Source organism: Thermobia domestica, chromosome 17 (assembly GCF_964235325.1).
Source record: "Thermobia domestica chromosome 17, izTheDome1.hap1.1, whole genome shotgun sequence".
NCBI lineage: Eukaryota > Metazoa > Arthropoda > Insecta > Zygentoma > Lepismatidae > Thermobia > Thermobia domestica.
The window spans coordinates 55,438,538-55,510,626 of record NC_137470.1 but is presented as its reverse complement, the minus strand read 5'-3'; the positions used below and the strand labels follow the sequence as shown (position 1 = coordinate 55,510,626).

The window sequence follows — 72,089 nt, the reverse complement described above, 5'->3', positions numbered from 1 at the left end:
GATTCTGTAAAGTTATTTCAGATCAAACGACTTAAAGAGAGTTCATTCCAACAGCAACAGGATTGGGCTTTTATTTGTTGTTGCACTTTATCTTCACGAAGAGGACGAATATCAAATAGTATATTTGGCATAAGAACTACACGTATAAGATTCATTTTATTTTGGAGAAATGATGCTGTAGACGGTAGTGGGAATTTCACCCAAGTGTACGGGAATTTTCATTGCCTGGCGATTATGCCACCCGCCTTCTTTTAAAGTTAATTCGGTTGCAATACTTCCAGCAAATACTTTGGACTCAACTGGTGGAGCACTCTTGCCGTAAATCTCCGTATGGCTGTACCATTTAGAAGTGTCCCCCGCTGTACCATCCAGAAGTGTCTCCCGCTGTACATGCGTTAATATTATAAATATGACATGCTTTGTTCATATGTTAATATAACGATATAATACTTGAATATTAGTACAATGAATTACTTATCTTAACTTCTTTCTGCAGCAATTGTTGGTTGCTTGCTGCTAAACAATCATACTTTGTCTTCGGTCACACATAAGCTGAGTAGCACTCTAAAACACCGTTAAGAACATGTAAATATTGTCTATTAATGAACATGAGTGTTTCTCTAAACACTATGAACAAATATGCTTTCCTAAAACTATGAATGAATATGCTTGCCTAGTTGCACTTCACAGCACATTGTCGAATGCACAGACACAACTTGAATAGAACACTGAAGGCACTGTTGCCAGCCAATGCAAACACAATTCACTAAAACTCACAAAAAATCACTAAAAGGATCACAATGAATTCACTAAAAACCACTAAACTATATACAAAAATGAAACTAATATGAATAAAAATAATGCACATATGCAAGCTTATCCAGCATGCAAATGTCCTATCACTTTGAACTGTACGTGTGATAAGACAGATTTGTGTGAATGTTTAATTTCTATCAAGTAAAGGTGTGAAAAGTCTAAGACGATACCTGCTCTTGAGTTACGGTTCATCTATTTTCAAGGGAACAGTGGTTTGAGCAAAATTGGATCAATAGATTTTCAAGAAACTGAAAGGCTTACTTCAAGACTGAGAAGAAGGAACTACAAACATAAACGTGTTTTTAATGATACGCCTTTGAGTTCATCAACCATTTTTGAAAACTACGCTGCAGATTGTTTCAGTTCAAGACTTCAACAAGACGGTTCGGGCATTTTCGAGTTCTGTGAAAGTGAAAATGATGAGTTCGTCCCAGATATCCCCACCAAAACACCGTCACAATGGCAAATGAGAATAAAACTGAAGACAACGACACTAAATAGTGATAGGTTTGATGTATTTGACCGTGCTACTGCTGCAATTGCTTCCAGCGTTCTACAAGATATTGGAATGGTGACAGACACGGACTATTCTCACGTGGTCGATAAAAATAAAATACGGAGAGAGAAAAGTCATATAAGGAGATCTTTGTAGTGTAAACCTGATACTTTCCTTCGTAGTCTATACTTTGATGGGCGCAAAGATGATACCTTGGTAGTTGAAGAACGTGATTCTAAGTTATGTCGTAGACTTCAAAACGAGGAGCACTACACTATCTTTCAAGGACCTGGGTCGACATATATTGGCCACGTTTCTCCATCATCGGGATCTTCTACTGATATCGCTTCCAGCATAATTTCCTACATGACTGAATTTGACATTTCTTTGGACGAATTAGATGTTGTTGGCTGTGATGATACTGTTACCAACACAGGATGGAGGAATGGTGTAATTCGGCAAATTGAACTTCATATAGGTAGACCGTTGCTATATTTCTTCTCCATTTTAATGAGTTGCCTCTCAGCCACTTATTTCAACACGTTGATGGGGAAACAACAGGTCCTAAAACCTTTAGTGGGCCGATCGGCCAACTGCTTAATGGCTGTCAAAGATTACCTTTAGTTGAAATTAAAAGAGTTGACTGCATAATCTCTGAAGTAGACCGTCAAATTCTCAGCAAAGACCAGCAGTACCTTTTGGATATTTCAAGATCAGTAAATGCATGGAAATGTACAAAAGATTTGTCCTATCGAGACCGTGGCCCTATGTCGCACTCAAGATGGCTGGAAACCGCAAACATAATTCTTAGGTTGTACATCAATACTGAAAATCTCTCAGAAGGTCTTAAAGAATTGGAACTTTTTATATTGCGTTCGTACGTGCCTTTGTGGTTTAAAATCAAAACAAGCCATTCTTTCTCAGATGGTTCGAAACATCTTTTTGAAGCAATTGCTACAAGATATCTCCCTGAAACTCTTCGGCAAGTGGTAGAACCTGTAGTTGAGAGAAACGCATCTTTTTCCCATCTAGAAAACTTGCTCTTTGCTATGATAACGGACGAAAGGAAATATATTAGAGAACTTGCTCTTAGATGAATAATAAATTCAAGACAGGCAAAAATTAAAGGAAAGACAATCAGGAATTTCATACCACCCAAACTCAATTTTGGTGCTAAAGATTATACTGAAATGATTGACTGGTCGATCTGCAAAGTATCTTCTCGTCCATTGTTGCGTCGAATCAATGATGAAATCAAACTCCTTATACAGAGTGGCATGGTACCCGATTGGGAAGTTGTAATTGTAAGAGGAATTCCTTGCCACGCACAAACTGTCGAGAGACATGTAAAACTGGTAACAGAAGCAGCTGGAAAAGTATGTGGTGCTCAGTCAAGAGATGGATATATAAGGGCAACTCTGCAATCCAGAGCTATTATGCCACACTTCAGCCAAAAATCTCATTTCAAAGTGAATCCTCATTGCTAAAACAAGTGAAAAAATCTACAAAAATCAAGGATTATCTAAAAATATCTAAAACACAACTGCATTGGATGGTTGGTTGGAAAGGGTGTGGGTGGAACTCGAACTGCAACCACCTCCTCGTGGTGAGTTCCGGGTCATTCCTGTTTACGAATGGGCGAAGAACTGTAAATGAAATTATTTAAGTTTTAAGTACAATTTTAAAAAATAAAAAAGTTGCATGAACGGTTTTACAATGTTCATTTTGCTTTTTAAACCAGTCATTTAACTGAAATAATCCAAACTATGTTATACAAATGAAAAATGTTATTTTTTGGAAAACAATTTTCAGTTATGTTGTGAATTTAAAAAATACAATTATTTTTTACAGTTTAATACAATTTATATTGCAGAAAATAAATCATGGAATCGATTAATTATTATTTATTTATAAGACAAAAGAAATTAAAAATCACAAGATTTTCGTCATTTTTGGTAAAATCTAACTGCGATGCGCGTACGGAAGATGTTAACCGATTTTTTTTTCTTAATTTTTCTAATCGGTACCAAAGGGAACTTTTCCGTGCTATAGCGACTTAAAAATAATAAAAAAGTTTTTTTCAGCCCACCCTAATCTCTAGGTGATGGGCACGAGCCGAGTCAAAGGTAACTTTCTCGAGTCGAGTTCCGAGTCAAGGCACTATTTTGAGGTCAAGTTTCAAGTCGAGTCGAGTTTGATAAATGGCTTGCTCGTTCAGCTCGTTTTAACTCGTTTAGAAATCAACGTTTGAATATAGTCGAAAGCGAAAGCCACCAGAAATATAAGCAGTAATGTGGACTATTGTTAGTGTTGTTCACGTGATGACAGTTTTACTGTTGCTCGCATCTCGTCTAGTCTCGATTAACGATATGACAATGGACTTTTATAACGAGACAGCCTCAAATGTCTTGAGCACCAATATAAGTATATAGTTCTTATCAAGACTGAGAATTGTATGGTTGAAGTTTTAAGCCCAAGCAGAAGCTCAACCCTGGAAATGATGTCAGCCGTCTCAGCTCCGTTCAACTGAGCGAACAGCTCAAGGCGGCTCGGTTAGGATGAGCCACCGACTCGGCTCAGATGAGCCATCGGCTCGAGCCAGCTTGTTTGGGTATGCTGATGGCTCGGTTCGATAGTGAATGAGCTATGAGCCTAGTTGCTCGAGCCGTTGACAACCCTAAAGCCGGGCCGAACACTTTTGAATATGTTTCTCTGGCACCCTATAAATTTTAACAACTTTTGGCTCTAGCCCGAATACTTGATCCTTCGGAATTCAAACAAAGAACCTCGTGAATGTCCTTGCCTCCTAGACTTCACATTTACCGAGGTCAGCAGTCAACTAGTTTTTAGTATTCAGACACAGCGTGACAAGAAATAACCCGGACGAGTGTTTGTTACCATACATTTATTAAACCGAAAGAATTTTGCAAAACAATACGTAATACCAAGAAAATGGGTATTTAGGAACAGCATGCTCAGCCGGTTTCAAAGTGGACGCCCTTGGCGGCGATAGATAAGTCCTAACGTCCTTTCAAATGTTCGACGATGGGCCGCATGTCCGAGGGTGATAATCGGTTCCACTGTCGACTCAGCGATTGCTTTAGCGACTCCAAGCTTTTGAAGCGTATAGTGCGTACTGTGGCCTCCAAAATCGATCATACACCAAATCCATAGAGTTGAGATCCGAGGGGTGGGGCGACTGTTCCGCAGACAAGATGAAGCCCGGAAAATGGGTTCTGCACCAGTCTTGCGGCCGTTTTGCTCTGTGGGCCGCAGCAGAGTCCTGTTGGTAAGTCGATTCCGCATCACCGACGTGTCGTTTAATCCACGAAGTACCACGGTCTCGAGAATGTCGTGGCAGTACAAATCGTGGTTGATCCTGACCCCTTGATGCACGAGCACCAAGGCGGTCTTGCCACTTGCGCAAATTCCGCCCCAAACCATGATTTAGGCTATGTTAGATGATGGTTGAGTTGCCGGGAGCCTCTGCGGACCAGATCCTGTCATGTTGGTGGTTGTGCACATGCTCTGAAGAGAATGCACTCCCATCGCTGGCCTGCGGCCCAGCGCTTAACAAGGTGGCATTGTTTGAGTCGCACGTGCTTGTTTTCGTCAGTGAGCAGTTGAACTTTTTGGAGCTTGTACGCCTTGAGGTCGAGCCGCCTTTTAGCCATTTGCTTCACCGATTCACGGTTGATCCCGGTATCAGGAACACGAGCGTTTTCTCTCATGAAGACCCTCGAATTTCCTTGCAAACGTTTTTGATGATCTTACTGTTCTTGGACGTGTTGATGGTGCGCTTTCTTCCTCTTCCATACGGTCGCCTTCATGGCCGAGCTCCTGAAATCGCAAACTGTGAGACTGTCGTTTTTGGATCACAAGCAAACGAGCAATTTCTCATTGACGCTTTCCTTGACGAAACATTTCCGACGTTGTTCTGCGTTTGGTTGCTATTTTGAAACAAACAAAAAAAGTCCACGTGCGGAAACCGAAAAAGCCAGTAAAGGTACACAAGAATCCAACAAAACAACACTTATTTTCTACATGATACTACATTCCTGGCAGGATACGAAAAACTTTGTGCGGGTTATTTCTTATCAGCCTGTATAAACCACCTGTCTTTCATGTTTACGCATGATGTTATAATAATAATAATAATAATAATAATAATAATAATAATAATAATAATAATAATAATAATAATAATAATAATAATAATAATAATAGTAATAATAATAAGTTGTTGTTGTTGTAGCAATTACATTGATAATAATTACATTGTCTATGAAGGACACTTGAAGAAATAATTGGAACTACACACAGCATTTAGCTCGATTTGGCTCGTTTTGGCTCGACTCGACTCGAAACTCGAGTCAAATTCGATTCGAGCGAAGGGAAATTTTTCGAGCCGAGTTCTCGAGTCGACCTCAAAGATGTCTCTATCGAGTCAAGTCGAGTTTCAATGGAAACTCGCTCGAACTCCCTCGCGCCCATCTCTATAACTATCTCTGACACTTTCATTCAAGAGGTCAGTAGTAGTAGTAGTAGTAGTAGTAGTAGTAGTAAGAAAAAAATGAAATGAAATATTTGAGCTTTACGTCCCACGGTTATGCCGGTTAGGCTAAAGGAGACGGTGATGATGAGTAAGGAATGAAATGGTGGAATGAAGAAAGTGGGAGGAAACGGGAGAACTCCGAGAAAACCTACGCATAGTAGTAGTAAGAGTAGTAGGAGTTGGAGAAGTAGTAGGAACGAGTTAGAAGCCCCGCAGGGCTCGTTTTATTCCACCTTGACAGTCATGATATAAATTTAACCTCAACTGTTTCTTCAATTTTCTTCTTCAATTCCAGCAAAGTGGCAATTTTCTTCTATTACTACTATTTAATATAATACACAATATATACACCAGAAGGTTTGGACAATTGCAAACTGCAACCAATCAGAAACTTATTTTTAGTTTCCATGGCTAGGGTAGAGGGCAAAAAAAATATGTTCTTGAGAAGATGCTGTGTACAGTATAGTGAGCAGAGTGGGTCAGTGGATGAGAGTGGGTCATGGTGAGTGGTGACTCGCAGTGGATCACAGTGGGTGCTGGGTCGCACTCAGTCATATGCTTGTGATAGGCACACTTTAATGTATATACTTTTGCATTTACATAATTATTTTTTGCCTCATTTCCATATTTAATCTTTACATTCATTAGGTTTCATTTCATTTAGTTGTATATCATATAAAGGATTAGAGGAAAGCTACATTAATTAGGTTAAGTTTGTATGTGTATTTTTTTAGTTTTATAAGTGTTGTATCAGTTTTATAAGTGACATCAAATAATTTTTATATATTTTAATCATGCCGCATATAAACAAAAGTAAAATTGGAATATATTCGTAAATAAGAAATCAGAGAAGAAAAGTACTTGGAAACTTGCAGCGCAAGCTAGGCCACTGTTACCATCTCGATTTTGAGAATAGTATTAGATATGAGTTCAAGAGTATAAGAAAGAGATAGGGTATTGATTTCTAGGCCCTAGTATAGGGGTAAGATACAGTGAAGCCGTCCAGACAGAATGTCGGAACAGAGCATTGCTTACCAAGTACACGAAAACTTCGCATGTACACCTTGTCTCAAAAAGGTTGAGCGCATTCTTTATTGGTGTTTTGAGGCAAAAATTTTCAAAGTCCAGCTTCGGGTATCTTCGGGAAAAAGTAAGCCAGGTTCGAACCTCCAAGCCAGCCTTTGCAAAAGGGTAAAAGTTTGCAGATGTGTTTTTCTTCTTTTAAATATAATAAGACTTGTTACCAAGTGTTTAAAAAAGCAACATTGATTGAAATACTAAATGATACAATATTTCGAAACGTTTTTATTAATGTGAGCACATGCTTGTTTGTCATTTAGCTCTCTATACGTAATGGAACATTTAAATACGTTAAAGAATCTTTCCATATGTAAAAGAATGCTCAAAATTAAGAAATAGAACATAATTATCGCCTGAGTACTAAAATAAAACTCAAAGTAGAACAGAAACTGCGTTTGTAATGGATATGAATGTCATAATTATCATGAGATCCGTTATACATCGCTAGAAGCTTAGTTCTAGAAGTCCTTGTGTTAGCTCATTGGTAAGCTGTCGGATTTCAAATCATACGGTTGAGAGTTCGATTCTCGTCTGGGCCAATACTTTTTTTTAAAATTATATTTTCCGCAATGCATGAAAAATTATATAAAATAATTACATTAAAATACACAAGTTGTTTATATATAACATAATAATTGCAGAACATAGTAAGTATTATGTTTAAAATATAACATCTGAGATAATTTTCACAGTAGGTCGGTATTATATATGATAATGTTAAATACAAGTTAGGAAAATCGTTTAATAGCAATAAATAAGTTATGTAGTGTATTTATTTGCAGCTATTTGTCATACAGATTTAACTTCTCAATATTCTCATTACAGTATGTTATTTATATTCGTGAAATACAGTATATTCCTACGGATATAGAAAGTGTATAAACAGAGTATCCAAAGTCGTATCCTGCTTCAAGACACAACTTTTCCCGATCCCCTTAACGTCACGGGAAGAAACACAAATTCTCTTTAGAACGGAATGTCGTTACTTAGAGTCTCATTCGAATACGTTGAATATGCTTTTGTGTATTCATCTCTCTCTCTCTCTCTCTTTCGCTTTGTTTATGTGTGTGTGTGTGTTGCGGAATATCCCAAGTTGAATACAACATTTGCAAAGTATATGAGCATCATTGTCATCGAATACCAGAAATTGAAAGTCGTGTTTCTTCAGGTTGGGTTTGCGTGTTCATGTTAGTTCACTGGTAGAGTACGGACTTGCCACTGAAGAGGTATTGAGTTCAAAGCCTACAGCTAATTATCATTCTTTTGTTAGTAGGATTGCACAGAAATCGGATACAAGGAGTGGTTTACTTCTAGAAATATTTTCAGAAGCGTTTAGGTAGCCTTGAAAAGGGCTTTTTTCGCGAGTTAAGGGGGGGGGGTCATTAATATTGTGTCCAAGACCCTTCTGAATTTATTACACGCTCCATTCTTCTGGGCATGGAATCTATTACATGGGTGACAAATCTATCTCCTTCCCCTACCTCCAGCCATGCTTCGGAAACAAGATGCCACAGGTCATCCTGAGTTCTTGGTGGATCTGCCTCAGGCCAACTTTCCCTTAGAGTACGCTTCACTTCTGCCCACATATTTTCCATGAGATTGAGGTCTGCTCCACGAGGCGGCCAGTCGATTAAATCAATCTCAGGGTGCCCTGCGAACCATTCATGAACCATATGGGAAGTATGTATTGGCGACTGGTATTGCTGGAACTGAATTACACCATCAGGCTGAAATACTCGTACAGATGGCACCATGATATTACTGATAATGTCTAAGTACTGAGCATTGTCCAGATGTCCTTCAATTCTATGAAGCTGTCCTGCTCCGCGACTGGAAATCCAACCCCAACATAAAATAGATACATGGCCACTGCGATTGCAAGCAGCCACATATCCATGGTCATATCGGGTGCCTCTCGGACGATACACAAAACGGCGTCCCTCCTTTGATGTTGTGAATATGGATTCATCTGAGAAAACTACGTTTTCCCAATTGAGACCCACATTCGCCTGTGCAAACGCGAGACGGTAAATTTTGTGGTCGTCTGAGAGTTTTTCTTTCACGGCAGCAACACGGCCACGTAACCCAGCATGACGAAGCCTTCGCAGAGCTGTATGCTTACTACCAGGAAAGAGAGAAGCTTCCCTTAGCTGTCCAGACGTCCTTAGTGGGTCTAACCGGGCTTCGTTTACTAATCTCGCATCTTGGGCTTCGGTTGACACATGCGGACGACCAGGAGATCGTAAATTACCAGTCTGACCTGTAACACCATATTTCCGAATCCATCGCCTTCCTGTAGAGGCCGGGACACCTACTCGCCTGCTAGCTGCAGTTGCAGAATAACCTTCCAACTCCCATAAAGTAATTACTGCTGTACGTCTATCCATAGTTACTAATGTTCTGAGCTGTGAGAAGGAAGCATAAGGTAAAAGCTAGTACCTGGCGTGTGATTGGTTACTTGCACGACACGCCTATTGTGGGGAACAGCGTTGCCAGATCTAGCATAATGATGCTAGATCTAGCATAATTTGCATGTCTCTAGCATCTAGCATCTTGCTTTTAGCATCCTGCCCAAATCTAGCACAATTTCAGCAAGTTATCAAAAAGCCGTAAAACCTGGAGATGAGAAAGAAGTTGGTCGTGGGAAGAAAAAGAACGGCAGAAATGTATCCTCTTCCATTGATTCATACACTCGGTAAACCATACAGGCAGTCTTATTTTCCGAAGTAAGTTCGGAACGGCTTTGGGCTTTTTTTTTGTGGCTCCACCCAGGGTTTTCTAATCCTTTAACTCCGAGGCATGGGCGGAGCTATGGGGGCCATTCTCCCCCCAACTTTTCGGCAACTTCACCATCTTTATTTCTGACTTCATGATCATATTTATTCCTGAAATGACAGCTCCGAGACCGACCAAAAATCTGCCCCCCCCCCAGCAGATGATTCCCAACTCCGCTTATGCTGCGAAGTAATTTTCTTTCAAAATATGTAAAGAAAAACTTTGCATTCATTTATACGATATATACGCCATTGAGTCTGACAACGACTGCAGTAATTTAGTTGAGTTAAAATTTTGGTGCGTGAAGTATTGAGTTCTATCCATGCATTCTTGCTCTCTGTGTATTTTAAGTTACGTTATCGTATCTCAACTTCCTTTTTTTAAAACTCCTGAATTAGTAATTATGAGGATCTAGCATAATTTGACCGAATCTAGCATAAGTTCGATCAGGTTTTGGAATAATTCCGAGCTGTGAGTCTGGCAACGCTGGTGGCGAACGACTTGATCAACGACTCGCGAAAGAAATCTGAAAATGGTGCGCCGTAATAATAATATTAAAAACAGTTTTTATAAAGAAATATTAATACATACGAAAAGCTGTTTAAAGAATGAATTGTTATACTGACTTTACACGTATAAAAACATATACCATATACCAAACAGATTGAGCGATATGATGATAGCTGTTTTGAGACGAACACTTTCGAAGTCCAACTTCGGGTATCTTCGGAAAACAGTAAACTAAAGCTGTTGGTTCGAACCTCCAAAGCCAACCTTAGTAATCGGGAAAAGATGTACAGATATGTTTTTCCTTCTGTTAAATATAATAAGACATGTTGAAATGGTATTAAGTGTAGAAAAAAGTAACATTGATTGAAATACTTAATGATACAATATTTCGAGACTATGTATTCACACTCTCGTTTCGTCATTGTGATTTCCATACGGAAAAGAGCATTTACGTATGAGCTCAGTTATATTTCAGAAGCAGATTCCGAAAAGCGGTCATGTTAGCTCAGTGGTACACCACCGAGTGTTTAAATCGTGAGTTCGATACCCGTTCAGGTGAGATTATTTTATGATATTCTACTTTCCTCAATGCATGAAAATTATGTAAAATAGTTACATTACAATTCATCAGTTGTATATATATTTTCATACCATCACTTGTATATATGAGTTGAATATATATATTCATATCATTTCACGACATAAGTAATTCTTATCTTTAAAATATAACATCTGAGGTATTCACAGAACGTCGGTGTGTTATGTGTGAATATTGAATACAAATTTAAAAAATCGTGTAATAGCAATAAATAAGTTATGTAATGTATTTATTTGCAGCTACTTTCATCGCAGATAACTTCTCAATATTCGCATTACAGCATTTAGGTCGAGCATATCGAAAATCGGATCGTGGTTCAAGACAAAAAAAACTAGCTAGCCCCAAACTGTCACGTAAGAAATTCACGAATCGCAAAAGTAAAGTGAAGAGATTGAGAGCGGTAATTCCTTAATCGCTCTCTCTCAACTCTCTCTTATCTGCATTTATACATATAAAAGTGTATGTATGTATGTTCCATCATAACTCGTGTGTGCCTAGAGCAGGGTTTCTCAACCTGGGAGTCGCGGCCCCTAGGGGATCGCGAAGATAGGCGGAAGAGATAAATATAGTTAGAATCTAATACCAGAAATTATTTTTAAATATTATTTTTAATTTTGTTCTGATAGGCATACTTTTATTTTTTATACACACTGTAAAGAACAATAAAAAATAAGTCTACTGAACATTTTCAAAGGGTGTAGAATTCGTGTTACTATTCGGTTCAAAGTATCTTGTCGTCGCGAATTCTGTCGAGAAATTTGAAGCTTAAAATATACAAAACGATAATCATGCCTGTTGTTCTGTATGGTTGCGAAACATGGTCACTTACTCTGAGGGAAGAACATAGACTGAAAGTATTTGAGAACAAGATCCTTAGACGAATATTCGGACCCAAGAGGAACGGGAATGGGGAATGGCGGAAACTTCATAACGAGGAACTACATAATTTATACGGTTACCCAACATTGTTAGGGTCGTCAAGTCTAGGAGGCTTAGGTGGGCAGGTCATGTAGCTAGAATGGAAGAAAGTAGAAACGCTTTCAAAGTCTTGACAGGAAGACCAAACGGAAAACGACCATTAGGAAGACCTAGGCGCAGATGGGAGTAGAATATTAAGATGGATCTCGCTGAGATAAGAATACAAATTAGAAACTGGATCCAATTGGCTAAGGATAGAAGTCAGTGTAGAGCTTTTGTGAACGCGGCAATGAACCTCCGGGTTCCATAGGCCATAGAGTTAGTTAGTTAGTAGAGTTGTTTAAAAATGAATTTAAATCAAAGAGGTATGATATAAAACTAATGAGAACTGTATATAGAAATACTAGAAAAATACACATGAAACAAAACCTGCACATTGAAATACAATTAAAATTAAAACCTAATGAGATACCTAAGCATGGTGTAATTTCACTAGTGCAGCAATGCCCGGTTCAATCTTCATGACGAACATTATCAAGCCATTTTCAACTGATAAGCGATTTCTTATCTTTGTTTTAATGTTTACCATAAAAAAAAACACTTTCGCACAAGTACGATATAGCAAATGGAATTATTACTTTTAAAGCAGCAATCACCAGACCAGGATATTCTTCTCTCCTCATCAGGCAGAACTTGTCCAAGTCTTCGTTACAGAAAACCAGTTGCAAAGACTTGTCGCATGATCATTCTATTATTTGGTCAAGAAGTTGTGGGCTTAGATCGGATACGTTAATGGCCTCTTCAATGAAGGAGTTTAACATCCATCTTGAACCATCACCTTCGTCGTTGGGAATATAGATATTACAGTTACTGTATCCACTGTCAGTGCCGGACGCCTAAAAAAGGGGCCACACATTTCGGAGGAAGTGTGTTACTCATGTTAGGAAAGTGCATGTGCACATGTGTAAAATAGAAGGAAAACGTAATAAAATGTGCTCAAAATTAAGGAAAGGTAGGGTTTATTTTGAAAATGTTATTGAGCTTCGTGCCAACCATGGTGGCGCTTCGTAGCTAGTCTGTCGACGTCACTCATATATACGGTGACATCGTACTATACTCTCGCCCCGGGCAATGATTTTCCATGGCACTGTTCACTATAAACCAAAAAAATGGATTCTACTATTATAGAAGTAGGTATGTTAAAAATACCACACAAGCTTATTATAAAACAAATTATAAAAGGGTCGCTGGCAAGAGCGTGTGATAAAAGGGGATCGTGATAGGAATTAGATTGAGAACCACTGGCCTAGAGTAATTTTAACCACATTTCTTATAGTTTCAAAAAGAGTGCTGTCGGGTTACCTATGGTGAATGGGAGGGGGATACATATAAAAGATTGCTAGAAAATGATCGATATTAGATTCATAGTTTTCGGGGTCGCTTAGATAAATAGTGAGACTTTCAATTTCGCTTAACTCCGATTAAGCTCTCATTAGTAGGGATGGGCACGAACGACTTTTCTTTGAAACTCGACTCGACTCGAAACAGACATCTTTGAGGTCTACTCTTGGACTCGGCGCGAAAAATATCTTCCAACTCGACTCGGATTAGAGTCAAGTCGAACCAAAACGAGCCAAATCCTGTGTGTAGTCCTACCTAGACAATACATAGACAATAATTATTCTATCATCAATTATACTACTGTTACTACAAATAATAATAATAATAATAATAATAATAATAATAATAATAATAATAATAATTATTATTATTATTATTATTATTATTATTATTATTATTATTATTATTATTATTATTATTACAACACCGTGTACAAACATGAACGATAGATGGTTAATAAAGGAATACTAAAAGCTAGTTGACTGCCGACGTCGGTAGTCATGAAGTCTACAAGGCAAGGACATCGTTCATTACCCTAAGCTGTAAGCGTCGGTGGAGTACAGATGGTCAACTATTAACCTCTCGCCAGAAATTGGTGGCCCCGCAGCGACGATCCGTGATGGCCCAAGTTCAATTTTGAAAACTTTACTACCAGTGGCAGAGACGCGATGAAACGCCAACGAACCACAAAAATTACTCTCCCAAAATATGTTAAAATGCCTATATGTGTGATTTGTTTATATTTAGGTGAATCAAAAAAACACAAAACAAATACGCCGGGGTGGACGCGAACTATCAATATTACGATTACTAGGCACGTGTTCTTCTGACTTCCCCACGGAAACGATTATAAAAAGCTTGGTTGTTGAAGGATAAATCATTGACGTCTTAATTTAGCCAATCAGACAAACCCCTACATCTCGAGTTCTAGGAGGTGATACCGTGAACCGTTTCAGATTTATTGCTTTCTGGTAAAGTACTATCCATGCGCAAAATTTGAGCATAATAGCCGACATGCATCTTCGGTGCCTCTTATCTTTAGTACAATTTTAACCAGAGATGGTGTGGGTCAATGAAAATTTGATCCACGACCCACCATGACCCACTATCACCCACCACCCAAATGACCCATTGGCCCACTCTGACCCATCAACCATCGTGATCCACTCTGACCCACCACCAACTATGAACCACTCTGAACCATTGCGACCAACTCCGACCCACCAAAACCCATCGACATCAACTCTGACCGATGACCCACGTCCTCCTCTCCATTGACTAAAGAGATTACACTTGTAATAAAACAAGACTGTGAAATTATCACTTATCGGAGTTTGAATTTCTACCGTCATTGGCTCAAGCACCTCTTTGTTACAATACTGGTGGGTCTGACCTTTACGATATATAATGGCAAAGTGTTTCTCATTTTCCGAATTAAAATGAATTTAAATTTATCATATGTAATTATTTCTTTGTTGCCTTACAGACACATTCAGTAGAAAATAGGGTGAAATTTAAAAGTTTCGAATCAAGGAAAAGTAGACCAACGTAAAAAAAAAAAAAAAAAAAAAAATTGAAAATGCCCATGTAATTACGTTTAGAATACAAATTTTATGGCCATTTTCTCTAACTTTATGGCTTGATTGCCTTATGCTCGGAACGCTCCATATATTAAACACCAGCTTCAGCAATTATAAATAGAAAGCAGTGGGTATAAAATTCAAAAAGAACTTTAGTTTGCATTACTCAATTTTTTTCTCAACTAATATCAATCGTTTTCGATTATTTTTACAAATCAACCCACTATTAATTTCCACTATATAGAAAAGGCACCCCCGTCCCCCCGCTCATAAAAGACAATTTTAAAAAATGCCAGGGCATATTCTCTTTATTTTTAATAAAGAGTTGTATGCTGAATTTCAGCTCTCAGTTGAACGGCTTGTGAGATACCAAATTTTTCGCAAAAATTCGGACTTCAACTCCCCCTAAGGATATGTATTATAATGAAAGTGACACGCGTATGATAACTTCCCAGTTGGGATTGGAGCCTGATTATATACCAAACGTCAATTCATTTGACTTTGCAATTTGACCGTGATGATTACGCAGACATAGTTACTTTCAATTTTTTATGATACATATCCTTATTTCATATGTTACAGATGATTCAAAAATATTTTTTCAAGCAGTTAGCTCCTCTAGAATCTCACAGGCTGCATCCCAAAATCCAACTCCTACTATCCTATGACAATCCAAAAGTGACTGAACTTTTTTTATTAGGAACAAATGACAAAAGAAAAATGGAGATCTTGAAAGTAAAATGTAGAAAAGCTCGGTGCCGCCAATAACTGCATATTTCTCCGCCCCTTCATTCCGAACTTAAAAATAAAACTTAATTCGAATATGGTTAATTACTGAATTTATTACAGTTAAATTCCACTCACTACATGCTATAGCTACAACTATGTAACAAAAATAACAACTGTGAAACATGTTCTGAATTACTATTACATTTCTTACGCAATTATTAAACATATTAGAATAGTAAAAGAGGATTGTTCGTGAAATAGTATATTTGCTCATGATTTTTAACTTTTTCATACGGAAAAAATTAAAATATTATTCAAGTTTTAAAATTTGCACTCTGCAAATATGTTGCCCTCTAGGCAATGGGACTAATGTGGACTAATGGGAAATGCTACACTGTTAGCGGCGCTGAAAACTTACGATTCGATTCTAATATCGGTTGATTTCGATATCTTTATGTCGCTACGTAACCACCCTGGGTGCTAATGGGAGCTTAATTGGACTTGAATTGAAAGTAGAGCTATTCACCTAAGCGACCACGAAACTATGGATTCGATACTAATATCGAACCGTTTCTAGCATTTTTGATATGTATCCCGACAGTACTCTTTTTCCAGACTGTAAGAAATATAGTTAAAATTGCTCTAGATATATTAGAATTATGTTGAAACACACACATAAATCCACTTTTATATTCTGTATAAATAGAGAGTGAGCGAGCGAGCGAGCGAGAGAGAGGCGACTCAAGGCATCACCACTTCCACATTGCAAAAGCATATATCAGGAATTGAATTGAAAATCTATGTAAAGACTTTCTGCTGTGGCATGCTTCATAAGCACAATTCCAGTCTGCTCACGTGACCATTGGGGTTCATGAATTTTTTTTGCGAGCGTTCCGACTTTGGATTCTCTGTTTATACCCTCTGTTTATGCATCGAATAACTTTTCAAGAACATAAATGACATTCTGTATTATGAATGTTGAGAATTACTCTCTATATGACAAATAGCTGCAAATAAATACACTACATGATTTATTTATTGCTATTGAACGAGTTTCTTAACTTGTATTTACATCCTCATATATAATACCGACCTACTGTGAAAATTATCTCAGATGTTATATTTTAAACATAATAATTACTATGTTCTGCAATTATTATGTTATATATAAACAACTTATGTATTTTAATGTAATTATTTTATATAATTTTTCATGCATTGCGGAAAATGCAATTTTAAAAAAAGTATTGGCCCAGACGAGAATCGAACTCTCAACCATATGATTTGAAATCCGACAGCTTACCAATGAGCTAACACAAGGACTTCTAAAACTAAGCTTCTAGCAACGTATAACGGATCTCAAGATGATTATGACATTCATATCCATTACAAACGCAGTTTCTGCTCTACTTTGAGTTTTATTTTAGTACTCAGGCGATAATTATGTTCTATTTCTTAATTTTGAGCATTCTTTTACATATGGAAAGATTCTTTAACGTATTTAAATGTTCCATTACGTATAGAGAGCTAAATGACAAACAAGCATGTGCTCACATTAATAAAAACGTTTCGAAATATTGTATCATTTAGTATTTCAATCAATGTTGCTTTTTTAAACAGTTGGTAACAAGTCTTATTATATTTAAAAGAAGAAAAACACATCTGCAAACTTTTACCCTTTTGCAAAGGCTGGCTTGGAGGTTCGAACCTGGCTTACTTTTTCCCGAAGATACCCGAAGCTGGACTTTGAAAATTTTTGCCTCAAAACACCAATAAAGAATGCGCTCAACCTTTTTGAGACAAGGTGTACATACGAGTTGCGGAAAAGAATAGAGTGTAACTTTTTCTAGCCACGCCTACTTTTGGCAACCTCAATACGGATAGCGTGGCTTGGGCTAACGGATCCCTCGGCTGGCCAAGCGAACCTAGAAAATTCAAAATTTTGCATCCACAGCAGCAGTCGACGGAAGCTGTTTACCCTAAAGGTGTCACCCCTGTGTTATGTATGACGTAACTTCATCTCTAATTCTCTATATCAATGTGTAGAAACTTTCTGGATGATATACGATAAATATTTAGATAGTATTTCGCTTACGTAGATGAATAAACATGATAAAAGGCTTGTATCAATACATATCTTGTGAGTGGTCGTGGTTCTGTTAGGCTACATGAGTACAGACCACGTACCATATTTTTATAAGCTATTGCAGACACCGCTTGAGGAGAGAGAGGGAAGCTCGAAAGGTATTATATATCCTTACAGAGGTTTACAAAGTATGACAGCTCTTGAGAGGCTGCATATTAGTTCATTGTTATATTTTATTCAAGTGTCATATGAATATTTATCGTTTAAATGATTCAAAAACTAAAAAAACACTCAGAACTTACAGTGTCTACGACCCCATCCCCCCTCAGTCATACAGGTGAGAGCTTTGCGAGTCGGCCGCCAGGAGGCAGCAGGGGATGGAAGTTGACATGAAAGTGAGTATGAGAGAAAAAACGATTTAATATTTGTTTTTGTGCAACGATTTATTGTACAAAACTCATAAGTTATATGTGATATTGCATATCATCGAAAAGCTTGTTGTGTGCGCTTTAAAGTGAACATATCACCGTGTAAAAACGTAAACCAAGTAAAAAGTTATTGGAAGAAACTAAACCAAAGTGTAGGATTTGGGCAAATGTAGGTCACACAGCCGAACTGAACAAGAAGGGCAACAACCTCCACTCCTCACGACCCCCCGGCATTTGAAAACTGGGCAGCTCTGCAGCGAGTCTTCGGACGAACAAAGAATATGCCAGTTGTTAAAACAACGGGATTCGAAGACTCGTGGTCAGTTGGTTTTTGCGTCGAGCAAGTACACATCGAACCTCGGCTAGTTGGTGCTTAACTCGCTGGAATGACGCGCAATGTCCTTTTAAACAGAGCGACGACCGATAGTTTATTTCGGTGAACCTAGAAAACTCGAACGTACTTCCGCGAGTGAATCTGTCTTCATCTTTGGAAGTGAATAATATGTAAATAGAAAAGTGACGAACTAGGATGCATGCTTATTACTTGTTTCAGTGTACCTGATAACATAACAGTGCATTTCACAAGTCGTGTTAAAATACACTGCGTGAAGAACAGTGTTAAATAGCTTCGCGCTAAAATGTTCAATACCGAGAACTGCATCCGCCACGTGTAAATAGTTGTATATATGAATATTAATAGTGCCTCGTGATTTTGGATTAACTTTTATTTTGTTTTAGTGAAACGTTCCACAAGTTTTCAATGTAAATTGCATATACTATCTCGTCACAGAGAGGCAGCGTCGTGCTATTTGGTCAGCGCCCAGGCTGGTAACAACAGACTCCTAATGTTCCCATCAGAGAGGAATAGATGATTGTGATCGCCTTTAGCAGCTAAGTCAACAGAGGAGCCCAGGAAGAGAGAAAAAATCGATCCACTCCAGAGATTTCTTTATAAAGGTGAATGGTGCAGGATATCTCCCCAGATCGGAAGTGGTGAAGGAAACCAGGAAAATCCCGGAGACACGTCACGGAAGAGGACACCTTCAAGAATGAAGATCAGTGATCACAGACACTGAACTCAAACATGAATTAAAGGCCTGATACCAGTGTTGCGAAAAGTCTAAATTTTAAAAAATATTTTTTTTTCTTTGCGCTTGTGCGTGTTTGTGTAAAGTGTTCCGTTTTCTGTTGGATCCATGATCCGCATTAAAGGATTATCAACAAAACCTGGAGAGTCTCCTTTGTCAGCACCCTCAAGACAGAAAAAGGTATGTGCGAGATATTAAACTGTACCATGTTCTTTTACAGGCCGTAAATCATGATCGAGATGAATCCATGAATTCGCTTGACATAATCTTATGTTTGTTGTGAGTAATTTCCGCTCAGGTTCTGCGTTCCAACCACCAAGGACCCTGAAATCTAGAGTCTCTGCTTAAATTTGATAGTATCTTTTCAAAATGGTTTGTTTTGCATAAATTATCCTTTGCTCTACCGACATTTATATAAATTATTTTGGCCTTTAGCCTGATATTATATGCAAGGGTAAATCTTTTAATCCCCACTTTACATACGCGAGCTTAACTTAATCCTCCCACATTCTCATCCCACCTACACTCCACACCTCATTCACATGCTGTTGACCCACGACCCACTGATCCACTCAGAAATCTCGACCCACTGACCCACTCCAACTCTGCTGCACACTCTGCTGAACATGGAAATGAATATATTAACAGAAGAATAAGTTGTCTTATTATTCTTTTATTTCTTTCTTTATCTGTGTATGAGACATTTCTTACCTTCATGAGTTTCCTTGTTAGTATTGTATTATGTTTGTTGCAGCATAATTATTGCAGAAACAGTTGGAGAAACAGCGGAGTGCCTAGAATGGCAAAACCTATACGTTGCACTTTTAACGATAAATAAATATAATAAATAAAAACATATTAAAAATAAATGCCTGATGATGTAGGGAGACTTACCTTCTTGTTCTTTAGAAATTCATAGTGAACACTATCTTAGGTTCATCGATGCCCCGTCCACTTCCGATTTCAACATTTTAACAGTTTAGATTTGAGGCTACCTTAAAAAAAAAAAATCTACTTATTCTAAAGCTTTTACTCCCTTCTTTAACCTCTTCTAGATGTTTTCGGGAAACCGAGATAGCCAATTTTTAAATCCCCAGAAACCCCTAAAACCCTTGCATGAGTTCGCACTTCTGTTTTGTTTCCCCGTCACAAATGCAAAAGTGTTCACTTTTCATACTTGTCTATATAAAATTAAAAGTCACTATGTTTCTGCTCTTAATCTCTTGAACCCCGACCGATCTTGATCATATTTTCAACATAGATGAGCTTCAGACCTGGGATGTTTTTACCATATCACTTTAACGGTGCAACTCAGGGTTGAGAGAGAGGGGGATATTTAAAAATGATCGAAAATGACCGAAATTCGTATCGAGTCAATAGTTTTCGGGGTCGCTGAGTTGAACAGTGATACTTCCGATCCCGTTTACATTTAAATCCAGCCCCGCTACTTGTGGGAGGGTAGATACATAAAATTGATAAAAAATACCAATATTCTTGACAAATCCATAGTTTTCGGGTCGCTGAGATGAGTACTGACACTTCTGATGCCATACCACGCAACATGGGAGAGAAGGGAGATATATAGAATAATCGAAAATGACCGATATTAGTGCCGAGTCGGTAGTTTTCGGGATCGCTGAGATGAACAGTGGTACTTCTGATACCGTTTACCTGCCAATTCACTCCCAGAACTTGGGGGAGATATATAAAAATGATTGAAAATGACCAATATCAGTGTGGAATCCGTAGTTCTTTGGGTAGTTGAGATGAACACTGACACTGCCGATGCCGTGCTTCGCAACATTTGGGAGGGAGAGAGAAGTGATATATATATATATATATATATATATATATATATATATATATATATATATATATATATATATATATATATATATATATATATAATTATCGAAAGTGCCGATATTACTGCCGAATCCATAGTATTCAGGGTCGCTGAGATGAACAATAACACTTCCGATGCCGTTTAGGGCCGCGGTGGCTCAGTGGTAGAGCGTTTACCTCTAGTATGTGGGGTCCCTGACACGATCTCAGCTCGGGCCAAGTGAGCTTTATGGTGGACAAACACCGTGTTCGTAGGTTCTCACGGGGTTCTTCCGTTTCCTCCCACTTTCTTCATTCCACCATTTCATTCATTTCTCATCATCACCGTCTCCTTTAGTCTAGGCGGCATAACCGTGGGACGTAAAACTCAAAAATTTTCTTTCATTTTTTTATGTTTGAAACATCATCAAAGCCAAGTTTACATGAGACGGAACTGTATGTCACAGTGAGAACAATCTCATTCGCTATTCTTTATTTTTATGCATATGAAATACGAGTAATAATTCACTTGTAGATCAATTTCGTTCGAGAGGTGCACTTTTACTATTATTGAAACGCTCTCTACGGTCATTTTCAATCATTCTTATATATCTGTCTCTCCTCTCCCCAAGTTGCGGGGCTGAATGTGGATTTAAACGGCATCGAAAGTATCACTGTTCAACTTAGAGAGCTCGAAAACTGTGGATTGGATACCAATATTGGTCATTTTTTAAAAATCATTTTTATGTATCTACTCCTCTCACAAGTTGCGAGGCTAGATTTGGATGTAAACGGGATCGGAAGAATCACTGTTCAACTCAGTAACCCCGAAAACTATAGATTCAATACTAATATCGGTCATTTTCGAGCATTTGCAAATATCTCTCTCTCCCCTAAGTTGCACCGTCAAAGTGAAATGATATAAACCATCCCAGGTCTGAAGCTCATCTATGTTGAAAATTTGATCGAAATCGGTTAGCTGGTTCAAGAGATTAAGAGTGCAAACATAGTGACTTTTAATGTAATATATATAAACATAAAAAGGGGACACTTTTGCATTATCGCGATGGGGAAACAAAACAGAAGTGCTAACACATGCAACGGTGCTGGGGGTTTCTGGGGATTTAAAAAAAATAGCTATCTCGGTTTCCGGAAAACATCTAGAAGAGGTTAAAGAAGGGAGTCAAAGCTTTAGAATAAGCAGATTTTTTTGCGGGGGGGTACTCCAAGTCTAAAATATTGAAATGTTGAAATCGGAAGTGGACAGGGCATCGGCGACTCTAAGATGCTGCAAAAGAACAAGAAGTGGTTCCTCCCTACATCATCATCTATTAATTTATTATATGTATTTTTAATATGTTATTTTACATTTATTGTATTTATTTATCATTGAAAGTGCAATGTGACAGGATTTGCCATTCTAGGCACTCCGCTGTTTCTCCAACTGTTCTTGCAACAAACATAATACAGTACTAACAAGGAAACTCATGAAGGTAACAAATGTCTCATATATAGATAAAATAAAAAAAAGAAGTAAAATAATAATAAGACAAGTTATTCTTCTGTTAACATATTCATCCCAATTTTAAGCTGGTTTCTTGATAAAAATGTGTGTGTGCAATACATTATCCGAATAACATTGGGAAACGTATAATTTTTACATACAGTTCTCGTAACCTGAAGCGCTTCAGCGGTTGAGGAGAATTTTAGTCATTGTTCAGTTTTTAAGTTAATGTTTGCCACAACTTTTTCCCATTTAGTTCTTAATACTGTGGACTGATGAACGCCAGCATCTTTTGCAACGCCCGTTTTAAAGCCAGTGTCCCAACATAACGCAAGAAAATTATTTCCATTATCCAAAGCCCCACCTCTGGTTTCCAGTAAACCCCTAGGAAAATGTGTGTTAACCATTGTATATACATTTTGGTTTTCAAATGTATATAGACATTTATAGTCATACACATCAGAGTCTCTCCGAACTTTGTACACTTTTCTTCTTGGCTCCACATCCATAAATTAACCCATTTTGATCCACTTTCACATACTGTGAGACAAGTGGGAATGGTACTGAGGTGGTTCACGAAATTTGTGGATTAAACTCAGCTAGTTGAGATTATAATCAACTTTATGCATACGAAAAGTGAGAAATCACAGTTTGATTCATCAGTTCCGAGCATTTACTTAGGTCCCTGAGATTAAACTCAAATGACGTCACGTTGTCTCGCTTTTTATGCATACAACCTTGAGATTAATCTCAAAATCTTCAGCAAAGAGTAAGATCTCACTTTTATGTGTATCACCCATTGGGTGATATACATAAAAATGGCTAAGTACAACTGAGTATAATCTCACCTCTTGAATGACACTAATCTACAAGTAAGTTTTTAGTCGTAATTCGTATGCATAAAAAGAATGAATAGGAATGAGATTGTTCTCACTGTGACATGTAGTTCTGTTTCATGTGAACTTGGCTTTGATGACGTTTCATACAGAAATCATATAATGAAGGCGAGGATATTTATTTCCATTAATCTTTAAATCAGGAATTCACAGGTATGCAGAGAGTGAAAACATGTTATAAAATTAAAATCAGTAGCTTTATATACCCGCAAGAAAGCACAATTTTTGTTTTCTGTTCCTGTTGTAAATAGAGATTAAACTACAGCTACTTTTGTTTCATTATACCAGCAACATAAACCAGTGAAAACCAATTTCTCAGCACTACTAACCGCAACTCTGATTCAAGTTTCAGGATCCAATTAGTATTGGACTATCGTCAATTACCCGTTTCGCTGCGTTAAAATAATAAAAATTAGTAATATGTTACCTTAGTCAGTCACTTTTTACTATTACTGAATCCCTCTCTGATATTGGTCATTCTCGATCATTTTAGGTCTCTCCCTCTCTCGTCCTCCATGTTCCGGGGCTCACATTGGATTTAAAAGGCACCAGAAGAATCACTGTTCATTTCAGAGAGCACGAAAACTATGGATTCGACACTGATATTGGTCGTTTCCAATCATTTTTATAAATCTCCTCCTTCCTCCCCCCGAAGTTAAAGAGCTGAATTTCGACGTAAACGGGAATGGAAGTGTCACTGTTCAACTCAGCAACCCGGAAAACTATGGATTCGACACTGATATTGGTCATTTCCGATCATTTTTATAAATCTCCTCCTTCCTCCCCCCGAAGTTAAAGAGCTGAATTTCGACATAAACGGGAATGGAAGTGTCACTGTTCAACTCAGCAACCCGGAAAACTATGGATTCGACACTGATATTGGTCGTTTCCGATCATTTTTAAATCTCCTCCTTCCTCCCCCCGAAGTTAAAAAGCTGAATTTCGACGTAAACGGGAATGGAAGTGTCACTGTTCAACTCAGCAACCCGGAAAACTATAGATTCGACACTGATATTGGTCATTTTCGATCATTTTTAAATATCTCTCCCTTCCTCAAACTAATTTGCACCGTGAAAGTGAAATAAAAAAATATCCCAGGCCCGAACCTCATCTAAGTTGCAAATTTGATTGAGATCGATCGGCTGGTTCAAGAGATTAAGAGTAATACTTTATATTAATTTTATATACAGTGTGTTTCAAAACAACACCGACAACGTTTGGGAGATGATTCCTGACACCAAGTTAAGACAAAAAGTATAGACTAACTTGGGTGCACAAATGCTTATTTTCGGAGTTATAGGCTGCCGAAAACATGAAAAAATGAACTTTACAGGTCCATAGCTCCAAAACTAAGGGACCTACCGTAGTCGGGTCAAGACTTTACTTAGGGCCTAATATGTGTGCTATCCAAAAATCCTTGTTTCATAATAATAAGGTACTAACGAATCAATTTGTATAGAGCTAGTTTGGCTATGGGAATATAATTTGAAGTACTCTCCAATTACCTCTATATAAAATATTGTGGAAGTACCACGTACTCTGAAACTTGGATATTTGGATAGCCTACATATTAGTTCCTAAGTGAAATCTTGACCTGACTACAGTAGGTCCTTCCGTTTTGGAGCTATGTACTTTTAAAGTTTATTATTTTTTTGTTTTCGCCAGCCTATAACTCCGAAAGGAAGCATTTGTGCACCCAGGATGGTCTATACATTCTGTCTTATCTTGATGTCAGGAATCAACTCCCAAACGCTGTCGGTGTTGTTTTGAAACGCCCTGTATGTAAACATAAAAGAGAGAATACTTTTTTGTATTTGTGATGGGGAAACAAAACAGAAGTGCAAACTCATGCAACGGTGTTAGGATTTTCCAGGGATTAAAAATTGGCTATCTCTGTTTTCCGAAAACACATAGAAGAGGTTGAAGGACAGGAGTCAAAATTTTAAAATAAGCAGAAAAAAATTGAATGCCTCCAAAATTATAAGAAATAGAGAAAATGAGCCAGTGCAATCTTGTTACTCATAAAAAGTTACGTCTAATCACACAGAGAAAGCATACTAGACCGCACATGTTGAAATTGGAAGTGGATGGAGCACCGGTGACCCCAAGATAGTGTCCATTATGAATTACTAAAGAACAAGATGGGGTTCCTCCTTACATCATCATTTATTTATTTATTATATTTATATTTAATTGTTATTTCAAATGAACTTAAAAAGTTCGTTACTGAATTCTCTATGTCTGTGTGTTTTTTTGTCTGTTCGTCTCTCTGTTATGTGCGATTTTTTTTAATTTTTAACACTGCTTTCGATAAAGCATCGAAAACTATTTTAGAAAGTGATTAATTTTTTTGCGTCACTTTTACCGTTTCCGAGATATTGGCCAAAAATGGCCGATTTCCAGAGATTGAAGGAGACATATCTCGGGAATCGTAAGTTATAGAGAGATGATATTGGTGCTAATCAATACCTAAGAGAATAGTAAATATTTTGGTATCAAATATTTTGGTTTGGCCAGTTGCCAGTGGGCCAGTGGCCACCAATTAATATCGATACCAAAATGTTTACCATCCTCTTAGGTATTGATTAATACCAATATCATCTCTCTATGACTTACCTTTCTCGCGATGTCGGCCAAAAATTGACGATATCCAGATATTTAACGAGCCACATCTCAGGAACCATGAGCTACAGAGAGACGATATTGATCTTGATCAATACCTTAGATAGTGGCAAACATTTTGTACCAAATAGTAACCGGTGGTCACTGATCAACTTGCTACTGGCCAACTGGCCACCGTTCCCCAGATATTGACCACAAAAGTTCGAATTTCGGGAGATTTAAGGAGCCATATCTCGAGAACCGTAAGTCACACAGTTATGATATTTTGTGAACTTTTGCGAGAAATTGAATAAGATGCCGATAAAAAGATTTACTTTTACACGTACGAACAATCACAGTTATCCTTCCCACTCCATCTCTCCATTCCTTTTAAATTCGTTCTAACAATGTTCTTCAGCACTTTCAACTGGTCAACGAACTTAAGAAGTTCGTTACTGAATTCTTTATGTATGTGTGTCTGTCTCTCCGTCTGTCTGTTATTTGTGATTTTTCAATTTTGAACCCTGCATTCGAAAGAGCATTAAAAACTATCAGAGAAAGAGATTAAATTTTTCGCGTCACTCTTACCGTTCCCGAGATATTGGCCAAAAAATGGCCGACTACCAGAGATTTAAGGAGTCATATCTCTGGAAACATTAGTTGTAGAGAGATAGGGATGGGCGCGAGCGAGTTTTCTTTGAAACTCTACTCGACTCAAAACAGACATCTTTTAGCTCGACTCGAAAAATTTCCTCCAACTCGATTTGAAACTCAACTCGAATTTCGGTCGAGTTTCGAGTCGAGTCGAGCCAAAATGACCCAAATTCCCTTTGTGTAGTTTCAAGTTCCTTTTCACTTACTCTACATAGACAATATAATTATTATCAATGTTGCTACTTCTACTACAACTTATTATTATTATTATTATTATTATTATTATTATTATTATTATTATTATTATTAATAATAATAATAATAATAATAATAATAATAAATTCTGTATTTAAGCTTGAAAGATAGTCGCTTTGCGTCTCAATACTAAAAACTAGTTCACTGCCGACTTCGATAGTCGTGAAATCTAGGACGGAAGGACATCATTCACGAAGTTCTGGGTTTGAGTTCCGGAGGAGCAAGTATTCGGACTTGGGCCAACATTTGTTGAAAGTTATAGCGCGGAAGGCAAACATGTTTAAAACTGCACTGCCTGGGTTTAGGGTTGTCAATGACTTGAGCGCCTTGGCTCACAGCTTATTCAATATCAAGCCGAACCAAGAAGTAGATATGCGCACGAGTCGAGACACAATTTGCAAAATTCGGGTCGAATCGAGACTGCTCGTAAAAATCTTGATTCGACTCGAATGTCTCGAAACTCTTCACATATTTTATAAAAATAATTTCAAAAAAACTAATCACTCAGAAACAGCGCTTATATATATTATTATATGTATATTATATATATATATATATATATATATATATATATATATAGTGGGAGATCCAGGATATGATCAAAGGAGGGGTTAAAACCATAGTTTGCCGCTTTACCCAGTGTAAATCAGGATTGAAGCATATTTTATTCAGTGTATGCCTGAGTGTCCAGGGGGCTATAGCTCCCCTTGGATCCGCACCTGATACATACATATATATATATAGGGCAAACCAAAAGCATAATAGCAATTTACACATTTGGTCGGTGCCTTCAAAATGGTTGTGGTTGTTTAAGGGTCCTGAAGAAACTAATTTTAAAAGCATAATACACATAATTTTGGAAAATAAAGCATAAAGCATAATTTAAAATATATAGCACAATTCTTAGAAAATTCTATTAGGACAATTCTTGGAAAATTCTGTTTAACTGCAAGTTTAACATACTGTATTAATATTTTTTTTAAACCAATATTTACAGTGCAAAACCTTTGAGATCATAACAATCCCACAATGAGAAGCTTACATTTATTTCTTTAAACTTTTCGATGTAATCCTTTGAAGTGGAGAAAAAAAAAAGAAAAGAGGAAGAAAACATTCCGCCAACAATGAATAAACAATAGTTTTATTCTAAGTGTAACAGTGCAGTTGTGTATGATGTTTCGAAATGTAGAAAAAGTGCACAAGAACTCCACGAACTAATGGTGTCTTCACAGTTTGTTTATCTAATAAGGAGTATGTCGTATAGAATATGTTGCATTAGTTGTCCGAGAAATAATAATGAATAGGTAAAAGTGTCTGCAAGACTATTGAGCATTTTTGGTGGCATATTTTACTTTCCCTTTCGGCATCTCTAAGGCGCACACAAGAGATAAAAAAAACTGACTCGAGTAAAGCATATCTTTTTACAGTGCATTAATTAGAAAGTTCATTAAATATGAAAGAAACTGGTTGCATAAAATATTAATAAATAGATCAACATATTTAAATGTTTAATGTATAGTAAATATTATACATTGTACACAATTTATGTTAAACAATAATGAAAATTAACAATAAAGCATAATAAAACATAATTTGGAAAAATATAAAGCATAATGTGGGTTGATATACATATATATATATATATATATATATATATATATATATATATATATATATATATTAATATATATATATATATATGTGTGTGTGTGTGTGTGTGTGTATGTGTATGTATATGTATATGTATACGTATATGTATATATAGGCTTCAATCCTACTTCATACACTGGATAAAGCGGCAAACTGTGGTTTACCCCTCCCTTGATTATATCCTGGATCCGCGGCTTTAGAGGTCCATAGCTCCAAAACTATAGGACCTACCGTAGTCGAGTTAAAACTTCACTTTGAAAGTAATATGTGCGCTATCCAAAAATACAATGTTTCAGAATCCTAAAGTACTCATGAGACAGTTTTTAGAGAGAAACTTTGTCTATATAATGTGAAGAACTCACCAAATATCTGTATAAAAATTGTTGCAGAAGTACGGCAGGATTCTGAAACATGGATATTTGGAAAGCGCATATGCTAGTTCCTAAATAAAGTCTTGACTCTACTACGGTAGGTCGCATAGTTTTGGAGCTATGGACCATTAAAGTTCATTTCTTCATGTTTTCAGCAGCCTATAACTCCGAAATTAAGCATTTGTGCACCCAGGTTGGTCTATACTTTTTGTCTTATCTTGGTGTCAGGAACAGTGTTTCTTCCAGATATGTTTTTGGGAGCACTGCCCCCCGCGGAGCTATGAGAGTGCCCCCTCGGAGGAGACCAAAATATTAGGTTTATAATACAATAAAAAATAGAATAGTACCAGCAGTGCTCCTGTAATACTAAGTGTGCCCCCCGGAACATTTTGTCTGAAAGAACTACTGGTCAGGAATCACCTCCCAAACGTTGTCGGTGTTTTGAAACACCCTATATGGAAACACCCTATACATATCAGCAGAAAGCAGTATCCGCAATTTTAAAGCAAATGGGAATGCAATGCAATGCAAATATGGAAATGCAATATAAATTGAAAAATGTATCGCAAATTGCGATGCATTTTTCTGTCTTACATTACCACGTAAGCCAAAATAAGGAGCAAGCTAAAAATGTATTACTCAGGGGTGTAGCCAAGGGGGGCCCATCGGGGCCCCCCCCCAAATGGTTTCCTGGCCCCCCAAATAACCAACTTTTAAAACATCATAGTAAAATTATCTCGCTTCATCCATTTAAAAGTAACAAAGTTTATTGACAATTAATAATTTATGGTAAAATAATATGGAGAAATATTGTTTTTCCATACCGATCGAAAAATAGTATAGTATCTCTTCCTTATACCGATCGAAAAATAGAATACTTTTTGTGACAGCAGAAATATAGTGGTATAGTGGTATGACAGCAGAAATATAGTGGTATAGTGGTATGACAGCAGAAATATAGCTATTTTCAGAAATATAGTGGTAAGCCACATTTACATTGCTCCGAGTAAAAAGCCAAATTTGCCGCTTCAGGAAAGGATGATAAGACAAATATAAGATGGTGAAATCTCATTCTTTTACAAATATGGCTTGGCAGTATATTGCCATAAGCCATATATATATATATATATATATATATATATATATATATATATATATATATATATATATATATATATATATATACTCCCTGCCCTCTCGCCCCTAAGTTCTACTTCTACCGTCAAAGTGATAGAATAGAAACCACTTTAGGTTCAAACCTCATATATATGTTGAAAATTTGTTTGAGATTGGTCGGGTGGTTCAAGAATGATGAAGTTACAAAGGCAGTCACTTTCATTTCTATGTTTTGTATATACATATATCTCTCTCCCCTCCCCTCCTCTACATTGTACTGTCAAAGTAAAATGATAAAAATCATGCCAGACCGAACTTCATTTATGTTGAAAATTTGATGGAGATCGGTTGGGTTGTTAAAGTGTTATTGTTTTTTTTTATTTTATTTATGTCTCCCCTCCCCTCCGCTTTTCCTAAGCTCTACCGTCAAAATGAAATGTTAAAAAACATCCCAGGCCCAAACCTCATCTACGTTAAGACTTTGGTCGAGATTGGTCGTAATTTAAAAATAATATCAGATTTGTGTATCTGGTGAAATGCTACCTCAAAACAATATGTCACATGACCCCTCTTCCTGTTTGAAAGTCTTGACCTGAATTCAAGATGGCGGACTTCAAGATGGCCGCCATGATAATGTTATATAAGATTACGTTGGTCTCTTTCTTTAATTCCATTATCCACGATATCTTTCCATTCCCTTAAGCCGTTTCTAAATTACAAGAGTTTATTCCGGCTTTTCCCCTACATTGAAAACTTTAGGTCGTTTGCGGCACCATTTAAAATTACTCAATGGATCTAATTTTTCTCCTGGCTTAATTTGGTCCCTTTAGAACCATTTTAGGGGGTGAGTCCAAGGAGATTCCTAAATTTATTTTTCTCCATATAAATAAGGACCACCCTAATATATACATGTAAAAAAAAATAAAAATGAAAGTGACTGTCTTTCTGACCATCTCTCTTAAACCACGCGATCGATCTCAATCAAATTTTCAACATAGACGAGGTTTGGACCTGGGGTTGTTTCCATCGTATCACTTTGACGGCAGAACTTACGAGAGGGGGAGACATATAAAAGAAAACGAATCTTAATAATTCTTGAACCACCTAACCGATCTCGATCAAATTTTCGTTCGCGATTTTTGGTTCGAGCCCGGATACTTGCTCTTCTGTAACTCAATCCCAAAACCTCGTGAACGATGCCCTTGCCTTCTAGTCTTCACGACTACCGAGATGAGCAGTCAACTAGTTTTTAATATTCAGATACAAACCACATATCTTTCATGTTTATACACGGCGTTGTTATAATAATAATAATAATAATAATAGTAGTAATAATAATAATAATAATAATAATAATAATAATAATAATAATAATAATAATAATAATAATAATAATGTTATAGTAGTAGTATTATCATTGATAATAATTGTATTGTCTATGTAGAAGACTTGAAGAAAGTACTTGAAACTACACACAGCATTTGGCTCCATTTGGCTCGTTTTGGCTCGACTCAACTCCAAACTCGAGTCAAATTCGAGTCGAGTTTCAAGTCGAGTTGGAGGAAATTTTTCGAGCCGAGTTCTCGAGTCGAGCTCAAAGATGCCTCATTCGAGTCGAGTCGAGCTCAAAGATGCCTCATTCGAGTCGAGTCGAGTTTCAATGAAAACTCGCTCGAACTCGCTCGTGCCCATCCCTATTCGGATCTGGGACGATTTACTTTGACGGTAATACGTAGGGGGTGATATATATGTAAAAAAAATAATTATAATAAATTAAATTAAAGTAACTATCTTTGTGACTTCACCACTCTTAAACTACTATATCGATCTCGATCAAATTTTCAATATAGATGAGGTTCGGACCTGAGATACTTTTTGTCATGTCACTCTGGCGGTGCAACTTACGGGAGGGGGAAAGACAAAAATTATCGAAAATGACCTATATTTGTGCCGAATTCATAGTTTTCCGGGTCGCTGAGATTAATAGTGACACTTCCGATGCTGTGTAAATACAAATTCAGCCCCATATCTTGCGGAAGGGGAAGATACACAAAAATGATGAATATGACCAATATTAGTGTCGAATCCAGAGTTTTCGGGGTCACTAAGATGAACAGTGACACACAAGATCCCGTTTAAATCCAAATTCACCACCGCTACATGAGGGAAGGTGGAGGAAGGAGATATATAAAAATGATCGAAAATGACAGATATAAGTGTCAAATTAAATGTTTTCGAAGTCATTGAAATGAACAATGTCACTTTCGATGTTGTGCCCCGCAACATGGAGGAGGGAGAAGATATATATAAATTATCGAAAATGACCGATATCAGACAGCACTTTAGTAATAGTAAAACGTGACTGACAAACGGAACATATTACTACTATATATATATATATATTTTTTTTTTAAATTTAACCCTGAGAATCAGGTAATTGATATTAGTCTATATTATAAAACTAGCCAAAAGCAAGTCCATATTATAAAATTGAAACTGACTATGTTTGTGTCTCTTAATCTCTTGAACCAACCGACCAATCTCAATCAAATTTTCAAGATAAATGAAGTTCAGGCCTCGAAGCCCTTTTATCAATTCACTTTGACCGTAGAACTTAGAGAAGGGGGAGGAGTGGGAGTTATAAAACATAAATATAACTTAACTCTTGAACCAACGACCAATCTCGACCAAAGTTTTAACGTAGATGAGGTTTGGGCCTGGGATGTTTTTTAACATTTCATTTTGACGGCAGAGCTTAGGAAAAGGGGAGGTCAGAGGAGACATAAATAAAATTTAAAAAAAAACAATAACACTTTAACAACCCAATCGATCTCCATCAAATTTTCAACATAAATGAAGTTCGGTCTGGCATGATTTTTATCATTTTACTTTAACAGTACAACGTAGAGGAAGGGAGGGGAGACAGATATATGCACAAAACATAGAAATGAAAGTGACTGCCTTTGTAACTTCATCATTCTTGAAATGAAATGAAATTTTTGAGTTTTACGTCCCACGGTTTTGCCGCTTAGGCTAAAGGAGACGGTGATGATGAGAGATGAATGAAATGGTGGAATGCAGAAAGTGGGAGGAAACGGGAGAACCCCGAGAAAACCCACGCACACGGTGTTTGTCCACCACAAAGTTCACTTGGCGGGAGTAGGGTTTGAACCCGGGACCCCAAACACCAGAGGTGAACGCTCTACCACTGAGCCGCCGCGGCCCAACCTCATCATTCTTGAACCACCCGACCAATCTCAAACAAATTTTCAACATATATATGAGGTTTGAACCTAAAGTGGATTCTATCCTATCACTTTGACGGTAGAACTTAGGGGCGGGAGGGAAGGGAGTATATATATATATATATATATATATATATGGAGAGCTTATGGCAATATACTGCCAAGCCATATTTGTAAAAGAATGAGATTTCACCATCTTATATTTATCTTATCATCCTTTCCTGAAGCGGCAAATTTCGCTTTTTACTCGGAGCAATGTAAATGTGGCTTACCACTATATTTCTGAAAGTCTTGTATATATATATATATATATATATATATATATATATATATATACAGGTGTGGATCCAAGGGGGCACTAGGGGCTATAGCCTCCCTTTGACGCCTCAGGTATACACTGGATAAACTGGGCTTCAGTCCTACTTTACACTGGATAAAGCTGCAAGTTAGTTGGGATATATATGTAACCTGGAACCCCACAGTAGTGTTCCCAATCGAGTCCCGAACCTTCTAAGTCCATTATATTACTTTTTTTCTCTTAGTTTGAAGCAAGAAAAATTATTTTTTTTTAAGGGTGTGACTTCTCTGAGGAGCAGCCTCTACTTTTAATTACGTGTTTGTAGGCATATCATCCTGCTAAAATGTATTAAATATGTTCATTTTATAAGTTAGCCAAAGTTAAGGGTATTAAAACGGAAAATTTGAAAGTGTGTTGATTTTTTGCCTGTATTTTGTTAAAACAACAACAATCAAAGAAAATTAAAATTAATGAAAGCTCAAGTGAGATGTTTGTGAATATGGAATTTACGTCATAACATCAGTTTGAGTCAAGAAGTTATGTGTAATACTTTTGAAAATAATAAACATAGTGCGATTCATCTATACATTTCTTAAGGTATATAAAAAGCCGGTTCTAAATTTGCATAACATAATGGAAAACAGTACCTTATATAAAATGAGGTGATATTAAGGACGTTAAAAGGGAAAAAGTAATTATGTCAATTTATGAAGCTATTGTAAAATTTAGAATGTTTGTGTTAGTCTGTTTGGACTTTAATATTCTCTTTGAGCAGTCAGGTTATATGAGACCTCGCTCGTCTGGAAGACGAAAATACTTGCCATTTATTCACAGTGAATCAATATGAATGTTAGCTGTTTTGTCAGGTGCGTGCTATTATTCGCGGTAATAAGATCTGATAAATCCGCAATGAAAATATTGTGACAAACAACACCAAAATCAAGTTGTGGTAAACGACACGCCATCGTTTAAAAGTAGCATTCGAAAAAGAAAACTTTAATGAAAGGAGGTGTGTGTGTGTTTTCTTGGATGTTGAATCCCCATCTTTTTCATTTTCTAGCCCATTGATTTATATGAGGAAATATTTGTCTTTTAATTAGACAGGATTTTAATGGTTTAAATTTACAATTGTTATGGCCTATTTAAGTGTCTCTTGCTTTAAAAATGTTCTTATATGTCAATGTAATATTGTTTTAGTTTTTAGTTATAAATATTGAAATTACATAATACAGTAGTTACATTTCGCCTAGAGTAGATTTAAAGATCTCAAGAAGTCAGTAAAGTTAACTTACTAAAATTCTCGTTAATTTCAAAGAATAAATAGAATGTTTCGTCGTATAAAATAATGGGCTGAGAAACCATTATGGTTCAGGTATTCAATACTTTTAAGAGCTACTCATTTCATTAAAAGTATACAGGGTGTTTCAAAACAACATCGATAATGTTTCGGAGCTGATTCGTGACACTAAGATAAGACAAAAAGTATAGGCCAACCTGGGTGCACAAATACTTGCTTTTGACACTATGACCAGCCGAAAAACTGTCGGAAAAGTGCAGAAACAGTCATAACTCGAGAACAAAATGTCGGATCGAAGTCTAGCAAAAGGGAAAGTTTTTAGTCGTAGATTCCATCAATGCACAATTCGATGTGGTGCAGAGGAGGCGCAAGGGTGATCCCCAAAGAAACTGAAGAATGCCTGGGATATTTTATGAAAAGTTGACAGAAGAAAACTGGCTAGAATTAAGTGCATTACATCAATAAACAAAACTCGTGCTACATTGTCCAAGTTAGAAGAATGCTGTTAGAATTCATAAAAAGAAGAGATACACATGTTTGATAAATCTAGTTTGCCTAAGAGTATAGTATATTTTCCGAGGGGGAACTGTCCTTCCGATAGACATATTTTCTCAGTGTATGACTTATCATTTTTGGAAAATACAGGGTGCGGCAGTGTTCATAGCGTAATTTGACTTGCGTAGTACAATGGCGTACTGTATGAATGCGCGCCAGCTCGTGCCGCATTCGTGTACTAATAAGCTGTCATTTCGAGTGTGACACTGATGTGGAGCGGTGGAGTGCACATCATCGTGCCTTGGCTGTTGAAAGTTATTTCAAGAATAACAACTCTGTTATTGCTACCCAGCGTCTATTTCGACAACATTTCAACTTGGACGTCATGGGAAAGTTCCAGATGGACGGACCATTGAGAGGTGGGTACGTGCATTTCGAACAACAGGTTCTTTTTGTAATGGCAAACCGGGAAAAAGTGAAAGAACTGTGCGGACACCAGAAGCCGTGGAAAATGTTCGTGCTGCAATATTGCGTAGCCCAAAAAGATTGGTCGTCGTCATTTGCAAACTGTGCATATGTCCGATTGCTCATTCAGAAGAATATTGTACGAAGATCTCCATTTTCACCCATATCAGCTGCAGATTGTTCAGGAAATTAGGCCTTGCGATTGGGTTTCACGAGAAACATTCTGCTTATCCATGCGTGATCTCCTTCGCCAAAATCCACAAATGTTGCACACCATCCTGATGTGAGATGAAGCTCATTTCGAGTTAGGTGGTTCAGTGAATAAACAGAATATGCGTTGTTGGAGTGATGTAAACCCGCATGAACTGCACATCAAGCCCTTGCACAATTCTCGTGTCACAGTGTGGTGTGGAGTTGCTTCCTTTGGGATTATTGGTCCTTACTTCTTTGAGGATGACAGCGGTGTAGCTGTAACTGTCACAAGTGAACGCTACCTAAAGATGCTGCAAGACTTCGTTCTTCCCCAATTAGGTATGGTCGATGTGGATGTGGAACAATTATGGTTTCAACAAGACGGAGCGACCTCGCATACAGCCAGAATGTGCATGGATTTCTTGCGACAGACATTTCCAGGTAGAGTAATTTCCCGTTTTGGTGACATTTCCTGGCTGCCTCGTTCACCTGATCTTTCATGTGCAGACTATTTCCTTTGGGGTTACCTGAAGCAAAAAGTTTTCCGAACACGTTGTGCCACAATTCCTGAGTTGAAGGATAACATCAGAACTGCCGTCGGCAATGTCCCAGGGAATACGTTACACCGAGTTATGGAAAGCTTCCAACGCCGCCTAGATGAATGTGTTGTGCAGAGGGGGCATCATTTGACAGGAGTCATATTCAAAAAGTAATCCATGCAATGGACAATGACTTACACATTAGTAAATGGCATACCTTTAACTATTAATTGACATAAGAGGTAATAAATAAAATACAGTTACTGAGTGATGGCGTGTTTTTAATATCCTACTATGAACGCTGCCGCATCCTGTATGTTGCATGGGAGAGCAAAGCTTTTGTAAGTGTAATTATTAAGAATGCTTTGTATTTTAAAACCAATCAATTACTTTAATCTCTTTCTTATCTTTCTTTCTTTTTTCCTTTTTCTTTATTTTTTTTAATTTTAGAATATGTCCCTAGTGTGTTTACATTCCTGAACTAATTCACTATTGAACTTACTATCATACGAACTTCTAACTTTATTATTTAGAGTATGTTACCTGTCTGTCTTTTCCGTCTTACTCTTACAAGTTCTTCTAGTAGAAGTTTCATACACGCGTTTCGTTCGCGATACCCTTCCACTTTTCATGCCCTAACACGTTTATGATACCCCGAATTATGTGAAAATTAAGAATCAGTGACAACGCCAGAGGGGAATAAAAGGACAAGCGTCCGTCCCATGTGACGTTTCCTGCCCCCTGCAGACAAATTGTATTATCATATAGGCGAAGTAATAAATTCCCTTTTCGTATACAAAACTTTGCTGTCTCCCGATTTTTTCTGTCCTTCCGCTTACTCCCACCTAATTAATTAAAACTGGCGTCGTCACTGTTATGAATACTTCAGTTAGTTCCTGCATCAATATATAAGAATTTAAAATACTTTTCACTGAATATTTTATAGGTTAAGAAATAGTTACTGACTCAGTGAAGCAATTGATGCAATTTAGTTCACTATTATTGACTGCGTAGGTATTCAAGAAATGACCAGGAAATCTTAGTGTGAAATATGCTAATATGAAGGGTGTTCAAATACATATTTTCACATATTAATGTCTAGACCTTGTCAAATATGAATTGAAGTAACTTGTGCTATTTTTCGGCGTACTATCCTGCCACTACGTTTTTTTTCACCTGGCTATGAGCCTCTTTACTCAGTCGTGCACCTGCAAGGCAAAAGGGAATAAATCAAAAGTCTCATTTTCTTTTTATTTGACAATTTGAAATATATGGTTTGGCTCTATGTACTGTAAAATAATAGCACTCGTAGGAAAATAAATAAGGGATATATAAGCATGCTCTTGTTTTGAATAAGTCCATATCATTCAAAGATCTACACCGTGAAAAGGAATAAGTCGACTTATTCCCTTTCGCCAAATGCATTTCTATATGAAACGATACCAAACTATGTTATTCTTTAAAGTAATAAGTCATTAGAGTTTTCATTTCTTATGGTTACTTTTGTTGGCAAAGTGAACAATGTAACATAATACTATTGACAAGGTGGAGAAAGGGAAGCGGCTAATTGGTGGAAACTTTGATCTAGCGTATTTTTTATACAATCAAAGAGCTATGTAGCGTATTTTTTTTATAGAAGTAAAATTGTTGTGCGTTAAATATTTTCAGAGCGGTTGGTGCCAGTTTTATTTAATCATTATCATGAAAAGATTTGTTGGCAACAGTCGCTACTTGTTGCTCATATTTAAATATTTTAGTTTTCCAGTTAAAGACTTATATGCTCAGTATATATGCCTTGAACTTGATCTGTAGTAATGACAATGGAAGAAAATTTCATGTGCAGCACTTTAATGAATTATCTAATTCCAGTATCAGTGATTTACTTTCGGACTCTGGTCCCAGTTATCACCCGGAAGAAAGTGATGGCGCTTCGGATTCTAGTTCTTATCGAAAGAACATTGACGGAAGAAAACGTTTTTTCCAACAAAATAAGGATAGGGTTAGACAGACTAAGAAACGTATATCTTTCTCCAAACCCGTTTTGGACTCGCTAAGCAAACGCAGGAAGAATAAAAAGCTTAGTGTCAACTCAGAATACGATGATAAGGAAAACATTGATAGTGTATTTAGTAAACTGAAAAGAGATGAAGATTTTCCTAGTAGTAAGTAGTCTAACGATCGGCAAGTAAAGAAGCGAAGAATGTCGAAAAAGAAGCAAAGGAAAAGAAGAATTCAGGACAGCAGTGCATTTCGACTAGTGGAACTGTTGTACCTCAAAAGAAGAGGATACCTCTTTCAACGTGTCGTTCCGGATGCTACAAGAAATTTTCAGAAGAGGAACTCGAGACCATTTTTCTAGACTTTTGGAAGCTCGGAGACCACAATGTACAAACTCAGTTTATTGGCAATCTGCTATCCATATCAGAAAAACAAAGCTCAAGACCTCGAAAAGAAAATCCACGAAATCGTAATGTGACTTGCAAACAACTTATTTCTTAACTCATCCTGGTGGCAATAAAGTTCAAGTGTGCAAAGGCTGCTTTAGTAAAACCTTTTCCATTGAGATCAAGTACTTGAATGTTGTTGTAAACAAAAAGAAGAAATCAGCATCAGGAATATTATCTCCCAATAGAAGAGGTTCCACTACTCCATTGAATGAACATTTTAACAAATACCTGCATCTGAGTCGCATTATGGACGACAAAGAAGTAGCAAGAAATGCCTACCTAGCTATTTAAACAAGCAAACTATATATGAAATGTATATACAAATCTGAGTGTCCTGAAAGCATAAAACCTGTGAGCTACACATTTTATCGCAATTTTATGCGTAAAGAATTTCCATTTCTTTCAATTAAAAGACCAATAATTGATACGTGCAAGGTTTGTGACACACTTAACGTGAAACTAAAATATTGTTCCTCAAGTGAGACTGACAATATTCAAAGGCAGCTATCTGATCATCAACTTAAAGTTGAATATGCTTATAACATGAAGAGGAGTGACAAGGAGAAGCGCAAGAGAAGTGGAGAAGAATCAGTTGTCCTTACATTCGACTTACAGCAATGCTTACCGACGCCAAACAAGTGTGTCATTTTACAAAAGACTTCTATGGGCACACAATTTAACTGTTCATTTGCTTAATGATGACAAAGCAACTTGTTACATGTGGCACGAAGGTGTAGGAGGACGAGGATTCAATCAGATTGCGTCGTGTATGTTTGAGTATATAATGAATTTGCCTGAGTCAGTGAAACACCTTACTATGTATTCTGACACGTGTGGTGACCAGAATAAAAATATCAATTTTGTGGCAATGTGTACTTTCGCACTCAAACAAAAGATAACCTTACAGAGAATAGATCATAATTTTTTGGAGCCTGGAGATACTCATCTAGAGCGCGATGCTGATCATGTCCGAATTAAGAAATGTAAAAAGAGTTCTAGTATTCAAATTTGTGTCCCACGGGTATACTATATGATGGTTAGAATGGCTCGAGGAAAGAGACCATTCACAGTCGTGGAAATGGATACCACAAAATTTCTTTCATTCTCAGATCTGCTAAAGTCATCGCTTGTTCACAGACATCACAACGCTTTAGGAGTTAAAATAAAATGGGTCGAAATAAGATGGTTGAAATACGAGAGAGAATTTGGTGTAGTCTACCACAAAACAAGTCTTCGAGATGATGATACATTTCTCACAATGAACTTCCGTTGACGAGAAAACACTGGCAAAAATGCAACCGTTGGTCCAACCTACTCAAGACCGAATCCAATAAATCCCGAAAAGAATAAAGATCTTCTGTTTTGCTACCCCTAATAGATCCAATATATCATGGATTCTACACATCTTTGGTGTCGTCTCCAACTGTAAGATTCACAGACCCTGACATTTTTCAGTCAGAAGAAGGAGAAAAAGAAGAGCTATAAGTGATTGAAATTTACTTGTATTATCTGAAAATGTAAAGATTCAAAGCTAGAATAGTTTCTTTTCAAGTAAATCTGTTCTGTCATGTTTCAAAGTTACTTGAAAAATATTAATTTCGTTCCTGTAAAAATAAGTGTAATTTTATAAAAACATTGTCACAATAGATGTAGAAAGCTTAACAAACAAAGAAAACTGAAGTTAAAACTTAAAATAAATAAAATGCCATAATTTGTACAACAGGTTATATTCTTACGGCGACTTAAACCATCCCGTCTCCCTTAGTAACTAATAACTAAAAAAGTGTAAAAAGGTAATAAGTCTTACTTTTGGTTATTGTAAAAGAATGTTACTGTAAGTATCAGATAAAAGCATATCTGCAGCATTGTATAAGACCAAGTATGTTACTGTATAACCTTCACATTTATATCATTAATATAAAAATAAATATAGACGACTGAACTTTTAAAAAGTCTTTAAACCTCTCTCCTGGAAAGTAGCGATTTTGACTTATTCCCTTTCGCCTGGCAGATGTAGTATTTTCCTCGTTCCTCCATCAATAGAGAATTGTCTGAACTATTTCCTGTCAATAATACCACTAATAATGATAAAAGATTCACAAATTGAATTCAGTCCGTATCTTTAGCCAACGACAACGACTTTCTAAAATTTATGTGGGTGCATATCAATGGCGAGGTGGAATTAGGCGAAATGGAATGGAATCCTCCATGGAGAAACGACAGTCCCCCAGAAATCATATCTCGGATAGGTCCGGATGTGATACAAGTATTTGTGCATTACCACTTTTCACTCTCAGTGTATCGAAACTTACGTCAAAGGAACTGTTCGGAAATCTTCACCGGTTCTCTCCTCTGAACCCCATGCTAATAGGGCCGAACTTGGTCATATACCACATCTGGAATATTACTACTTATGTCAATGATCCCGAAAAATATGTATTCGACACAAATATAGGATGTTTTCTTTTTCTTTTTTGCATGTCACCCTCCCTTCCACTTGAAAAAAGCAGTCTTTCTTTGTGCTCACGTGTGCATTTCAGATTTTCTTCGATTTTTCCAGTACGTTTTGAGAGCGTATTCCTGACGGGATCGCTTTTTCGGAAGCCGAGAGCAACATATTCTTCGTTGTCTTACTTTCGAACCTTCTACATTGCTCATGTTGCCAAATATGAGTTAGTATTTACGTAAACAATATGCACAAAAATCGATGCCACACAAGTTTTCTTTCGTTCGAAACTTGGAGATTTGTAAAAAGAATACTGGTGTAACAAAACTTGTCCGCATACTCTAAAAATAACCAGCACAATCGTTTACAATAATAAATAATGATAAAAAGAAACATCAAAGATCAAGAGTATGACTCATTCTTCGGTGGATTGAAAACAGCACAGAAAACGACAAAATGTCTCCAAAACGATTTGTTAGTATTTCAAACTCATACCTCCCCATAACGCACAGTAAAGAAAGACTAAACAATATTCAATTCAATTGTTTTATGAAAGAAATACATTTCTTTCAGTCGATTGTTTTAGCAGTCGCATTTGTGGAACGAAAACCTACAGATATAGCTGGTGTGGGTGAATTCTACAGCATAAAACATGAAACAAAAGTGTTGAGTAGTATATAAATATACGCAGAGCTTTGACACATTTCTTGAGCTACAATTAACGTGACAGAAGATAGGAGAAAAATGTGCCCGCTCGGGCTAGCAGCGATGAGTTTCATTGCATGATTATCAAATTTGCAATCCTCTTATTGAAGAATGCAGTTCTCTTTGTTTCAATGCTCTATTTCCAACACTTTATTCGGAGCTATAGGCATTTAATCATAGCTTGCAGCCGGCGTACGAATACTTTCGACTTCCACCATAGGGGTGGAATCTCTGCCATGTTAAATAGAGGTTGCAAAAATATACCCTAGCCTGCTACTATGTTAAATAGGGGTTGGAATATGTGTTGGTAGTCATAGACTTACATCGGACGGGAATATGTGTTCGTACTTTTTAATAATCTCTGCGGAAATATGTCGTAGCCTTATGTACTATTCTCTGCTATATTATGTGTTGGAATATGTGTTCGTAGTCTAGCTACATAGGGAATTTATCCCATGCTACATAGGGGTTGCCACATATGGTCATAGCCTTTCGTATATATTACATAGGGGTTGGAAAGAGGGGTCATAAAGGAGAACGAGTTCTATGGGATACTCATTTTACCATACCTAAAAGTGGTCATAAACTCTGCTATATTAAATAGGGTTTGTAATCTCTGCTGTGTTCAACAGGGGTTGAAAAAAAAGGGCCGTGAAAGAGAAAAAATATACAGGGTACTCATTTTTCCATACCTGGTCAATACACGTGGTACCGGATGATGGAAAGTGTTCATAATCTCTGCTATGTTAAATAGGGATTGAAAAAGGGGGGAAGTAATATTTTATCAACATCTAGAAGAAAAGGGTCGTAAAAGAGAACGAGTTCTACGGTTCTACGGGGTACTCATTTTATCATACCTAGTCGATATGAGTGGAACGACATATCGTGTGGCGCTGAGAAATTGACTGCATGCTGTCGTCCAGGTACGGGAAGAATGGCAATTCTTAAAAAGTTGAATCAGGTGCCGCACTTTAACTAGCCATCCCCTCGTAATAATTATGAAAAGTCGGTTTTCTATTGGAGGGTGTTTGAAGTTCTTTGAACAATAAAATGACAGGTCAGACCTCAAACAGTCGTCAAAATGTGACTTTTCTTCTCTTTCTAAAAGTGTTTCAATCTTCCTCTTCAATTCTGCACATGGAATGCGTTTCTTACCTTTTTGTCTCTGAAGCAAATGAGATGTGAGTGCGCAGCGAGCGCGGGCTGACATTCAATTGAGCTCCCGCTTTCTAGGGCTCACCAAAGGTGTCCAAAATCATTAGGTTGGCGCTCACGAGTTCGGAACTCACGCTCACTCGACCTCAACCTCACGAAGTGAGCGTGAGAGTGAGTGAGCATGAGGTTAGAATGATGTTGTGAGCGTGAGGTTGAGTGAGCGTGAGGTCAGACTGGTTATGTGAGCGTTAGGTTGAGTGATCGTTTGGTCAGACTGGTGATGTGAGCGTGAGGTCAGGCTGGTTATGTGAGTATGAGATTGAGTGAGCGTGAGGTCAGACCGGTGAGGTGAGTGTGAGGTCAAGTGAGTGTGAGGTCGAAATGAGTTTGTGAGCATGAGGTCGAGTGAGCGTGAGGTCGAAATGAGTTTGTGAGTTTGAGGTTGAGTGAGGTTAGGTCAAACTGATGTGAGCGTAAGGCCGAGTGAGTGTGAGGTCGAAATGAGTTTGTGAGCGTGAGGTTGGATCAAAGTAGACACCTGGTTCTTCCAATAGCGGGGAGAAGTATATTGTAATTCGAAAACACTGTAGATTTTTTGTTCTCTACACAAAAGCTTCTTTTTCTCTATCTGAAGATAACACCTGCTGTGAAACGACCATAGGTAAGCAGGGAGTATCTTTGGTCCACTTCCCTTTTTCTTTTTTTTCATTGGCCAACTTAGGATAGAAGTTTTAGTGTCTTTGTAATCAGGTATTTCTTAGAAGCAAGTAGAAAGTAATCATGGAATATCTTGATGTTTTCCCAGGCACACTGGAATATTTGGCCTCGAAATCCGGTCAAGAATATTCATTGTTTAGTATCATTAAATAACCGATCAAATTAAATTGTTTTGTATTTACCTACATTTTTAAAGATACATTACTGCCAAAACTGATTTGAGTATTTTTCTTTGTACCTTTAACTATAGTTTTCTCTTGTTTAAAAAGGATTTTGTAGGCTAAGTCAGTGTTTTATTTACGAATTTTCTAGAGGGGAGGGGAATTTTGATCCTGAATCTTGGGCTAGCAGTTAACCACATAACAATTGCAGCAACCCCCGCCCTCATCCGAAGGGAGCCATCTCTCCAACTACTTGAGTGCAATTTCCCCCCGAATATACTATTCGCCCCCAAAACAGAGTGCTTAAATTCTTAGCGGGATTCTTTCTCACCAATGAGTTTCCACACTGGTTTGCATGTCGAATACATTGCAGGCTACATCACTTAGTAGCCCTTGTCCATTCTCTCTAAACAGGATTAGTCTATTGAGTATTTTCTTCCACCTTCCGTCATATTTTTATCCTTTCAACCCACAGAGAATACATTCATTCACCTTCACAGTTGCCGTTCTTAAAAGGAAAATTATAGTATAATTAAAAGTGCGATTCTGTCATTTTGAAACAAAATATGCCCTCCCCCCAAAAAAAGATTCTAACGGGTGCAACCAGCCTGTGGGCACCCCTTTCTGCTCCAAATAGAAAACAGAATTTACATATATTCTGGGCGAGTATTTGAGATACATTATCACATCTTGATAAGTATATAGAATTTCATATACACCGGCTATTTACTTGGAAATAAAATTAATATAGTTAGCAAGTAATTGTTTTTGTATAAATATAACTATGCAGAACAGCCATAAATAAATGTTTTGTATTACTAGGGTAAATGTACCAGTCCTCGACCACTTAACTCATTTTCGTATAATCCTTTAATCGTTGCTCATAGAGCGGAACAACTTAGGAGGATGGAACTACTCACGTGTGTTCCTAAAGCTATATTTCATCTATATTTTATCCAAAACGGAGATAACATACCATTTATGTAATATTAGTCGGACAAACACCGATGATTCATTTATTATTAGTGTTCGACCAGGGCCGAATTTAATGTTTCGCCACCCCTAGGCCCAAAAGCGTTTGGCGGTACTCCCCTGTCAATGAACAAAATTTTAACAATAGAAAATAATCATATAGAAAAAATATTTTATAAATATCTTCGTTTATGTACAAATTTTAATGCATTTTTACTTGGTATCCTGTAAAGAAAGATTTGAATTGTTACAAATTCATTTTCTTAATTAAATTTACAGAGAATGATTAATTTGAGTTTTACAATACGAGATATTTCAATAATACAAGAAATTCGTTTCGAATTTTCGACTGTACCTAATAGTTTTAATATTGAAAATACCGAGAGTGTCTCTAAAATGACCAGAATAACTGTTTGGACTGTTGAAATTTATGTAGATAGAGATTGGTAAGATGGCAGATGACGAGGGTCACATGCGAAAGAGAACTTAGAGAAGGGGCCGAAGCGCATCATACGGACCGGCCTCTATTCAAATGTCTACTGCAAGCATAAGGTTAAAAATTCACTTAACTTCGACCAATGATTTAAGCCATAGATCAGCAAAATCAATTACTTCTTGGAGAGCTTCGTTTTTACTTTTATTATTATTATTACTATTATTATTATTATTATTATTATTATTATTATTATTATTATTATTATTATTATTATTATTATTATTATTATTGAGCGTTGACTTTTTTCTGGGGCCGCGGTGGCTCAGTGGTAGAGCGTTCACCTCTTGTGCCTAGGGACCCGGGTTCGAAATCGGCACTCAAGAAGTGAGCATGAGGGTGAGTGTGAGGTCAGACTGATGATGTGAGCGTGAGGTCAGACTGATGATGTGAGCGTGAGGTCACACCGCTGAGGTGAGCGAGAGGTCGAAATGAGTTTGTGAGAGTGAGGTGGAGTGAGTGTGAGGATGAAATGAGTTTGTGAGCGTGAGGTTGAGTGAGATTATGTCAAAATGGTCACCTCTTGGGCTCACGCTCACTTCTCTCAACTGAGCTCGCGCTCTCTCCTCTCAACTCGGCTCTCGCTCACTCGGGCTGCCAGTCACTTCTCTCGACTAGGCTCGTGGTCACTAATCTCAAGTGAGCTCGGACTCATTCATTTCATTGGGGCTAAGACTCACTCGGGCTCACGCTTAATTATTGAGCCGGAGCCTGGTTGAGCGCGAGTGCCGAGCTCACAAGCTTCGAGCTCGCGAGTTTGTACACGTATCTAGTACACACGATAACTCTTTAACAAATGCGAAGTTTTGAACTTCGTTTTTTCACAATAGATAGCCAAAGTAATTATTTCAGCCGAGATCGTTAAAGTAGTCAATTCGTTAGCATATTATCGGGTAACGGCGACTTATATTCGTCCGTTAGAACACACGACAACTTTTGAACGAAAGCAAATTTCTGACTTTTTTCTTTTTTTTCTTTGCAATAAATAGAGGAATTATGTTAGCTGAGTTTGTTAATGTAGTCAGTCAATCTGTTAACATCTTAATGGGTAACAGCGAATTATGTCGGTCCGTTAGTATACACACGAAAACACGATAACTCTTGAAAAAGAGCGAACTTTTGATTTTGTTTTTTGCAATTGATTGCTAGAACAATTATCGTGTCCCAGTTCGTTAATGGATTCAATCTGTTAACAGTTTAACAGGTAATGATGGCATCTTTTATACGTTAGTGTACACGATAACTCTTGAATGAAAGCGAATTTTTGAGTTCTGTTTCTTTTGCGAAGGTAGTATAAGTAACAAATCTCACCGTTAGATTTCAGCAAGCGTCCTGCAGCTACTGACGTATACCAGGCGAAATTGAAACTTTTGGTCGCTGATTCTGTTTACTATCTACTAGAGTTTGTTTAAATTGCGCTGTTAACTGGCAGATTATATCCATTCTTGTTTGTTCTTCAACACACATAACAACGATGGATATACTCAGTGCTGGCCGGTGGATTTTGGTTGCGGGTGTTGCAGTACGAACGATAAGAGACAGAAGATATACAGTGGACTCATTGACTAATCAGCATAATTTTAGATGCAAATGCTATGTGACATGTTAAATTAAATAAAAATCTGTTTTTAAAAAATAAAAAATGCAGAACATTTAATCCGATTAATCACCTTTATTTAATTAGTAAGTTCATTCTCCTATCTTTGATTGGAACAAATCTGCCTAATACATGCTGGTTGAACTCTAGTATTCTTATTGTCAGGTCTTTTTCGGTGGCAAGCATAACCAATGGTGATAACCTTTCTTGGGACATTCAATTTCTTGAAAGTGTCAATTCTTTTTGATGTGGAAAAAGAAACTTTTCTATTTTTACTGACGCCGTAGGTACAGTTATATTAATTGCAGAAGCTTTGTAGATTCACTAAATATTTTTTTTTCTAGATTATTGTGAACAATTGATTCTAGCAAACTCAGTCCCTGACAGTGATCCGAATTCCTCTTCAGTGTAGACTGAAGAGAGTTCGTAGCAGAAATTAATGTTATAAAAAAAATGTACATTGAACACGCTTTATTTACAATTTATGTAGGAAAATTTAAAATAAATTGTGGAAATGTACCTAGTGCATACAACATTACTGCCATAAGATGCCCTGTAAACTTAAACCCCCTTTTTTTTCGAACACTCTCCTGAATTGCACTTTGCTTGTTTTGTCTAAACCATAATTGTAAGTTTTTCCTCGGTTGAAAGTTGGGCAATTTTTTTTGTAATTTATTTACAGAAGTCATGACAAGCAATTCATTCAGAATTTGTAGGTTATGTACAGAATTAAAGCACACACAATAAAAATAAATCTAATAACTAATAACCAAAATAGCTAATACAAAAGAGATACCAGTATATGAATTGTGAATGTCACATATTCATACATAGGACTGTCAATTGGCCGGCTTTTCATTGGCCTGGCCGGAAAAATTGCTGTTATTTTGATTAAAGCCGGTGATGGATACAAACTTCTCTCCAGCCCCTTTATAACCGATTTTTTTTTTTCAAGTTTGTATCTAGTTTGAAGTATAGATATTGAAAAGTAGCTGTCATTCTGTAAACTCAAAACTGTTACCTTTCACCATATATCAACGAGTAATATATTTTGTTCACCTGTTTAGAAAACTTTAGAGAAATCTTTTAAGTTTTATGTCCTACGATTATGCCGGTTAATGAGTAATGAATGAAATGGTGGAATGAAGAAAGTGGGAGGAAACGGGAGAACCCCGAGGAAACCCACGCACACGGTGTTTGTCCACCAAAAAGTTCACTTGGCGGAGGCTGGGATCGAACACGAGACCCCAAGCACCAGAGGTGAACGCTCTACCACTGAGCCACCGCGGTCCCGAAAATTTTAGAGAGATGACAGGGACTGTATCAGGGGAAATTTGAAATTTACTTACAAGGAATTTTATACAATTATTAAGAGTGGAAAAGGACTTCTTAAAGCAATTTCCTATAGTTGAAGTAGAGACTATATGTTTAAAGAGTGAATTTCATTTTACAAATCCAAAATTGTCACGCAAAGATTATTATACTTTGGTTCATCTGTTTCAATAATTTTAAAGAAATAGTAGTTACTGGTAAATACAATAAATTGATCAATGCCGATTGATCAATTTCAGTTTCTCATTTATAGCACAATATATCTATTAAGCTTATTAGTGAATGTTCTAAGGACATACAGAATATATGTGTTAATGCACTTCGTTCACGATAGTACATTTCCTTTCCATGGATAGGTCCGAACAGAGAGACTTCATTCTGAGACCTATGTCATAGAGAATTTTGAGGAAGTGCCGGTTTTTTTATTTCACAGAGTTGGCAACCCTATTCATATATCAACACACACACACACACACACATGTGCGTAAAAGAAAAAACTACATTCCAAATCATCCGTCTTGGTTGTTACGCAATATACTTCCACATGAGGCGAAACAATGTTTATCAACGTTCTGGAAAGCAATCTTGAAACCCGCCAGATATAGGAACAACATGTTAGCTGGGAGGGGTCCAAAGTATTTGAGGAAGGTCTAATACGTCTACGTAATAACGAACCTGTCTTTTACTGTACCCCAAACAATAAGTAATTGTTAATTACCGTCACCTATATTTTTAGAAAAAAATTATAGAACGATTATTTCTATAAGAAAAGAAAGAGTACATGATGAGGAGTAAAATAAGTCTCTACTCACTATAAAGTCATGTTTCCGACGAATACAAGTTCCGTTAAACATATGTACTCACTGTATTATCAAGTGAAAAGAATGCTGAATAGATTGAACAAAATACATTCAGTACTAATACATAATTTGCACTTATGCTTTTCGTTGCAGATAACAATCCTGACAGTGATTTCATGGGAATGGCTGGTCTACTCAGCGTTAGCAGCTGACAATCTAGCAATGAACGTTGTTTCGACGGTGGCAATACTCTTTTCATTTACAATCTTGGTGCTATTGTGGGACAAGAATATCCCTCTAGAAGGAGGAGAAGAGGAGGAGGAAGAAGAAAACGTGAGTATATTAGCATACGACTGTAAAGAAGCACGCTTATTTATCAATACCGAACGGAAACCTATGCGAGACTAATTGGTCGCATTACATAGATGCAATGGTCAAGAGAAAAAGTGACGAACTAAATTCTCCGTATATTCTTACATAACTATAATTTCTAATTGCATGCTTTATGACGTCAAAGTTTGCGGGTCGCATTCTCAGTGAGAGGAAGAAAGAGTTGGAAGATAATCTGACGTTGATAAAAGACTGTGGTGACAGGAAAACAAGAACATTGATAAATCATTCGATTCTCTTGCAGTACACTACTCGTGGATTAATGAGAACACGTACACTGCTAACACTTTTACTCCTGCGTCATTTTCTCGTCCTTTCCTCATTATGTTTCTCTTTACTTTTGTTAGATTCTAAAGCCACTTTTTACCTCATTTTCTTCTTTCCTCATTGTGCTTCTCTGCCTTTTTCAGATTAAACTGCCCTCCTACGTGCTCCCCTCTGCTCTTTTCCTCATCGTGTCCCTTTGTGCTTATCTCACATTATAAAATCGTTATCTCTCTTCTTCTTTCCTGATTGTGTTTCTGTCCATCTTGCTCAGATTATTATTAAACAGGCAGACCTAGTTTCTTTATGATTTGTTCTTAATGTTTTTTTACATATTCCTTAAGCCCGGAACAGTCGAAGCAAATAAATATATAAACTAGAATGTTATACTTGAATACCTACTTTTGGGCCACCCTGTATAATTGTTATGATATAATTGTTTTGATACATGATGTATATATAGGTTTAAAAGGTATCTAAATACCAATCTGACGTCAAATGTGTAGAAATCAAAATGGCGGACCCAACATGGCGGACACAAACTACAAAAAAAAAAAAAAAAACTATGGATTTGAAATTGGGTATGTAGAGATATTCGACGTCGCAATGTATGAATCGAATATCAAACGTGTAAAATTCAACATGGTGGCTCCAAGATGGCGGACAAAATGCAAAAGACAGATATGGAACTGAAGGTGGATAGCTAGAGGTTTTCTTGATCTCGGAACACCAATGCTATGTATAAAGTGCAAAATGCAATATGACGGATCCAATGTGGTGGATAAGAGTGCAAACGCACAGAATGGACATATGCGTATCGAGATGAGCCTGGGCTCCTTCTTGGCCTCGTCTCGATTTGGAAAAGCACATCTCCGTCTCGAATTAAAGAGGAGACCGAGACGAGATTGAGACTAGTCTTGGTGACGGAACCATCCCTATTCATGAGAGTCAACTTGTCATACATATGGCTCAAAAGTGTACACGGCATAATGTGAAACCGGAAAGATATTTGTGGATGGATAACGATGTTTCAAACTCCAACGCGCCCTTTTCACTGTCATTGCTCGGATCTTCAGATGGTGTCTGCAAATAATCACAACGTATTCTACAGGCGCCATTCAAGGCAAGCGAGATGCTACAGACGTAAAGTGTACTCGGTGCAAGGTTTTCAATGTTATATAACACATGCCGACCCCCGCGTATCTCTTCGGGGACGGGGCAGAGAGTTGGTAGTAAAATAGTTATTGTCTATGATTGCAATATGTTCCTATCATGAAACTTTCACTTGCGCTACAGAACTTGCGCTGTATTCCGTGCCTCAATTTTGGCATGATTGTATAGCAAAATAGGCTCCCTGTTTATTATAAAACTTCACCTGCCCCTAATTGCCCAATTATATACTATAGGTATTTTTCTACTACATGTGTAAGAATCACATACGTATGTCCATTCTATACATATTTTTTGCAGGGGCCGCGGTGGCTCAGTGTTAGAATGTTCATTTCTGGTGCTTGGGGTCGCGGGTTCGATCCCAGCCCCCGCAAAGTGAACTTTGTGGTGGACAAACACCGTGTGCGTGGATTTTCTCGGGGTCCTCCCGTTTCCTCCCACTTTCTTCATTCCACCATTTCATTCATTACTCATCATCACCGTCTTCTTTAGCCTAACCGGCATAACCGTGGGACGTAAAACTCAAAGATTTCATTTCATTTTTTTTTCATTTTTCATTTCTTTTTCTTTTTTCTTTTTCTTTTTTTTCTTTTTTTTTTTTGCACTTTTTGCCCGGCACATTGGATCCGTCATATTGCATTTTGCACTTTTAAGATTGAATTCGTACTCAGTGACCAAGAAAACCTCTACCTACCCCCTTTCAGTTAAATAACAGTGTTAGCATTTTTTCCAACATCTTGTGTCCACCATTTTGAATTTTACACTTTTCCGATTCATACATAGTGACGTCGAATATCTCCATACACCCAATTTCAGATCCATAGCTTGCTTTTCATAACTTGTGTCTGCCATGTTGGGTCCGCCAGTTTGATTTGTAAACATTTGATGTCAGATTCTTATTCTTATTCAACTACCTTTTAAACCTATATATACTACATTTGAAAACAATTACATCATAGCTTCCTATTTTGTCCACGTTTTTTGGTGTTTCGGAACGTGCCTTATTCTGATCTTCAAATGATCGCCACGCCCCCTGCAGGCCCCATTCAAGCGAGATATTTTACATGTGAGAGGTACTCGGTGTGACCCTTTCAACGATATATAACACATGCAGATCCCCGCGTACCACTTCAAGTACTTGCTTTGTTAGTACCCCAGTCGAATCAAGCATCGGTTGTTGACTTTATTAATAAGGTCGTTTTTATTCATATGGTTGTTGTAATTGTCTTTCTTATCCCGCACTTATCCTCACCACTGATTTGACTTGTGTTAAGATCGCCATCTTATAAAAATTACGGACGAAGAGTCACCTTCATTCAGGTTGTGGCTAATTTCTCAAAAAGGTCAAAATTTGGAAAGAAAAGGAAGCAGACCAATTTAAAAGAGCAGAAAATTTCGTATCAAATTGTTTTTGAAGATCTTTCTTAAGACTTGTAATTGTCCAGAAGTGTTAGAGAACGTAAATTTTATTTAAGAAATCCCTGAAAATTCCCAGTTTGATGGGAATGTTGAAATACTTTCAGAATTAATGGCCATCATTATCTAAAAAAAGGTGAATTTTAGGATAATTCTTCTTTTTTCCAGATCGGAGAAATGTTATCGAACCCTGGAGCAACCTCTACTTCTAAAACTATATTTTGTGTTCTGCCATTTTAAGAAAAATGAAAATTCTTATGCTATTCATACCTTTGTAAGATAATAAAAGAACATCATTAGGAGATGAATGATGGCTACTAATCTAATCCTAAAAGCATTTCAACATTCCCCTCAAACTGACAATTCTCGGTATTTTTTAATAGAAATTTCCCGAATGTGAACATAATTTCTTTAGTTTGGTGAATTTACGGAAAACTTTAAATCTCTATTTGATAGAAAATTTTCAGCTCCTTTAAATTGATTCATATTTTGAGAAATTAGCCAAAATTCGAATGATAGTTACTTTTGTCTGATACTTTTCCGAGATGATAGTCTTAGCACAAGTCAGATCAGTGAGGACTTCTAGTATATTAATGAGGAGTCAATTACAACAGTCCTTATGAAGAAAAAGAAAATATTATTAATTATGTTCACGAGAACCATATAAGCAAATTCTACTGCTACTGGCCTTAGATTTCAGAGAGAGATTCTGATTGGTCAATGATGTTAGACGACGATCGTTGTATTTGCAATATTGTAGTTTTTGTTCAAGCCATTGACATTGACTCTGAAGAGTGACGACGCCAGAGGAGGGCAAAGAAGCGGAAGATCCTTGGTGGCTACATCTTTCCCTCCAGATATGTTGCATTGTAAAATAGATCAAGTAATATAGAACTACCCTCTAGGTTGGGTTTCTCAATCTAGAGGCCGTGAGCTCTAGAGGATCGCGAGAGGAATATATGGATGTCGCAAAGTAACGTAAGGAAATAAATGTAAATTAGAATCTAGAAGCGGATGAATTTCTTATTTCGATGGACATATTTTTACTTCTAATGCCTGCTTACTGTTAAGTACAGTAAAGAACGTTAAAGAATCATTTAAAGCACGCTGGGCGGAAAGGAAAAAGAGCCTGAAACATCTATCGATGGAAAATCTTGAAGTTGTTTTAGACAAGCATAGAGTTTGCAGCAGCTATAATGAGCGAAATAATTATGTTCTCGACGGCGTCAAGGGTGTTAGAAACATTTAGTACTAATTTAAAAAATGAGAGTCGATAAATTTAAATAAATGAGAAATAATTTCGTCGACAATTGGAGTTTTATTCGGGATCCTTTGTTATTCTTTGCAAAGTTATTTGTGTGTAAGGCTAAGGCACATATACAAGTGTAACCGATAGTCACCGATAATAAAAAAAAACTTATTACAAATCAGAATTACTTATAGCAGTAAGGTGATGTAATAATAGGGGTCGTGGTGTGAAATAGGTTGGGACAATCTCCTTTACGGTATATAAAAAATAGTTGGTCGCTAAAACTTTATGCCCCTACGTTTGATTCCCCCTCCCAAAGGAATTTTGAGCTGGTGCCATCACTGTCTCTGAGAGTATTGGTTTGTATCTCTTAGGTATTAGTTCTATTAATATAATTCATTATTTACACTGCACTTTTACTCCAATCTATTGTTTTAACATTTGCAGGAAGTTGTCTGTCTTGTTAACATTTCAATGTATGATTATTTTTTAACTTGGCAGACATTTTGTGAACTATAAATTTGGATCGGTGTTCATCGTGATGGTAACAATTGGTCTCTGTGCTGGCTTCCTCATAATCTCCATCAATCAACAAAAAGCTAAAATGGGTCGTTCTGTTTCCAACTTTCCTCTCAAATGGGCATAAAGGCAAGATTTTAAGCACTCAAGCCGATTCGACGTACATGTCTACGGCCCCTCATAGTGCTTCTAGAGGCGGTTCGACGTACACGTATACATCCCGTGTAGTAGTGACGAAATGATACATATTCTGCCATCTGTTGTTTTCTCAAATGAACGATAGCACATGTCATTCAAGAGTAGACTGCAATGTGCTGTCAAATGTTGGTTTTCCTTCTTATTACATGAAATTATACCATTTTGAGACATTATGCGACAATTACTATTTTGGTGATTTAAAATTACCGCCTCTTGCATCAGCTGATGGGTATTTAACTCCAGGTTCAAGAGGTTAAATAATTTTAAGCAAGAAAAATTAATTAATGTGCTATATGTTGGAAAATAAGATTAATCAAATATCTAATTGAAACGTTAAATTTGAAGGAAAGAAAGATATCTCGTATATAATTTGAAAATTTCCTGTTTGCATCAAAATATGAAAACAAAATTAATTACTGCCCATGTCAATGGTCAAGAAGAGTCTATGCTTCCTAATTTCTAATTGTGTTTTGTATACTTATTTTAAGAAGCGCAATCCAATGAAACTATTCAAGGGATCACGAGAAAAAACGACCTCAAAGTTGGGGCAAAAATAAGATAAAATATTCAAAATTTGAGGTCATTTTACTCGTGACTCCATGAGCGGATGTGGTTAAAAATATTTCCATTGGATTTAGCGTTTTGAAACATCCAAAAAAAAAAAAAAAAACGCAGTTAGAAATTTATCCAAGCGAGAAGAAAATGTTTCCAATTTAACGTTCCACGATTATGTTTTTAAGACTAAGGGAGACTAATGATTTACTCAAGTGAATGATGATATAAGAATTGATGGAATGAAAATGTGGGAGGAAACAGAACTGCTCTGACAAAAACGACGGACACGTTGTTGTCCATCACAAAGTTACTTGGCGGGTACCTTACCATGTTCTCTTGCCTAAACTTAGGTTTAGCAGCTTAGCGACCTCTCAACTATGGATTCGACACTAATGTGGGTCATTTGAGACATTTTACTTGACACCCATTGTCAACTTCATTCTCAGGAGAGGCTGAACTTGGAAGCGATTATTCATCTCAGCTAACCTGAAAACAATGGATTTGACACTAATGTTGGCCTTTTCGATTATTTTTACATGCCACCATTTCTTCCTTCTAGGGGTGATTATAAAAGCTGAGTTTGGATTCAAACGGCATCGGAAGTGTCACTGTTCGTCTCGGTGATTCCAAAACCTGCGTAAAACTCCCTGAATGTTGATAAGTTAGTATCAAAAGATACACTCTTAAAAATTTCCTTGCTCAGAAATGAGAAAAATGCAAGTTCAAAACAAAATAAGTAATATTTACTCATATTTGAGGAAAAATGTCTCATTATTTCCAAATGTGTTTTCATTTGTGAGCTCAAGGCAAATTTTCAGGTTCCCATTTATGAGAATATCTCACTTCTTAAAAATGAGAATGAAATATTGCGCGATTTGCAATAATATAGATGATTAAAAAATAAGGGTAACAATCTTACCGAAATAATATTACTATGTTTTACTAAAGAGTAATATTAGTAGGGCTCAATTACTATTCAGGAAACGAGATAAAGGATTTCGGCTGTAACAGAGTGCGAATGGATATGAGTACGCAGTAGGTGATGTAGCTGAGGTGGCGTATGGGTACATGTCATGTGACAGCGGCGAGGAGCAGCATGCATATCAACATTCGAACGTAAGTTTGGGTGAATTGTAAACATGCTACCATAGACTAAAAGTTACTGTAGTACATTCGTTGGGGTGTAGAACACTGGCCCCCCTCAAACAGGTTATATAGGCTATAGCAGTCAGGTTGGCTCCCTTATGTATCAAAGCTCAGTACTCAATTCACATAACAACGAGTGCAGCAATAACAAGTGAAGGCGGTTTAGAGCCCTGTAGGGCACGGAGGCATGTCAATGTTTCACACCCTTCGCCATTCGTTATAATGTGCAAAATGGCTTATGTACGGAAATAAAGAATACATAAATCATCTGTGTAGTTAGAAACAGCGTTACAAAACAACGTGCTATTTATTATTATGGAATTGTAATACAAAGGTACTTTGTACTGATCACCGAGCAAAGATTGACGCCTCCTTTTTTTCATGACCAATAATCATTTTAATGACACAAGTTAGCAGGTTATTTGTGGCATAGTACTGTACGTATTTGTTCTTAATTTAATATAGGGGTTGCGATAGCTCAGTGGTAAGAGGGTTCACCTCTCGTGCGATGAGGCCCTTGCTTTGATCCCAGAATTCTCAGCTCACGGCGAGTGGGCTTTCTGGTGGATAAACACAGTGTGCATGGGTTTTCTCGGGGTTCTCCCATTTCTTCCCACTTTCTTCATTCCACTATATTTTCCATTCTCATCATCATCGTCTCCTTTAGCCTACCCATCACAACTGCGGGAAGTAAAACTCAAAGATTTCATTTATTTTTTAATCCAACGTCCCACGATTGTGCTCCAAGGCTAAGAGAGACAGTGATAGAGATGGATAATAATGGTGTAATGAAAATGTGGACGTACGTTTCTTGACAGTTTTTGCATGGGTTTGTGACCTTGTTTCCAATCTGAATTGAATCCTTAGCAGTGGAATTTCAGCACATTTATGAGAGGCAGAAACTGCCACATGCCCCTGCCGTAATGAAGAAGGTGGAAGGTAGGGGCTGAGTCCTGGAACTCCAGACCTTCCCAGGAATTGCTACTTTTATGTAAATTTTATCTAATTTTAGGGACAATTTTACATATTTTAATACAATTTGTCCTCGTATTGAACTTGGAACCCCCCGAAATAAATTCCTGTGTACGTTTCTTGTAGGAGGAAACTGGAGAATTCTGGAAAAGCCCACAAACACGTTGTTTTCTCATGTAGGCAACTTTCTATGGTAGAAAAAATGAAATGAAATCTTTGAGTTTTACGTCCCACGGTTATGCCGGTTAGGCTAAAGGAGAGGGTGATGATGAGTAATGAATGAAATGGTGGAATGAAGAAAGTGGGAGGAAACGGGAGAACCCCGAGAAAACCCACGCACACGGTGTTTGTCCACCACAAAGTTCACTTGGCGGGGGCTGGGCTTTTTATGGTAGAGAAGTAGGCATATTGGACTGCGATGACTCAGTGGTAAAAGTAGCCTCCGATGCATAGGGTCCCTAGTTTGATTCCACCTCCGTCAAGTGAGCAGTGTGAATAAACATCTTATGTGTTTTATCGGGATTCCCTCACTTTCTTCACTACAGCATTTTCGCTCATTATCATCATAACGTCTCCCTGATCTTCGTAGCATAATCGTTGGACGTTACACTCCAGCAGAAATTGTTGCTGTTATTCTGAAGTAGACGGATAATTCTTGAATCTGTATTATCAAGAAGTTGGTATAGTGTTGTAGGCAACGGGAGAATCTTGAGTAAACCACTTCAATGAAAAAGAAAAGTCTTGAGAAAGTGAACAGTGATAAAAAGGAAAATGTTCGACTGTCTGATGCAGTAGGAATAAGTAACGCACATAAAATACAAGTCATCGTGGAATTCGTGGAATTTTCTTGAGTTGAAGTGAAGATTTAAATGTGTTATGTTTTAAACAATATCTATAACTATAGGTGTTTATTTAATATAAATTCTGGGTGTACTAATAGCTTGAATTTTTTTATTGCATGTTTATATTATGTTTATATCCTTTTACGTCTTCTTGTATTTGAGAATCCCGTTTCTGTGCACCGTTTCTCGCTTTTGAGGAAGATGTTTCTCTAACATTTTTGAGAAATGTGTTTCTCAAAATTGGGGTTATACGTCTCATTTCCTCAAATGTTACTTTCTCAATTTTAAGAAAAAATACATTTTTTCTCAAATTTGAGAAAGCATTTGCACACTCAGAAATGAGACATAATTCCTCGCATTTGAGTCATTATTTCTCAAAATGATTTGAGAAAGTCGAAATTTTACTTTTAAGAATGTATTACTCGGTGCACAGGTAAGAAACGGATGTTCTCAAATACGAGGATTTTTTTCTCGAATTTAAGAAACCATTTTTAACAGTGTACCCGTGGAAATTACGTGCCACAATTTCTTTGCCAGAAGTCGCAGAAGTTTTACAAAAATGGGATTATGATTATGCCGGAAAAATGACAGAGCGTCATCGAATAAAATGGTTTAATTGTGGTTTCATTGAGATATTATTCTCAAATCACAGTACACCGTCCGACAATTAAGTAATGATACCGATTTTATTGTGACCAAACAAAGAAAAAAAGACCGCACGAAGTGGAATGACCTCTGCAACTCAATTTGTGGCATGTTCCGTAATATCGTTATCAAAGCTACTTGGATGTCTTCAACATTGTCAAAAAGTCGTCCTTTTAATGGTAACTTCAGTTTTGGAAACAGAAAATGGTCACAGGGGGCCATATCTAAAAAAAAGAGTGCTGCAGCACGAATACTTATATTTTGGTAACTATTCTATCAGGCCTTGTTTCCATATTGTCAAACTAAACACAATGCATTGAGCAAGTTTATGTGATAATATATAAAAGGAAACCCAATCCCACAACAGTTTTAACACAATAACTGTATCTTCAACAGACTTCTTCTCCTTCTGGCTCCTTGAGAGTTAGTTACCTCTCATATGCTTTCCAAAGATCAACTTTTAATTACGCTCCTCCCTTCCTTAAAATATATTTTTTTCTGTTTTTCACTTTCTCTTGTTCATCTACACACTTGTCCAATTAAAAATATACATATTTCTGGATACATTCTTCTCCTCTAATTATTCTTGTTATGTTCCCTTATTATTTGTTCTCTTTTTTGCTTCTTCCTTTCCCTTTCTTCTTTAAGTAAAATCTATTATTTGTTTATCGCGAATCCTGCATACCAATTCATCACTGTGTCTTCTGCCTTCATAATTTCCCAGTCTTCTTTCCATTTTCTCACTTTTGACTGTTCTTTGCTTCTATGACATATTCTCTTTCCCACCATATCCTATGTTTCTCTCTTTCTGATGCTTACATCTAATATGTTGTTGTCCCTTTTCAATCTTATGTCATTCTTGTGCTGCTTTAACCTTTCTTCCATCTTCTTTTTTCTTTCTTCTATGTAAATTTTGTTATGCTCCTCCCATCCGAATTTATACAGTTCACTGTTGTTTTTCTCTTATATATATATATATATATATATATATATATATATATATATATATATATAGATAGATAGATAGATAGATAGATATAGATATATATATATTACATAGCCTTGCTCAGTGTATTGTTTAAATTTTCTTGGCCAAATATTCCTTAACCAGTACGACCTGGTGAGCGAGTGGATTGTTGTGGATAAGAAATCAGCTACCTGGGGCTGAGTATTTAGCCAGAAAACAATGAATTCTCTTCATGAAACACTCCAAAATACTTAAATAAAACTGGACATTCACTGTGTGATCTTTCGATATAAATTAATGATGAATGATAGCCTTACTGTCATAGAAACAAGAGAATTGTCTTCACTTTTGACTTCTGAAGTCGAAGATTCTTGCCTTTTGCGCATCCTGGGGACTTCACCCTGACGTTTAGTAGCTGGATCATAATAATAATACCAACATTCATCCTTTTCAACAATTGAAAGTAGGAAATTGTTATTCCTACGGGTCGTTGCCAGGATGTTACGGCGTAACCAACACGCTCTTCTTTTTGTTCCTCAGGCAATGAGTGTGGCACAAACCACGATGGGACCATCATCTTGCCCAAATATTTCGAATTGTCTTCCTGTTAACACCAAAATCATCTGCCTTCATTGTCACAGTCACGCAACGATCTTCTTTCACACGTTTACGGACCTTGGCAACGAAATGTTGGTTACGAGCAGACAATGAACGACCCAGATAAGGTTCATTTTTAATCGATTCCACACCACATTTAAAACGTTCACACCACCTAAAGATCTGTGCACGAGACAACATCATACACTCTCCGCACTAAATCGATAGTCTCTACGACATTAACACATAATTTTTATATTCGCTCTCTGTTCCATTCTGCTAGCGTGACGAGGGCTTCTCAGTAGCTGCCGATAATGGCGTCGTTTTCCCGTTGTGCTTCGCGTGCGACAATGCGGTGTTACCAGATTGTAGAGGAGGGATTACTGTTTCGAACGCATATTGATTTGAGAATTGAATTTACTGTTTTGTCACAATGAAATCAGTCTCATTGCTTAATTGTCGGAGGGTGCAAATGTATTCTCAATTTTGACCATCAAAGGTTGAATGTTTTTTTTAAACATGTTGTTTAGTCATTTATGTTCTATAAAAAATATCCGATTTCATAGCGAGAAAAATATCTACTGTTTTCCAATAATTGAGAGGTTCTTATGATTCATTATAATTAAAATAAATCTATTAATATTAAATATAATTATATAAAGAAATAATGTTGTTGGTTTGATATTTCTGCTCTCAACACATGTAATAATTATTTTTCTGGAATATCTTTCCAGGGTTTCATGCTCGTGGATGACACTACAATATTGCTCCGTCGACACGGATGAGATAGTGCTATATCTCAAATGAGAAACCAGTGGCGTAACTAAAGGCTTGGGGGCCCTCCTGCAGACAGCGTGGAGCGAGGTCCCTTCTCTACGTCCCACTTCACGATTTGGTGTCCCCTGGTGGCTTGAGGCCCCCCGTAATGCGGGGTCTGCGGAGCCCTTCTTTACGCCCCTGTAAGAAACCGCTATGTAAAATTCTGTAAATAAAATATGATAAAACTAATTAAATGTATAGAATTGATTTTCCTATTTTTTTCGAAAACTCTTTGGTGTAGTTTGTATATAAGGCAAGCAGCAAATGGTAGAAAAGAAGTTTTCTCCAAACTTTTTCCAATGAGGGCCTCTTTAACTGTCAGAATATTCTACGGACAACACTAATTTATTCTCTTTGAAAACAAATTTATTATTCTAAAGGAGTTTGCTTACCAGAAACTCCTCTATGCACTTACTCTATCTGTCCAAGCGTTCATTCGTGAGACATCAACTTCAAGAAGTATTTTATAAATCACCTTCAATTTAGGGCAAAATATAGAGAATCTAAAATTAGGAATCGACTACATTGACGAAGCTAATCCACCCACCGGAATGTAATATATGGCTGTGCCAGGAGTATATTTTTATTTTTTATTTTAATATTGCATATATTGGTTTCTAACATAATTGCAAATATATTTTTTCTTTTCATTTAAGTCATTCTGAAAAGGAGGAACTTTTGGTTTTTGAACTGATAAGACTTAACTATGAAATCATTGCTTGAGGTTGAAGTCGAAAGAAAATTCATAAAATATAAAATATGTAGCCAAGTCAGGACTTTGCAATAATAATAATAATAATAATAATAATAATAATAATAATAATAATAACAATAATAATAATAATAATAATAATAATAATAATAATAATAATAATAATAATAATAATAATAATAATAATAATAATAATAATAAAGAAATAACAGAATTACAAAATCAATTACGTAAACAATACCTTCCAATTAAGAAAAAATGATTGCCACGAGGCAGGGCCATAACTTGTGGGGGCTGGAGATCCACTGTCCCCCACCCCCAGGGAAGCTCACCGCAGTTCAAGGGGTTCCCATTTTAAGACAAAATTGTCTTACTCCATATACGATACGAAAATGAAATTATAAGTGAAGCATCAAACAGGTTCACTACATTACATAAACAGAACAGCACACTAAAGGTAAATAAAACAATAATGAGTCGTGGGCCCATTTCAGTAAAAAGAAAATGTCTACTATTAGGGGCACTATAAATAATATATATATATATATATATATATATATATATATATATATATATATATATATTGGTATATTAATGTCACATTTGTCGATAGTGTCCCCTTAATGAATTTGTCGTGTATGGAACAGACCCAGAGGAGTAACTAACCACCCCGCAGACCTTGGTGTGCGGGAGATTCCAAGAATTTCAGATATCCTCTGATCTTATTGGCCGATACAAATAGGACATCAAGAGTCATGACCTATATATAGCGGAAATTACGGCAAACTGCTGCCGGCCCTCGTGGCCGACTGTTCTAGTGTAACGTTCTTGTAATGAAAATACTTTTTGGCATGGGTTCAAACCTTGCCCGAGGATATTTTAGAATTTCATAACACTTTTTTCATTAAAATAAGCTTCCAGTTTTACTATACGGATCCATAGTAAAAGTAATAATAATAATAATAATAATAATAATAATAATAATAATAATAATAATAATAATAATAATAATAATAATAAGTAGAAGTAGCAGTGGTAGTAGTAGTAGCATCATTGATAATAATTATATTGTTTATGTAGGGTACTTGAAGAAAATACTTGAAACTACACATAGCATTTGGCTCGATTTTCTTCGTCTTGACTCGACTCAAATTCGAGCCAGGTTGGAGGAAATTTTTGGAGTTGAGTTCTCGGGTCGAGCTCAAAGATGTCTTTTTTGAGTCGAGTCGAGTTTGAGTGAGAACTCGCTCGAAATCACTCGTGCCCATAACTACATTTCTTCTTTACCTTCTAGTTTCCAAAGAACAAAAGAAGACAGAAATTATTTTCACATTCTTTGACTTATGTCAGCAAGTCTAGAAATAGTGTGTGCTATGATTATCTAACATAACTACTAGTTTATTTTCTTGTCTTCTCTGAGGAATTGATAATTGATATTGTAATTCTGTTATTCCTTTATTATTATTATTATTATTATTATTATTATTATTATTATTATTATTATTATTATTATTATTATTATTATTATTATTATTATTATTGCAAAGCCAAGACTTGCTACATATAGTCGAGACTTGCTTTATATTTTATGAATTTTCTGATTGGATTTCACGTGTTTTTGTTGAATAAACAACACAGTACATTGAAAGGAACTTGGCGGAGGGAAATATCATCCAGTTGCCTTTTATTTATTTACTTGCATGCTGCACGAAGCCTGGATACTACATTTCACCTTTCTATATCTACGGGAAGTACCCTAAAGGTTTTGATGATCATAAGAGAGTAAGATTCGTTAAATTAATTAACTTTAAAAAAATAGCCAGTGCCCTGAAACACCAGATTCCATTCGATATAAATATCTGTCCAATGCCGTGCCGTGAAAAATCAGGGCCCGAGGCGTGAGCATATTACAGCGCCTCCGTACATATGAATTGTCAATTTAAAGTTGACTTCTCTGGACTATTCTTTCTGCATAAAATTTTACTATTTTATCATGTCTGAAATCAGAAAGTTTCAGCATTATTACACTGGAATCGTAAAAGTGTGCAATTACTGAATTCACTACAGCTCCATTTTTTCCTTCTCTGAGGACAGGGATGTCTTAGTGTAGATGCTTCAGCGTTAGTTTCGTAATGTTGTGGACGCGAGTTCGATTCCTGGTGTGGCTGTTCAGTATTTTTTTTACAATCTACAAAACTGATACTTCCGACGTATACTAACATGAAAAATATTCAATTTCTCTGGGTCTAAGAGTTGAGGCGACCTCCTTCAAAGGTGAAATGCCAACAACAAAATTACGTCATCCGTATCAACTTCATTCGTAACCGTCTGGCAAGTAACGTGTTTGGACAAGAATTGATGAATACATAAGGGCTAAAAAGAGTTCCAAGGAATTGTTCGTAGCTGTGCACAAACTGCAAATTGTGATCGAACTTACAACGCTAGTCACGGAATGATCCTCTTTAAGAAGTCAACTCACCTTTCTACTTAGAAGAAGGGCGAAACAAAATGCATTACTGTTATCAGCTAACAAATCTTTATATTCCATTTCTTGTTGTCATAAAATGATAATTCTATCTGTAAATCCATAAACGTCATAATATTATTCCGTTCATCTGTAAACCTAAGAAACATCTGAATATTTTCTGTTCCTATGAATACCTTCAACTATGTTACTTTTTCTTTCCATTGTGGTAATAATAATAATAATAATAATAATAATAATAATAATAATAATAATAATAATAATAATAATAATAATAATAATAAAGGAATGACATAATTACAACAGCAATTACATAAACATTATCTTCCCATTCAGAAAAATTAATAACTGCTACGACGAGATTTGAAACCAGGTAGCTGGAATGAGAGTTTCCTGCTTTCACGTTTTTTTTTTCAAAAAACAAATCATCCCAACCGGAGTATTGTTCGCCACTGGCACCTCATGTCCTTTCGACGTATTCCAAACACTACAGGAACACGAACACAGAATTACTGAGGACAATTAAAATTCCGACCTTGCTCTTCAGAGATATTCGAATCTCTAGTGGATTGCGCCTGATGATCAGCAGCCTCATGATCATGTGGCCTCAATTTGCCACAAATTCCTCATATGAACATAAGAAGATAAACTAGTAGTTATGGAACATAAACACAGAACTGTCTATTTCTACACGTGTTGATACAATTTAAAGAATGTGAAAATAATTTTGTCGTCTTTTCTTCTTTGGAAATTAGAAGTTGTGCTAAAGACGAAATGTAAATAAATCGGGACAATCCCTGCAACCGATGGCCAGCCCCGTAACTTAGACTTTTTTCTGGGATGCAAGCATTAATAAGCTTATTTAAGCCCCCTAGGAAAAGTTGTTCTTCTAATTCTTGGGCCCCCTCTTTCCAATTTTCTCTTAATCTTTATGGGGGCCCCAGAGCCTGTGGGCCCTCCCACACGGGAAGGTCTGCGCTTCTGTTAGTTACTACCTGGGCCCATTCCGTACATGACAAAGTTATTAAGGAGACAATATTGATAAATCTCAAAGCAATACGAATAATATTATTTCTAGAGCCGCTAATAGTAGGCATTTTTTACTGTAATGGGTCCACGACTCATTTTTGTTCTACTTATTTTTTGTGTGCTGTTTTGTTTATGTAATGTGGCGACCCTATTTGATGCTTCATTTCTAATTGCATGTTCCTATCGTATATGGAGTAAGAAAATTTTGTCTGAAAATGGGGCCCCTCGAACGGCGGGGAGCTCCTCTGGGGGAAGGGGCAGGTGCCCCCTGCTCCCCATAAGTTATGGCTCTTCCGATGGCGTAGCCTCAACTTGAAGAACGTTTCGTGATATTTTCCTCATTGAGGAACGTCTATATAACTTTTTTTTAGTTAAACAAGGAAATCTCGAGTAAGTCATTAAGACACACAAATTGCTTATATTTTCTTGTTTATATTTTTATTTATATTTTGTTTATATTTGTTTGTTTCTGTTATATTTGAGTATCTTGTTTATATTTTACCATGAAATGACTTTAACTAGGTATTAGTTTGGGTGGAAGTTTAAATGGCGCGGTGGGTGAGTGGTTCTAAAAGAAAGTGGTTAGCGCATTGAATTTCTATTTGGTGGACCCGGGTTCGAATCCCGGCGAGGCTGAAACTTTTTCAAGTATTTCTGTTTCAATTTCAATTTCAATGCATACTCAGTGTGACATGCAAAATCTTCTCTCCTCCAGAAAGGAAAAGATGTAGGAATGAGGAGAATTGGAGGTCTCTCAATGGAGGCAATAATTCCAAAGTTGTTTCCAGTAGTTGTTCTAGATTTGATATTTTCAGCAACTGTCAAGCATTTTCTGATTCATATGTGATCAGTGTTTTTATATCTTTGAATATACAGTATATAATGAAAAATACACTACATATACAACAATATTGAAATTAACATATGATGTTCATTGGACAACACGCTCTGAACCAGACAGATTGATCTCAGAATGGAGAAATGTTTCGTACGTCATCTACTCACGATTTTACTTCCATACAGACTTAACTCAGTGCTACTAACTGCTGTCAGTGCCGAGAAAAGTTACGTATAAGTTGGGTTGTATCTGTATAGGTGTTCTCACAACTCAAATGACCTGGACCCCAAGTAATTGAATTAGAGCGCTTAGGGGAGAATTATTTTTGTGACTGTGAGTACAAGTGGCAGCACTGATATCGGCTATTTAAGAAATTACTTGTTTACAGTCTCTGTTCAGAAACGTGCTCTAGTTAAGGTGAAGTTTACAATAAAAGGTGGGTTTCTTTAGTTGTTGTGGTCAGTGGTAATGATCAACAAAGCACGGATGATTCCCTGAGCGAAAAAGGATCTGCTCCAAGTTCAACATCTAATAAAAAACCGTCACATTTAAGAGTTCGAGATGTAATGGCAAAACTCAGACGACAGAGCCATGAGACAGGCCTAGAGTACACCTGCAAACGACGTTGTCTTGAGAAGGTTAGTGATGTAGTAAATCAAGAAATCATCAGACGAATGAACGAAATGATGTCAAATGATGAAATTAACATATATCTGTTAGGCCTAATTGTAATAGTACCTGTGCAGAGATGTAGGCCTAAGAAAAATGAGAGTGAAGCGTCTTACCGTGATGCATCATATTCATACCGAGTTCGGGTAGTACAAGAAGGACAGACAGAGAAGGCCACTGTTTGTAAAGATGCATTCGCTTCACTTCGTATATTGTTCGCGGGAAAGTTGATGATCTTACGAAACATTTGAAAAATACTAGTAATCCTCCAAGAGAAAACCGAGGGAAACACAACAACCGCCCTCACGCAGTAAGAGAGTAAATTAAGAACAACATGCGAAATCCCATAGCTAGCCTTAAGGGAAGAGAACGTCATTACAGCGTTAAAGACTCCAGCAGAATCTATTTACCACCTGAATTAAACATACGTAAACTTTTTTTCCTCTTTCGTTCCAAATATCCAAATACTAGTCCTGCGTTGTACGAAACGTACAGAACTATTTTCAAACCGGAATATAACATTAGTTTTGGTTATCCCAGAACTCATACGTGTTCTACGTTTGATGCTAGTCAGGCAAAGAAAAGAGAACTTTGAAGCTGAGTTAGTTTTTGCTAAATCTGATTCAGAGAAACTGGTTTTAGAGAACAAAATCAAGGGAGTTGAATGTGACAGGCAAATGCACTTACTGCAAGCGGAGCAATGGTACAAACTAAAGCGTGTAGCAAAGCGAAACAGCAAAGGATAAGAAAAGAGAGGCAATTGTTTATGACTACACTAAGAACTTTCAGTTTCCTAACATTTCGACTACCGATATATACTACAAGAGACAATTGTCAGTCTATCTCTTCAACATACACATCCTTTCAACTGAACAGAATGTTTTTTATCTTTATCCAGAAACTGTTGGCCGTAAAGACAGTGATGAAGTTTGCTCTTTTCTGCATCACTTCTTTTATAACGTGCTAGACACTGCAGTTGAAGAACTAGAAGTATTTAGTGATTCTTGCTCAAGACAGAACAAGAATAATTTAATATTCAAATTCTACCATCATTTGGTTCACAAGGAGCGCAAAATAAATACTGTTACAGTGTTTTTTCCAGTAAGAGGCTACTCGTATAATGAGTGTGACAAGAACTCCGGCCTAATTAAGGAGAAAAGGTGCAGAGTTACCTGAAGATTTGTTAGAAAGTATACGAAGTTGTCGACTTACGCCATCTCCGTTTGATGCAATTGTAGCTGATCAAGGTATGATTCGCGACTGGACATCTCATCTAAACACAATATACAGGAAACAGCTTGGATGTGCAACTCGGCCTATCAAGGTATTCAAGGTACAAGAAGATAATCCTGCTGTAATGTTCTACCACAAGTTTTACAGTGGTCCTTGGCTCAGAAACCCAATGATGCCCAAAAAGAAGAAGGGAACCATGGAACGAGGCGATCACCCATTGAATGAAGGAGAGTTTCATCTTCCAGAACCGGCCTATGACGGTAAGTTTTAACGTATTACCCGTTACAGAATAACTAACGTAACCTACCCTAACGTAAACTAGCCTACAAATGTTTATAGCTTATAAACAGTGCTTTCAATCGGGTCGATTCCGACTCGAGCCGGGCCAGTAATTTTCGGGTCACTGGTTGGGTTAGCTTGGGTCATGAGTAGATTCAGCCAGGGTCGTGTTACGGGTCGGGTCACGGGTCAGGTTAGTTCAAACATTTTTGTTTTGGGTCGGTTCAGGTTGACCCAAAATCCGTCCGGAACCTTACCCGAAACAAAAAAGTCCGAACCAACCTGACACGTGACCCCATCCGAGCTGACTCGACTGACCCGTAACACGACCCTAGCTAACAATTCATGACACGAGCTGACCCAACCAGTGACTTCAAAAGAGCTGACCCGATTTGGGTCAGAATCGACCCGTTTGACAGCACTATATACTGTCTCTAACCTACCTTGTTTTCACCTCAACTAATTTTAAAAGCATAACTCATCTAGGCCTATCATTTTTTATGGTTCCTGGAGATATCTCAAGAAAAATATGTAGATCTGCAGTCACTGAAAGACTATTGCTCTTTAAAGGTAGTGGAGTACTTCACAAACCTTCCAAAGGCACAGTAAATCAAGAAACCACCATTGAGAAGACTTCATAATATGTACAAGTGTTACAAAGATGTGTTTTTATTATATTTCTTACAGCAATCTTGTAAATAAAATAATCATCAGTATCAAGACAGTACTGATTGTTTGGGAAAAACTCTGATACGTCCGGTAAACAGAGCACAGTACTTTTTTATTGCTAAAAAATATTACTACTGTGTTATTTTTCATACTTTATAATATGCAATCACAACAAGATGTAACAAAAACGAATGTTAACAAAAATAAGCATTGCATTGTAATGACATTTTGAAAATATATAACTTCAAACTTTAAAGTTCTTGTACTGTAAAAATTGCAAAATGTGACTTATCATATTGTTCCCCTGGACCCTTCAGATATAATTTGAGCATACAGTGTAGCTCCAATTATACAAACTCCAGTCACCCGAAACTCCAAATATCCGGGAAAATATAAAGAAATAAATAAGCACTTAAAATGAGAAATGAAATGAAATCTTTAAGATTTACGTCCCACGGTTATGCCGATTAGGCTAAAGGAGATATGATGATAAGAAATGAATGAAATGGTGGAATGAAAAAAGTGTGAAGAAACGGGAGAACCCCGAAAAAAACACGCACACGGAGTTTGTCTACCACAATGTTCACTTGGCGCGAGCTGGGATTGAATCAGGGACGCCATGAACCAGAGGTGAACACTCTACCACTGAGCCAGCGCGACCCCATAAACACTTAAAAGTACCTATTGAAACCCAATTAGCTACGGTATGTGTGATTGTTCGTAAAAATAAAATGTCCTTCAAACTTATATTTAAGATTGAACATTAATTCGAATTTTCAATGTATATGTATATTTGGATAATTGTAATTCGTTGTTTCACCAATTTTAGATACACTGTAGTTCTTAATTCTCATATTCTAAGAAACTGCAAGAAATCATTTTATTTTAGAAAGTGTAACTGCAATTTAAGTCAAAAGCTGGTAGTGTTGAGTATTAGGCCTTTATCGTAGTTATAAAGGAAAACATGTCAACCTGTTCGTCTCGCTATCCTGAAATGTTATGCAACTTCCGTAACAGTTCTGTAAAGTTGGTTGTAGGAAGAGAAGGAACACAAAAAGAAGTTTTTTTGTAATAAATGACGAATTTCTCAAAGATTTACGGCATTCCTAATAATATTTGGTCGATGCATAAGCTTGTGCAATATTCCTTTGGGTTGGCAACAATGTGGCGTGAAGCGATTGTTTATCGTTATTCCGTTGTTTTACAGTAGTTTGGAGTTTGTGTGTTGTGAAACACAGGTTTTCTTGATAGTAAACATGTTATTGTATACATTTCAGACAAACTAATATGGAATGTCAAGTTGACAAAAGTGATCATTACCGTCTAATTTACTTTTCGAGTACAGTATTGCCTTAGCAAGAAAAAGTAAAATTGAACATGTAATATTAATACTAACAAACATTTGGCCGAATTTTGAACTGTTTAAAATAAATAGTTTTCATAAAATTTTGCCATGTTATTATATAGGGAAATCCTATCACATTCCGAGTGTTGGACACAGCCTTAACGGAGAATCCAGTGCAGCAGAAGCTGCGAGAACAATGTTTGCACTGTACGGGAATGAAGCAATTGCTGAAAGAACAGCACAGAAAAGCTTCTGTTGACCAATGGCTAACAGATTTCTCCCAGTTAAAACGAAAACGTTTCTACAGGAGAGGCATTGGACTGCTATTTGAACGTTGGTAAAAGGTCATAGATAGTGGAGCTGAATACATCACTGACGAGGAAGGTCCATAAACCGTGAGAGTTGAATTTTGACGAAAATTAGTGACAAGATTCAGTTTGAGTTGCTAAGCAACGTAGTAATAGTCACTCGATGCGCAAACGCTTCGTTGAGCTGATACACCGACGCCATCTTGAAATTCAGTAGACAGTGTCCAAGAATACCCTTTTGGCACAAAAATGAAAAAGCTTTTGATAGATCTGACTTCACCATTGTAAACCGGGATAGGGCATCTATATGTGGGAGTACTTCCAGTGCATGATCGCCATCTTGAAAGCCGCCATATTGAATCGCGATCAAATATGATAAATGGGAAGGGGGTCATGTGGGGTATCAAATAACACTGAAATGTACTCCTGAATCTATTTCTGTATCCAAAGTTTACATATCTCTTTTTACTTCAGAGGTAAGAGATCTATCAGCTACAGGAACATATAAAAACTTTGCAAGTTAAATTTGTATTATGAAACACGGTCGTGCGAGCAGATGCGTGGTTTTAACTAATGCAGTAGTAGTCACTTGATGTACGATAGCCATTATATCAATCAGGTCTTGAGCCTAGTGAGAGAAATCGTTATTTAAATTAGAATACGTATAGTGAAAAATGGAATAGCAACATGCTACAGATTATACCTATTTCGAAGCGCGATGGAATAGACTTGTGGTTGATGAAACACATGTTTAATAGTACTGACGAGCAGAGAATACCAAAGGGATTGTTCGGATATATATTAGAACATGATATAAACTGGTGTATTAGTTGAACGACCAAAGTGCTTCGGATTCCACTATAATCAGTAGGTCCACATCTTCTTTTGCGTAGCAGGCATAAGTGTGGTACGTTAAATTAAATCAAACCAAAAATATATTTTAGGCAATTTTACATGATCCATTATAGTATTCAGTTTTGTTCTCCAATCTTGAAACCTTACGCAAAGACCCTCATTGTTGCAGGATATTAGTTTCTTTTCCAATACTCATACTTGAGATCCTATAGTTTACCATGCATATTACGAAGTTAAAATACTTTAATGCATTTGTTGTCAGTTTTTCTACATAATATCGATTTATAGCTGACGCATTGAACAATGAAGGGGATTTAAATTATCAGTTCACAGCCTATTCTTAGAAGAAAATACACCTGCAAAATTAGAATTTACTTTTCTTGTGTCTGTTCTGCTGTTAGTGATAAGAGAATGCATACACATCTGCTAAGAACAGATAGCAATAAAGATTATTACAAGATTCAATACCAAGTTGCAATCCATAACACAAGCCTCTTTCTGTTTTTTTTTCTTCAATATTAAATAATTAAATATCTGGATCTTTCCACCTTTAAAGATGAAAAACTCTCTTATGATAAGGGCTTTAACACTCACGATGATTGGTTAAAAAGGAAATATTTATTTTAAAGAA

The 72,089-nt window shown here is 36.9% G+C and overlaps 1 protein-coding gene across 1 annotated transcript; it reads left to right on the top strand.

Annotated features, from left to right (window-relative positions):
* The first annotated feature begins 17,727 nt into the window (after nucleotides 1-17,727).
* On the top strand, nucleotides 17,728-61,230 carry LOC145674329 (uncharacterized). The gene is made up of 3 exons (XM_081744256.1): nucleotides 17,728-19,240; nucleotides 49,441-49,620; nucleotides 60,952-61,230. The coding sequence occupies exons 1-3, from the start codon at nucleotides 19,169-19,171 to the stop codon at nucleotides 61,000-61,002; spliced, it is 303 nt and encodes a 100-aa protein (XP_081600382.1). The 5' UTR covers nucleotides 17,728-19,168; the 3' UTR covers nucleotides 61,003-61,230.
* The last annotated feature ends 10,859 nt before the right edge of the window (nucleotides 61,231-72,089 follow it).

Bases quoted from the DNA above. Each gene is read 5' to 3' on its own strand.
- LOC145674329 (XM_081744256.1), top strand. From the start codon at position 19,169: ATGATCCGCATTAAAGGATTATCAACAAAACCTGGAGAGTCTCCTTTG. The intron at 19,241-49,440 runs GTATGTGCGAGA...TTTTCGTTGCAG, and splicing joins CACCCTCAAGACAGAAAAAG to ATAACAATCCTGACAGTGAT. The intron at 49,621-60,951 runs GTGAGTATATTA...ATATCTTTCCAG, and splicing joins AGGAGGAGGAAGAAGAAAAC to GGTTTCATGCTCGTGGATGA.